Below are 72,089 nucleotides of genomic sequence, written 5' to 3'. Positions count from 1 at the left end.
GTTTAATAATTAAAAAATGTTGGTGCTAACAGAATCATGGATGTGGTACAAAGGAAGATTTCAAATATATGTAATGGTATCTGGGACTGCTATAAATATTCTGAGAAGGATTTGGCAATATACAGTAACTTTAGTGATATAAATAATGTTCAACTAGAAATTCTACATCTAGATATGAATTTTCAGAAAATCTCACAGTTGTGCATAAAAGAATATAGACAATATGGAACACTGTAATGCTGAAAACTTAGGCCTTGACCAAATGTTTCTCAAAGTGTTTTAGTAAGTTTAAAAAAAATTTATACACTAGAATGCCACAAAGAAGTGAAAGTTCATGGACTATACCCCATAACATAAGTAAATCAAGTAAAAATAATGTTAAGGAGAATGAATAGAGCCAGGAAAATGTAAAACATTTGATAATATATGTACAATAGAGCATGCCGAATAATATAGCGTATAGTTTATAAACACATAATTATATATTGATACAGGGAAATCAGAGTCTCTTAGATTCTTAGTCTCATTAATGAAGAAATTTAAGAGTGGAAGCAGAAGGATAATTTTACTAGAGTTAAAAAACAAAAACAAAAATAATCCAGAACAGGTAGGCTATAAAATTTCAGCTGTGGCCCAGAGGGAGACAATGAAGGAGAGAAGGGAAAAGTCACATCCTTGAAGCTTCCATAGAAGCCAGACACATGGTGAGGTTGGTCACTAGAGGAAAATAAGGAAGCACCAAGTGTTAAGGATACTATGCTTAGAAAAGAAAGAAGAAACGGTAGAATTGCGCTTCTCTGAGTAATTCAGAAAACCAGTCGGATTGATGACGTTTACGTGATTGCAGGACATACATTTCTGCATTAGTGGCAAGGATTATGGTAAAGAAAAGTGTAGTATTTCAATAAAGAACTAAATATCTCACCTATCACTTTTGCATGACTACAATGGTCCCTTAGCCAGAGCTATTAAACCAGCTTAATTGGGATGTTGGGATTTTACTCAAGGTCCAAGGCAGAGATTATTTTCTCTTTCCCAGGAGTCTTTTCTACTCTAACATTAGGATCAAATCAAAAGCACATATAAAATTGTTACATGTCAGTTCTACATACAGCTAGAAGAGGAGGCAACAAAAAAGAAATTAGGGGTGTCTTATTTCAACTATGGCTTGAACAGTGATTTAAATCATATATGATGAAACATTAAGATATGATGTTTCTGTAAATGTGTTCTATTGCTATGAAAACCTAAAATTTTAAAACATTCATACTTTAAATAACTCAAATTGAGGTACCTCAATAGCTTTCCTAATATGTCCCTTAAGAAGGATTTATCACTCAATTTTGCTAGTGCTCTTCTTTTAAAGAGGCTTATTTCTATAATCAGTTCATGTAAAGGGTATTTATAGTATCCTTTTCTTTCTATTAGAAACATTTTATCATGGAATAAAATCAAATAAAAGACACTTGTTGAAATTCACAAAATCATAAAAAGAAAGAAAGGAAGGAAGGAAGGAAAGGAAGAAAGAAAAAAGAAAGAAAAAAGAGAAAGAAACTAAGTTCCCCATGCTTCAGTGGAAGGCCAGGTCTCTTTCCATGGATTGCTTTGTCCCATCTCTCACCTTGTTAACTTTACATGTGACAGATGGGACAAGGGGAGAAAATCCCCACAACATCCTTGTCATTGGCATCATGAATCATGACAATCTGTGTCTTTAACTGAGCTCTATTTTTCTGAAGTCCTGCCATACAAGCCTTTCGCATTTAATCATCAGTCAACCCTAAAGATTAAAAGGATAGATAATTTGGGTTATTACTTCTTTTCATTTTCTTTCTTTCTGCTTCTTTTCTCGCTGATTACTGTGTAACATAAAAAGGGAAAAAAGTCAAAGCAAAATTGCTGAACTACATGATTAATGAAAAACTTTGGACAGAAAAGAGAAGAGATTGCCTAAAAGTGAGCACTTCAACGACGTCTTCCAAATGTCTCTTTTACCTCTACAGTTTTTGTGATTTCCAGTAAAGATTCAGAAATAAATGAGGCTTTAGGGGTGTGGAGGACAATGCAAGGATGGGTCATTTCCATTTTTACCTTAAATTAGAGAGAATTTGGCTTTCACAGGTTGTCTGACACAGAGAACGGTCAGCAGCCATGCCGTCTGAACACAGACTGAGATGAGCATATTTAGTCCCCTTCTTCTTCAAATAGGAACATCCTTTCACATTGTGCTAGGAAGAAGCTAAACCCTTCATCTTTGAATCTAACCAAAAAAATTGATGAGGAAGTTGATTACCTATCAAATGTATCAAACATCTCATCCTCCTTTCTTTTACTCCTCACTTTAAATTTCTGTGACAACGCTTTAGTTTGTGAATATAATAGGAATCCCTGACTCGTGGGTCACCTATTACAATCTCGGTAGTTTCTGTGTCACAGCATAAGTCGAGGCACTAAATGTATTTGCAGACAAAATCATGGTGTTTGCAAGCCATTGTGATGTGGCACCCTAGAGAGAGTGCACACATAGTAATCTACTGACAAAATGTGGGGGTTTCGGGAGGGCACTCAACATTGAAATGGTATGAAGCCAGATCTAAAGAATCCAAGTTAATCTCTAATCTAATCTAATAAATGCTAACAATGACTGAAGGCATTTCCATTGTAATTTCAAGGCTAACTCAGCTAACCTCCAAGGCAAGCAAAGCTAAATTGGAGAAATACTTTTTCTAGCCAAAGTATCCTAAGGAAAGAATTCAGGGGTCACTCTGTCTGCGCACTGGACCTCAACTGTACAAACATTGATTGTTGTCTCTTCCCCCCAAAGACTTCTCCGAGATTCTTTTTTTTTTTAGTTCTGACAAACCAGCTTTTGTGCTTTTTGTTTGTTTGTTTGTTTGTTTTTTCTTTTTTTTAATTAATTTATTCTTGTTACATCTCAATGGTTCTCCCATCCCTTGTATCCTCCCATTCTTCCCTCCCTCCCATTTTCCCCTTATTCCCCCTGTGACTGAGGGGGACCTCCTCCCCCTGTATATGCTCATAGGGTATCAAGTCTCTTCTTGGTAACCTGCTGTCCTTCCTCTGAGTGCCACCAGATCCCCCCTTCCAGGGGACATGGTCAAATGTGAGGCACCAGAGTACGTGAGAAAGTCATATCCCACTCTCCATTGGGACTCTAGATGAGACAAGCATGGGAGAATAGCAAAGTAGAAGGATCCAGAGGGTCCTAGAAACCTACAAGTAGAACATTATGTTAGGCAGATTTGGGCTCAGGGGTCCCGCTCAAACTAACGCACCAGCCAAGGACAATACAGGCGGTAAAGTTTAAACCCCTACCCAGATCTAGCCAATGGTCAGAACATTCACCAAGATTCTTGACCTGAGTTTCCAGAGAAAATATTTCAGATATGTTTGTATTCTAGTGCGTTGCTATTTGTAATATTTTTTTCTTAGATGAAAATGATTTAGTAAGAGAAGTACTATGTTAGCAATATAGCATTATACCTTCTCTAATGAAGAATAAATGGTTCAGGCGTTGTGAAGATGCAATATAGCTGAGCTGCCTAACTGTGCATTATAGCTCAACAAATTACAGGATTTCAAAAAACTGCGCTTGGTAATGCATCCAGTGGAATGCTGAAAGAACCACCTTGTGGTAGATCTTTATATGCGTTTGTTGCTGGAAGCGTGTATGTAAGAGACTCCCATAAGCACTCCTACTATTTGAAAGTTCTCTGACTACTGGACTACTTTCATGGGCCTCGATGTCATGCATAATTTTATATTAACTTGACACCAGCTATATTCATCTGAGAGCAAGGAACTTCAATTGACAAAATGCCTCCATAACACTGGGCTGTCAGCAAAGCAACAAGGTGTGTTTTGAATTAGTAATTGATGTGGGAGGACCCAGCCTCAAGCTGGTGGCCCTGGCTACTGTATGAAAGCAGGCTGAGCAAGCCAAGAGGAGCAAGCCAGTAAGCAGCACCCCTCCATGGCCTCTTCATTAGCTCCTGCCTCCAGGTTCCTGCCTTGCCTGAGTTCCTACTCTGGTTTCCTTCAACAGTGACATGTCATATGGAAGTGTGAGCAAAACAAAAGCTTATATCCTCAAAGCATATAGAAAAGAACAAAAATTTCAAGGGAAGACAGCATATTCTACAAACAATCATAAACCTCCTATTCTTCTATTTTAATTGTCTTGACCAATAGCCTGACACTTGTTCGCTAGATATACCTATGAATTATTCATTCTTTTTCATTTATTTGCTATTCTTTAATTTCATCTTATACCATCACTCACAAAGGGTTCTCTGAAACTAAAAAGAGCAAAGAAGAGCCTCCTTTTGCAGGCCTGTGTGTGGTAGGAAACTTTCTTATCATTTTAAAATTGTCATTGATCTCTTTTTAATATATTTTATGAACTCTGAAAATTTTCACACTGTGCATTATCTTTACCCCACTTCTCCCTGTAACTTCACAGCTATTCCCACCTTCCCACAGTCAATCAATTTTTGGTCCTTTGATTTTGTGTTTTACTTTTTCATAATCTTAACTTTGTAGGAAGATTCCATTAAATGGCTTTCTAATCAATCTCACACTTGTGAATATTTTCTTGATTTTTTTCAACCTCGAGGTTCTTGGCTTTCTTATTTGTTCATGTCTTTATTATTTTATTTATTTATTTATTTATTTATTTATTCTCTCATATATCACATCCTGTCCAGTTTCCCTTCCCCCCCCCCTCCTCTCAGTCTCTTTCCTTTCACTTTTTCCTCCCCACCTCCCACCATCTGGGCCTGCTCTGTAAGCTTCCCAGACATATCAACCAAACATGGTATATCAAGTTTCAATAAGCCTGGGCACTTCCCTCACATTAAAGGCTGGGCAAGGCAACCCAATCAGGGGCAATGGGATCCCAAAAGCAGGTAAAAGAGTCAGAGACAGCCCTACTCTCATGTTAGGAGTCCCACAAAAACACCAAGCTACACAACCGTAACATATATACAGGTGGGCCTATGTTGGTCCCATGCAGGCTCCCTGATTGTTGGTTCAGTTCCTATGAGCCCAGGTTATTTGATTCTGTTGGCCTTTATCTTTTGGTGTCCTTGACCTCTCTGACTTATACCATCCTTCTCTCAACCCCTCCACCTAACTGATCTCTGCATGATCAGTTGCTGGATTAAGCCTCTCTGGTGACCATTATGCCAGGTTCTGGTCTACAGGTGTAGCAAAGGATCATTGGGAATCATTTCATTGACTTTCTTCCCATTGTGTTTGGTTCTGTCCTATGTCTTTGGTGTATCCAGCCTCTGGTTCCTACCCTCCAGGCAGTGCCAGGGATAGGCTTCCTCTTGTACCATGGGTCTCAAGCTGGACCAATCGTTGGTTGGCCACTCTCAAATTCTGTGCCACCTTTAACCAAGCACATCTTGCAGGGAGGAAATATGAAGTTTAAAGGGTTTTTTTTTTGTCCCAATCTCTCCACTGGAAGTGTTGCCTGGTTACAAGAGATGGTCAGTTCAGGCTCCTTATCTCCACTATTATGCGCTTTCATTCTTCTAAGTGGTGCACTTCCATGTCCCCATCATAATTTATCTTTGTAGCCCATTGGTTAAAATATAATTCTCATCATTTATTTTTCTTTGCTATTATCTCTTCACACTCCATTAAACTAATTTCAACATTCTGAGATACAAACTCCTTTCAGAAGTAAACGGGGAAAGTTGCAGCGGTGCTTGCAATTCCAATTCTTGGGAGGTAGATTCAGGAGGGATAAGAATTAAATAATGTCCTTGACAATAGAGAAAGTTCCAGGACAGCCTGGACTACCTAAGGCTCTGTCTCAAAGCAAATAAGTAAGACCTAAGCAAAAGGTCTTTACACTGTAGAAGAATAAAATTATATCTGTAACTTTCACTCTCCACAAAAAAAAAAACCTGTTTCAAAAAGAATGCAGGGATTAATTTCAAACCTAAAGCATTGAAACTGAAAACACTTCAAGATGTAAGGTTTCTGTAATTCTGCCTGTGTCCACAGAGTTCAGCATATACGCAGATGGCCAATGGGCACAGCTACATTAGACCTGGCTCCTGCATCATCTCAACATGGCTTTGCTTTTTTCTCCAACTGGGTTACGGTTCCTACGCCAGAATCCTTCCTGTGGCTCTCCAAGATGCTTCCTCATCATGTCCTGCCTCACATCATACTAACATTTTAGTAAATATGTTCTGATTCTCTAATGCATGGCTTTTTGAGAGTTCTGTGCACACACTGTGGGATTTCTGCTAAATATGCACCTTTCCTGGGAAACTTGTAAATCTCAGTTTCTGTGTTTCTTTTATATTTTCTTCTTCTTCTTCTTCTTTACATTTTCCACATTTAGGAAATGGGATGAAAGCAAACTTATTAAATTTTAGCTGACCATAATTGCATTTACTTATGAAGTATAATGTTGGTGAGTCTATGTGTATGCTACAGAACAATTAAATCCATCTCCCTACAGGTTGTTTTGTGGTGGGAATATTTGAAAGTTGCTCTTAACGTGTTTGAATTACATAATACATCATTACTACTGCGGGTCACCACACTATATACTGGGTCTCAAAATCTGTTCCTTAAGTCTGGCTGCAACTGATACCCCATGACCAACATTTTTCACACCACGTTCTTGCCCTCCGCTACCCAGCCTCAGCAATGTCATTTATGGTGTCCTGCATCACGTGTCAGCACGTGGTGTGCATCTTTGCTGGTTTCCTACAGAATCTGAAAAGCAAAACTAGTTAACACGTGCTATTAACGTGCAATCATAGAAATGTGCAGCTCCAGCAAGTACTACAGCTAAGCTACAGCTGAAACCCAAGTCATCCAACTGTAGAGAAGAATATCCTCTGTTCTGTGTTAAAAAAAAAATTCTTTCATTAAGAAATTAACCTAGTACTAGCAAATGAAGACATTGCCACGGACAATAGAAAATAGAAATTATTGAAAAACTAAGAGACTTAATAACTGGTGTTACATAAGAAAAGCTACTTTTTTCCTGGAATTATTGTCCGTGAATACAATTCAGAACTGAATGCAAAAGTAAGCTAAATGCCATTAAAAACCAAAAGATTTTTTTCTCTTTCTACTCCCCACAATAGAAAAGCAAACCTGATGATAACCACTTTCATAAAGAACAGTGCTTAAAGGATTTTTTATTACAAATGGAAGTAGCAGTGATTTTCGTAAATGTCTAGAGTTAGACTGCTTTGAGAAATGTTTCATATTTGAAAGAAAATCTTCAAATTGTATCTTTTTTAAATCCTAAGTAACAATATAAAGAGAGTATCTTATAATGTGTCCCATTTGGACATCCTATAATTATATATGCCAGCTATCCAAGAATTTCACCATTACTTACAGAAGCCATGAAGACTGTTCAGTTGGCAAAATGCATTTTGATTTTACATTTTGATGCACCTGGTATACTTAAGCAGCCATATTGTCTGCCTCTAAGTCAATAAAAGCCTTGAGGTCTCATGAAAGTGCCGACAAATGGAGCTGAAGACAATGATTATACAAAGGAGCGTCATGCATTTTTTTTATAAGAATTCAGGCTAAAAGAGTATAGTGATTTGTAAGATCTCAATCTGTGAAAGTCATACCATCATATAGGGACAATCACTGAGAGAATATGCAAAGCATTAAGCAAAAGATTCCTGCGTGTTGAAACTGCAGACTAGCAGACATTTTCTGCCTTTACAATTTTGTGATCAGTCAATAACAGAAATAATAATAATAATAATAATAATAATAATAATATACTTATAATATTTATATTTTATTATAATTATATTGTGTTATATTATATTATAAATATAGCCTATATTTATAATTATAATTTTATATTTATAGCTCTTTTTTTTTTTAATTCAAAGTGATTTTATTGCAGTGCACACAGGAGAGTTTATGCCACTAGAGCAAACGCTGTGGACAACTCGTATTTCCAATTGGGTGGGAGCACCCGCTTAGTCTTATAGTAACGAGCCAACCGATGAATTCTGCTATCAGAATCAGGTGGGATTTAGCATCCTTATCCTTTCTGTTCCTCTCAAGGTGCTTGCGGACAGCAACGGCTTTCTTAAACAAGTGGTAGAGGTCCTCCGGGAGATCAGGGGCGAGGCCTTTGGACTTCAGGATTCTCAGGATTTTATTACCAGTCACAAAACGGACCTGTGCCACACCATGTGAGTCCCTCGGGTTCACACCTATCTGGGAGGGGGAGGTCAGCCCTTTCTTGGCTAGTTTGTAAATTTGTTCCTTCATGTCATCAGACGTCAACTTCAGCCACGTGGGGACGCTACGGCGGTAGGGCAGCACCGACTGGGACAGTCCCTTCCCGGGAGCGTGCATGCGACCCATGATGGCGGAGGTCTGGCAGCAAAGAGCTATATTTATAGTTCTATTTTATTATAATATATTGTGTTGTATTATATATTTATAATTATATTATAAATATATCTTATATTTATAATTATCATACAATATTTATAATAGCATAATATAATATTTTATTATTATTATTATTATTATTATTATTATTATTATTATTATTATTATTATTATTATTTCTGTTATTGACTTTGAAATAGCAACTTTGCCAATTCTGCCCATAATATTACTTTAAGACTTAGTTTGCTAAATGTTCTCTTTTTTTTTTTTTTTCATCAAAATCGGCCAGGAAGGTTTTATGGAGTTCTGAAATGAGTCATTCAGGTCTCAGCAGTATTTCTCCATTGTTTGCCCACAACCTTTGTTATTGTTGATGCTCAGTCAATTGCTCTGGTCAAGATGTTGATTCTTCATTGATGACACCTGGATACGAGGAGGTTGAAATGTCCAGGCATCAATCAGAGCTTTGCTTTGTCTCCCGAAGGGTTCACAATGCCCAAGTTGAGGACTGCTGTTGTCAGTTGTCAAGTTTATGCTTGCATCCAGTCAATGACAAAAAATTGTCTTTAAAATCTCAGTCACTTCTTCTTCTTCTTCTGCACTTTATGAACTTAGCTATGATCTGGATGAGTCATGCTGGGGGGGAAGTGTCTAATATCTGTGTGCAGATGATTGGTTCATGTATATTGCTGATGTCATCTCATTCTTCTAAAGCTCAAACCTGATATATCCTTCTATTTTACAATACAATACACTTTGGTCTCTCTGACCTTGTGACTTACTATGATATTATTTGTATGTGATCAACACAATATTCTGTGTTTTATCCAGATTGTATTCATGGATGTCTACCAATTTATAGTTGCTCCTGCAGGAATAGATTCTTTACAGACCTGGAAAGAAATTATACTGCTTGCTCATTTTTACTTATTGATGCAACTTTCTCAGATATTTTTGAACACCTAGGTTATTATTCTTTTATATATATATATATATATATATATATATATATATATATATATATATTATAATATGTGACAGGAAAGGTCAAAACCATAAATGTGTACTGTTTTCTGTTATTTGGGAACACTGACTGCCTCTGTTCCACAGACCATATTAATCTGCCCAAGCAAAATGTCAAGTCTGACACAGCAGCTGTAGGCAAGGTCATTAATCAGTTGAGTTTTCAGGAGTCTAGAGTTATTTTAGTTTCTGCGTGGGCCACACTAGAGGATTACATGGAGACATAGTGGAAGTATCAGGGCAGGACCACCTTTTGCCATCCTTTTCCCTCTGATAAGTTACAGTGTTGGCTCCAGAAGAAACTTCCTGAGGCTTCCACTTGACCTTGTTTATTATGCTGCAAAGTAAGGGTTACCTACCTAGTGTAGAGATTGTTTCCCATTGCTGGATATTTCTATGTCAACTAAATATTAGAGAAATGAAGAAATCATCACAAAGTGCACAAATGCTTCCAATGTACTGACTCTGAGAGAACCTCAGAATATCACTGAGGTTCCTGTACCTGCTACAGGTCCCCCACAGAAGCTGAAAGTGTCAATGTTGATAGAATTCAGCATGACTGCTGCTGAAATGGATTTTGCTAAACATAGGTAGTGGGAAAATAGTACAACCACCAATTTAAAAAAAAAAACCCTTAAGGCAACATCAAACATATTTATATTAGGTTTTTATTTAAGAACAACTACTAGATGTTTTTGTAAGGAACCCTCCCTTGACATTGGGAGTTTTTTTTTTTTAAATCAAGATATTAACGTACTGCAGCTCTTTTCTCAGACTATGTGCTTCCTCTCTGAATTGAATTGCCAAGGTTTGTGTTTTGAATCTTAATTCAGCAGAACTTAGGCAGAAGTTCCTGGCAGGATCTCTATCAAGTTCTCCCAATCCAGGTCACATAGCAAACTCTGACTACATACAATTAAACAAGGAGAATGTGTCACTAAAGAAACAGCATTCTCCAGCTGTGTTGGCACATACGTGGCCACAACCCCTGCACATGGGAGCAAGCACAAGGATCAATCAAATCTACACAGTGAGGCCCTGTCTCAAAACCCAAAGTCTAAAAATCAAAACCAAAACTAATTAATTTTCTCTGTCCTTCCGGAGTTTAGAGCACAAACAGCACACCATAACTCCTGTGTCTCTCATCTTGGCCAAAATTCATTTAGAATTTCAGATATTCTGAGAATCAGAATCATTTCATTTCTTCATATTTAGGTTATGAACAAGTGCTTGGCTTGTTAGTGAGTTGATTTGCTCAGAAATATAATTTAATCACATGCCTAATTGACTTATGCTTATATGAAACTGTGAAAATTCCTTTTAGAACTCCTTTGAAACCCTTAAAATACTCCAGTTCCCTTTCATACAGGATGATTGATTTTGTATCACTAATCTTGAGTTATTTTTTTCTGTTGGCTCTCTTCTTACAAAAGAATGAATTTTTAATCTTGTTACATATATTTCAGTACACGAGACACGACTGTCTTTGTGTCTTTGAATGCTCCATTTTAATTTAATAAGTTCTTTTAAAAGTCTTAGATTATTAAAGACAGAATAGATGAATGGCCAATGTGCCAGTGGCAAAGTATCTTCATTTAGAAGCACAAAATTAATTGAAATCACTTTCTGCCAGAATAAGGTGCTTCTCACAGAATCACACAGCAGAGTATATATTTAACTATGACTGTAAATCTAGCCATCTTGTTGCTATGAATATATAAAACTGGCAGATACAAGAGGCTGGTCCTTATATTTGTGAAGCAGTCACTTAACTGGACTAGTCTCTTGGGCACTGTACCATGATTTACATACTTGTTCATCCTGTAATGTTCATCCCACCAAAGTATATGTGCTTCAAGGACAAGAATTCCATTGTTTTTCTTTTCTCTTTATGTTTTCTTGGTTCTTAGATGTTAGGTACTTAATTGACACTTATTAAATAAATAAACAATTGGGTAGAAGATAAGTGTATATATGACTAAATATGTAGGCTTAAAATAGATGATGCAAGACTCCCTTTATATCACATAATTAGTAACTTACTGAATGAGGCTTATAGTAAATGTGAGGCTGGGGAGGACAATATTTATATGTTTTCCTATGATTTCTCCTTCTTCAGGTGTACTTAGCCTTTCCTTGTGCTGAAGCATGTGTCCCTGGAATGAAATTGAGGCATCCTTTAAGGAGGCCTACACCAAATAGTTCAGTGTTGAAACCGATTAAGAGGCTACAAGGCATTATTGAGAAGAACCAGCTAACGCTCAAGGGAAAGTAGAATTCCCAGAAACGAAAAGGAGATGAGTGCTTCTGTTGTTTAGGATAATACTCATGACAAAAAACGTGCAAGAGGGCTAGAAGCCAAGTAACACAGCCGTAGTTTTCATTTGGCTCATATATACATGTGTGTGTGTGTGTGTGTGTGTGTGTGTGTGTGTGTGTGTGTGTTTACATACTTACATATATATACATCTATAATTTAAAATCAATACCATTTTGAGAAGGTAAATTATATTATGTAGCACATAAATATTATCTACAAATTAAATTAAACTGTAATATAATTTCAGTTAGATTATTTGGGAGCTTTTATTTCTGAGTACATAGTATATGGGAAAAAACAATAATATTAAACATTATACTAAAGAAATTTTCCATAGAATAGTCAAATATAAAATAAATAATTTTACTTTTGTCCTACCTTATAAAATATTATAAAGACATTGCAAAGCTTCAATGTTATTTCAACTTATTTATAAACAGTGGATTAATAAACAAGAAAAAAAAAAGAGTAGGTAAAGCCATCTTACGCTACGTGATGACTAAACTGTGATACCTGTGTAAATTGGCTGATGGCAGTCAAAGTCCATATACATACACAGACTTATGCAAGTTTACATAAGACTTGGATATAATCCTTGCATTTATTATCACCTATGCTATTTTCTTTTCTCAGGATGAGAAATATCCTTCTTTTCCTCCTCATTCTCTCCCTAAACCACTATAAGTTTTTTGCTTCCACTTAAGGACAGCACTTAGGAAGGCTTTGTGGAAAACAGTTCTGAAGTATTTGTCATGATATATATGTGTCCTTGGTCCTAGAAAACCTGTTTCTAAAGACTACCCAGTAGAAACAAAAATAAAAGGACGCTAAACCTCAACACTGTTGATCTCACCAAGAAGTGGGCTCAAAGCACCGCTCGCAAAATGGAGGTACTTTTATATGACTACTCCACAGAATGCAATGTTGAAATGTTAGTAAGTTGGGGGCAAGAAGTGTATATTTTGAATACAAACATATATAGAAGTACAATAATGTGACCCAATCATGAAAGAAAAAAAGTGAAGCATATCTTATGTGTTTATTTGTCTTATGCCTTTTTGTGCATTTGGCATTACAAAGTGACCAATGAAGGCCAAACCAAAGACTGGAGAGCAGCCAGCAAGGATTACTGAGGAGGGACAATCTATAAATGATATAGGAGGAGCAACCAGAGAAGAAGATCTGAAAGTATGATAAGGAAAGTCATTCAAAGGCTCTGGAAGAATGGCTCTGCACGTAAGGGAAACTGCTGTCAAGATTAAAGTCCTAAGATCTATCTCCAGAATCCATGTGATGTGAGGAGAAAACCAACTTTGACAATTTGACTTCTGAACACACAACACACACACACACACACACACGCACGCACACACACACACACACACACACACACACACACACACACACGAGAAGAAAAGTCACTCAATAAAAGGAGAAGCCAAAAGCTTCTGCTGCACAGAGTAAGTGGAAGTCAATGGTTTCTACAACAGGAAACATATTAGTGCATGTCTGATCCTTTCAAGGTTATCTTTGAACTTGTGAAATCGTGATGAAGATGGAGGCTTGATTTCAGGGACACAATGGGAGAGTAAGTATAATAAAAGCCACCCAGAGGCATATATCACAAGACATAATTTTCTCAGATTTTTGAAAGATCTTTATACATTTACTATCAAAGTTATTTTCATGCATTCATCCAACACCAAAAAATGAAAAATCCATAACAGGGTTAAAACTTTATATCATCATTTTTAATATCATCTTTCATGAGTTAAGCATCTATTCCTATACCAATCTTTTAAAATATTTATATTTAATACTTATGACGAGTCTACTATACTACATCCTTCTGTTTACATGTAGATTATAAATTATATTACACAATAAAACATAAAGTCTAGGATAGGGATATGCAGAAGATTATACAGTTTTTCTTTTGAAATTTGTATAGCCTTCCTAAAGAATATACATTCCAGATTCATCCATTTTCCAGAGAAAATTTTGTGATTTCATTTTTCTCTAAAGCTAAGTAGTATCACATTTTACAAGGGTGCTTGGTTTTCATTATCCATCCACTGAGGGACAACTAGCTTGGTGTAGCGGAAGTTTTGGTGTCTTTAAAAACTCAATTATCTTACAGAAGCATGTTTTTGCTTTAATCCCAGGTGTAGTATACGGAGCTGCTTTAAATTGTCCACAGCAGCTGACTATTTGCCTCATGCAGGCACTGAGAGGGGGATTTTTTTCTAACCACCTTATCCCTACCTCCTAATATTCCCAAAGAGCAGCATCAGCTGGTGACCTGAAGTTTAATGCATGTCCTTGGGGGAACATTTAAGGCTTAAGTAATGGGTGTGACGACGCTACAGTGTTGGGCGTTGGCAGTGGTGGTCAGGTTAATGTGTATGGCATCCCATTTCTTACATTTTCATCATGAAATCCTGAAGCAAGATCATCGAACTCATGCTGAAAATGCGAGAAAGTGTCAAAGGCTCAAAGCAAAAAGAAAAACTATGAAATCATTATCTGTGACAACAGAAAATTACTGCAGAAGTGCCGTGAAATTTTTGGACATTCTAATCTCCGTCATGACATTACACATTTAAAGGAAGTACAGTGAAGCAGGGCTTCCCTGTATCTATGTTGCCCTTCCTGATACATAACATAATTCTAAGGAGTTGAAAATAAATAGGGTGGGCAGATTAAAGATTGGTCATGTAGGGACGACACATAAATAAGGTGAAATATGAAAACAACAGGAACAAGAGATTACAAGTTTCAGATAAATGAAGATTTTTGTCTTTGGCATGGGTATATTTGAAGCAATGATCAGGAAAGATGAAAGGCCATGGCCAAATCAAACAGAGCTGCAAATTTGAGATGATGCAGGGAACAAGCATAGTGATTGGTGGTTTTTTTCCTTTGTCTTTGTCCAAGATAGGATCTTGGACTCAAGAGCAGAAGCAGGATGAGGTACAAATTCTTAAGAGAAGAGATAAATGGACAAGGAAACAAGATGAGGGAGAAGACTGCACACCTGGAATTTGAACTCATAAGAAATTGAGTTGGGATTGAGATGCTGAAAAGGGGGAGTTTGGATCATCTGAGAGGACATTAAATGCAATACACAAGTCCACGTAGGAGGAGAGAGATTCCACAGAGATGTGACACAAAGATGGATCTGAGAGAAATGTGTGCTGCATCCTTAGGCTTTTGACAAGATGTGACACACACAAACTAAGGAATTCTAGTACCACCAGAAGTCATAAGAAGCAAGAAACGGCTTCTTCCTAGAGGCTCTGATAGGAACCTAGCCTAGATGACACTTTAGTTTCATCCCAGTGACTCTGGTTTGGGCTCATTGACTAGTAAATTGACAGAATACATTGTTTTAGGTAACCAAGTTTGAACTAAGTTGTTAGAGCAACCACAAGAAGCACAAGAGTAAAGACAAGAATAAGAAAGATTTTGTTCCTGATAGATACTTAAATTCTAGAGAGCATGGAAGAGGTGGGGTTAGACAGTGTAGTTTTAGGGAGATTATATGAAGTCATATAAGGCAAGATCTTGGAGGAAGAGTATGGAGCCCTTGGGCCACTAGTTAAATGGGGTAACGATTCCTATTAGATGTGATGGGATTAGCCCTGGTTTCCCATGCAGCAGTCTTTGAAGATGAATGTGGAAAGGATGAGGAGAAGGAGTTGCAGTGGACAGAACGCTGGTTCCTCACTCTAATTCATATGTTGAAATCTTGCCCCCATCATGCTATTTTAAGGGATGGGGTCCTTGGAAAGTGATTAGGTCATTAAGAGTGGAAATTTCACACAAAGGATAAATGCCCTTAAGCAAAGTCACCCCCAAAAGTCCTTCATCCCTTCTGCCGTATGTTCATACAGCTAGAAATGGCTGTCTATGAACCAATAACTGTGTGCCATAGGAGACTCTGTATCCTCCTGTTCCTTGTTCCCTTACTCTGGGCCTCTACAACTTAGAAAAATGTCAATTGTTTATGAGCCTCCCAGTTTATGGAATTCTGTTATTCCCTACCTGAGCCTACTCAAACAAACACCAGAAAGACTTTTGGAGTCTCTTCATTAAGGCATGAACAATACTGATAAATGGGATTGTGAATATGAGGTGTGGTGGGGTGTGTGTCTGTACACATATGTATGTGTTCATGTGTGTGTGTCTATGCATATGTATGTGTATGTTTGTGTGTGTGTGTGTGTGTGTCTGTGTATGTGCCTGATGTGTCTGTGCATATGTTTGTGTGTGTGCTTGTGTGGGTGTTTGTATGTGTGTGTCTCATGTGTCTGTGTATGTCTGTGCATGTGTATGTGTGTGTGCATGTGTGTGTGTTTAAAGCTGTGAATTTGAAATGACCTGGAAGTATTCAATCTGAAGATTAACTTGCATATCATCTGAAAGGGCTCCTTCTATGCACTTCCTTCACTCATAGATAAGGAAAGAGAAAAACATGGAACTCTGCTAGAAGTTTCTAATGAGATTTGCATGCATCCTCTCTACTGATTCTATTGAATAATCCACAATATGCATTCCAGACTGTGATTCGGCAGCCAAACCATCTCATTTCAAATCATGGATGTGCTTTGCTTCCCAACACACAGTAAACACTAGGCAAAGGCATAATGGAATGAATCATTGTCACTGAGAAAACTGGTGGATATGTAAATTAATGATACGCCAAGTGAGTGACTGAGATGGCGAAAAGAAGAGATAACCGGATAAAAAGAGTAAAGAAAGGAGGTCCCATTGCTTCAAGTAGGACTTTCAAGACTCGGAATGCACCTGGATGCAATAAAGGAACCTTGGGAAAATAAAGAAGAGAAGAGCAAAGGCCAGGAGATGACACCCGGGAATTTGCAGAGTCAGTATAGAAAATATTGAAATCTGTGTACTCCAACAGTTTCTTGGAATGTAAATGAAAAATTTTTAGATTTTATGTCAATAAAGTCCACACGTCAATCAGCTTTCTGCTACAGTAATAAAATACACAATATAATCAACTTAAAAGAGAAGAAGGCTGCTTAGAATTATGTTTGGATGTTCATCTTAAAGGCTTGTTGCTTTGAGGTCTGTGGTTAGACAGGATGTCATGGTGAGTGTAAATAGCAGAGTAAATGGCCCATCTCCTGGTGACTTGGAAGCAAAAGGAAGAAGAGGGAGTAAGGTTTTAGTACCTGCTTCAAAAGCACATCTCCAGTGACCTAAGCTCCACCCACGGGGCCCCACCAATAAAAGCTTCCATCTTTCCCCAACACAGCCACAGACTGAGGATCAAGCCTTTAGCATGGATCAGTGGCCTTTAACATCTGATAGCAATAAAATATAAGGGCATGGACTTGAGCAAGAGGAGTTTGCATGGAAGGAATTGAAGGTAGAGAGGCTGGGCTGGGAATTCTGTAAATACAGTATGTGTTGGACGTAATTCTCAGCAAAAATAAAATATCCAAGCTACAGCAACATAGGAGACTGTTTTCATGCCGCTAAAATATGTCTCTCTATGGGAAAGGTAAGAATCAGCAGAAGAGAATACACACTTAAAGTACACAAAACAACTATGAAATCAGGTGGGATAGTAGTTGTGTCTTTATAGATATTTTCAGAAACTGAAATGGCAAAATATCTGTGCAGAAGCCAAGATTGTGTTTCTTTGCCTATCCCTGCTCAGTATAGCTAAGCAACAGAAGCTCTCGCTTTCAACATTAGATCGTTCAAGGACAGTTTCCTCATTCTGAGAGGTGTTTCAGCCCTAATTCAGGATGCCTCTGTTTGTTTTTATAATTTCATTTCAGAGAGTAAAAATGAATTCTTACCAGGCAGTGGGTTATTAATGAGATAAACTGACTTGCAGTTTCTTGTCAAACTTATCAATTAAATGAGAAATCAAACAAATTATTCAAAGAACATAGCAAATCTTATGCAAGAATGTATCTTATAATAATGGAATTACTCTCTTCTGACTCTAAAATGTCTGCTTTTTGCTAATGTAAAGTGTGTTATTTAAAGTTGTTATACTACTGCTTTCTCTAGACACAAAATAATAACTTTAAGAACAGTAAGCAATCTTTCAGAAGCTCATTTGTGAGTGTGTGTGTGTGTGTTACTCATTTATAATTACATTTTAGCCAAATATTACAGTATAAACATACTACAACACACAGACCCAAAGAAGATAACTAACAAGGAGGATCCAAGGGAGGATGCTTCAATCTCAATAAGAAGGGGAAATAGAATAGACAGAATTAGTGGCTGAAGAGAAAGAACACCCCTAGTAGAAGAGGCCACAGTGTCTGAAGAGGACACCCTCTGGCTAGTGGACTCCTAGTGGAGGGAGAGGAACACCAACTCACCCACAAAACCTTCCACTCAAAATTTACCCTACCTACAAGATGTGCAGGGATAAAGATAGAGCCGAGATTGGTGGAATGTCCAACCAATGCCTAGTCCAATCCAAGATCCACCCCATGACACTATGTTTGCAAACAGGAGCCTAGCAGAGTTGTCCCCTGAGAGGCTCCACACTTCAGCAGTCTGAGACAGATGCTGAGACTCACAATCAGACATTACCCAAGGTATAGGGAATCTTGTGGAAAAGTGAGGGGATGGATTGAAGGACCTGAAGGTAAAAAGAGCTGCACAAGCCAACTACCAAAGGCCAGAGGGGATTACTGAGACTGAAGAGCCAACCAAGGATTATGCATAGGCTACACCTAGGCCCCCTACACAGATGTAGCTGATGGACAGCTCAGGCTTCATGTGGGTCCCTTAGTAGGGGAAGTGGGGGCTCTTTCTGACATGGACTCTCTTGGCAACTTTTTTATCGCTTTCCCCAAGTGGGACTGCCTTGCCAGGCCACAGAGGAAGATGACATGTTCAGTCCTGATGCAAGTTGATGAGCTAGGGTGGATGGGAAGGGGGTGCTCCCCTTTTCTGAGGAATAGAGGAGGGGGGTGAGGTAAAGGAAGGAGGGTGGGACTAGGAGGAGAGGAGGGAAGGGGCTAACACCAAAATGTAAAGTGAATAAATAAATAATAATAAAAGAGCATACATCCCTGCTACACTTTGACCTTGCCAGTAAGTTCTACTGTTTGTGTCATCCTTCTATGGTGCTTGTGATGACAGGCCCGGCGAAGCCACTGTTGATGTCAAGGCTCATTTCACCGTTTCACCATGACCTATGTTAGAATAGGTGAAAGTAAAATTGCCCCAAGGAAATTTGTATTATTCTGCAAAAGAAGTGAAAGATTGAACCCAACTCAATGACAAAGATTTTTTTGGCCTAGGCAAGGGTATGTGTCGATGAAAAATTACTGGAGAGCGATAGGGGACAGATTAATCAGTGGTGTGCTCTATCTAGCATAACTGGCTATTCCTGAATTTACCTGTGTTTTTAGCTCTGTAGTTAGGCTACCTGTGTTTGCTAACTGTCAATCATCAGAGGTGGGCCCTTACCTTCCTACAGATAAGGAGAAAGGATGCTCTGTCCTTTGGTGTTTACATGCAAAGAGATGGTTCCCAGGTTGTTAAGGAGAGGGTGCTGGTCGGTAGAGCTGAACACAGGCTGGGGAAAGATGTCCATGCACACTCATCCTTTAGTGATGCAGGGGCACTGGTTACAGGATCCTCCCAGAGATACCAAGAATGCAAATGCTGGAGTCCATTATGTTAAATGACATACTTACTTATAATTCATCTGCATCCTCCCATATTCTTTTTAACCACTATTAAATTACTTATGCTACCTGATGACAACGGTAAAGCAAATAGATTTTTTAAAATTGTATTTACAGAAACAATAACCAGAAAATCTGTGCATATTCAGGATAAATAACTTTTCTGAATTATTTGTCATCAGTTGGTTGAATCTGCTGATGTGAGACCTGAAGGTTCAGATGCAGAGAAATAATTTACATTTGCAAGTTTTCTGAAGCAGGTTTTCTAAGGGGATGGGGAAGGGCAGTAGGGGACCTGTAGCCAGGAAAGGAGCTGTATAAAGTTGAGTCAAAGCTCAGTGATACAGCCAGATCAGACAGCCCTCTGTTACAGGTTGGTCTTTTAGTCTTGGAAGACCCGGTTTCCCAGCAAATGAATTGATCCTGTACTTTCATAAACCAAAGCAGCACAGAAATCATGTAGTACATGCCAGGGTGCTTTACTAAAAACAGTCTTAGCCATGCACGGAAGCCAAGCAGGAGCAATCTGAAGGCGAAGGCGAAGGTGGCTGGTTCATCACAGATGGAACCTTTGGTTGGAGTTCATCATCTGCATTCCATCCCCCACTTCAAATCACTCAGCGTGAAGCAATTCTTGAAATGCTTGCCAGACAGAAAAAGAAAGAGTCCTGTTTTGTTTAAATTCTCAGTCTGTTTCTTTATTTTAACATAGCCGTACTTTAAAACTGCTGCCACCATAGAAAACAGGTAAGAGTTTGTTTTCCGTCTCATGCCTCTGCCAGGAGGCACTTCGGCATTGAGAGAACATTTCTCTCTGCCTTGCAGCCCCAGGAAACTGAGTGCTGTTCTGAAAGCATCCACAGGTAGATGAGAAATGACATGTAACCACCCGTGCACAAAACACCAGTGGGACGCGGCTGCCAGAGATGCACATAATCACAATTCAAGTTACAGGCGTGAGTAATAGCTACAGAGTGAATTAGACGTCTGTGACTGCTACCAAATGTCCTAAGTGAAGTCCTGGGTCTGAGGGAAAAGCTCAATGTTTCTGCTGAGCCCAGGGGGTGAGCATCCATTCTTTACAAGCCGCAGTAGCTGTGCTGAAAACATCCTCTTTTCTTAGGGTAACGAACTAAGTGACTTAAATAGAACATCTCATCTTCCCCAGGTGTGCCATAATGGGACTAAGGAGGCAGAAGGAGATTTAATGCTGTGATCTTTGCTTCGTTGTGTGCTGGAAAGAATCCAGCTCAAAATAAAGACACGTCAGACATGCAGAAATGCATTGTCCCTTCTGCTTTATAAATATTTTATGATAATTACTGGCTCCCTCTCATTCAACCTTGTTCTGAACGGCGTCAATTAGCTTTCTGCCCTTTGATTTCTCCAAACGAGCTGTAAGAAGAGAAGAAAACGGAGAGCAGAGAAAAGAGTAGTTAGACTTTTATTGTCTATTACACCATGCTGGGAGAACAATCTACAGGAGGACAGGCTGGAACCCTTTGAGGATTTGGAAACTATACCTGAAGCCAGCCGAAGTGGCAATCTGGGCCACACTCTCAAGCCCAGAGCTGGCATCTCTGCTTTGCCGGAAGCTAGCTCACTTGCACTTGAGTCTTTGCTAACCTTTGCCTTTGAACTAACTGAAGCCACGCCCAACTCTGTTACTCTATATTGTACAAAGCAGTGTTTTTCCTGCTATAATCCTAGGAGACTCTAGTTTACAATCAGCCTCGAACTCCGTTTTGAGGGAAAAGGATGACTGCAGCGCATGTGTGGGTTCAGGAATGGCACCATCAGTCAGACTCCATCCATCCAGCAAAGACTGATACCCGAGTTATTCCTAGGAAGACAAAAAGAGCTGCCTTGGAAGTTTACTAGGGTGAACTGAAGCCCTGAGGACACATTGGTATATTAAAATCGTACCCGGCAAAACAGGCCCAGGAACCTCCTGCACATGCAAGACCAAGAAAAGTTTGTAAGTCCCTTACCTGGACCTCATAGCGTGATGAACGAACACTAGCACTGCACTGCCTTGCATAGCCCTTTGGTGTGTGGCGCAAGGATCAAGCAGTCCCTGACTCAGCTTGGGCTCCTACTCTTCTCCCACCGGGACTGTTTCTTGAATGTGTTTCTGGCTTTTTCCCAGGTTCAGCCTTCCATCACTGAGCTGAACTTTGCAGGTTCGTGTGCCCCAACGTGAGTCCAGCAGCAGGTACCTCCTGGCACCGGTTATCTCCGCTGTTATCAGTACAGACTCTTTCTTAGCCCATCTCTGAAGTTCCCTACAACTTTGCTGCAGCTTCCTTGAGCTGTATTTATTCTGCATCCAATACAAAGGCATAGAGATATGTAGGCATGTTTACTGTGCACCATGTGATGAGAGCTAATATTAATAATTAAGAAAGTACATTCACTTTGGCCATACTACCAGGGTAGGCAGAGTAGGTATGTGACAAATCGGTGTCACTAAAACCACTAAATGTGTGAATTCATTGTTACTCAATAAATTCGAGCATTATCAAAAAGCATAAATATGTTCACCTATGTTTCTGGCACAGTGCTCCCAATAGTCTCTATGCCTGTATATGACCCCTAGATGCAAGGCCTGGTCCAGAAAGGCAAACTGAGTTTTATACCCCTCCCACCTCCAGGGCTCTATCGACAATGAGACTTGGTAACTTTTGATGTACCTCTGGGTACACATCCTGTCTGGTCTTGATTTTATCATCTATGTGTGATTTATCTGTGCTTTTATCTAGGTATTTCCTCTGAATTAAAACTATCATCATCATCATCATCATTATTTTGGATGGAGGAAGAAAAGTTCTTTCAATGTACAAAGCTCAGAAGCTCAAGGAATAACAAAACTATCAAAGTCTTTTCTCACAGTTTTACACACAGTAAACACTGGCTGGGCAAAGGAGACTGTCCACCCTGCCAAGACGTCTTCTGGTCTAACATGCCCTAGTGAACACAGTTTCCATGAGCCATCTATCACCTTTGCTGGGGTAAGCTCTTTTATAGACTGTAGCTCCCTTTAGGTCACCCAGGCATCTTTAACTCCTCACCTATATATGCTCCTTATGCAACCCCAGTGAACTCACTGGCTTACTAAAGTAGAGTTGGGTGGAATCCATTCTTTGATCTGTCATCTGTGCCCTATCTGTGGGTTAATGGGAATGGCTAATGTCTCTCCAAGAAGAGCCCCGAAGCACATGTCCTGCAATCCATCACAGTGGCTTTAACACAACACAATAACTTGGCCTATAAAGGAGTGAGATTATTTTTAGACTCTAGAAGGAGTCAATTGCCTTGTATCTCCCTTTCTTGGGAAGAGGCACTGAGGGAGCCTATGTGTGAATCAGAAAGGAAGAAAAGGTGACCCATTTCAAGGCTTGATGCGATGGAGGGAGAAACTATGACAGGAACGAGATTTATGTTAAATGTAGTGTTTTATTTTTAAAAAGAGCATATGAGAGTCAGGGAAAGAAATATTAAGCAATAATTGTGAAGTGCAAAGTAGAAAATACAAAAGAAACCAAACATAAACTTCAACGGTTTAAGAAATATTCTATATCGGGTTCTGTCCTCCAAGTCTTGGTGCTGTCTCTCCAGAGCACAGGCCTTACACTAAGACTCTTTAGGACTTGTATTGATTTTGTTTTCTCTTTCTGCCTGACCAGGAAACCTAATAAACACAGTGACATTGCTTCCATGGTTAAATGTGCTTAGACTTCCAAGTCAGCTTACACGTTTGCATCACAACTTGGGGTTACCTTAAATGGAAACCAAGAAATATAATTCACTTAAAAGTAATTCCTGCCTGTCTGGTATATGTGTGTCCATTCTGCATTGGTAGATTAAACAAGATTAGAAAGAAAGAAGGAAAGAAAGAAAGAAAGAAAGAAAGAAAGAAAGAAAGAAAGAAAGAAAGCTAGATAGATCATGACATAAGAAAGCTGCCTAGCATCCCAGATGTATAAAGCAGGTTGCATGGCAACTCAAGGTCCTCAATTTTTCAGACTTAAGCATGGGCTGACTAATACCAAGGGGTCACAGGCACAGAGCTGATTGTGTCCTGTAATATGTCACATTAATAATACTATTAAAGGGCTTACTTGAAGTTTATAATAAACTTGTTAAAAAGCCAGTTGATCTCCCAATTAAATTCAAAATGACTCAGTTTCCACAGGTATTAATACCATAAAGTAAACTAGACATTTTTGGGATGTTTTATGAAAACGGTCTAATTTTATTTTCAAGATGACTCTTCATGATAAAGATTTACCTTTGATATTTTGAATCTGGAAATTGAGACAAAAGTCCAATTTTAATCAGTTTATAAGTGATAGATATAACTTTGGCTTAGATAGTTGTATCATACTTGCCATTTCTTAATTTTAATCTTTAATTTCTTCCTTTTCCAGTAATTCTTCAGATATGTAACTTGGTGTGTAGATGGTCATTTAAATTAATATTAGACTAATTCTCCAAATATATTTCCATGTTCCTTCAGATGGAAAGTAGAAGAGTACCTTATAACAACAGTTGTATGATATTACATTAAATGGTTTAAAGTCAGGACATTTAAATACAACTTCTCTATCTTCTCTGAGCTGACACATAATATATTACTTGCCAACCTCAACTGCAAGAGAATTATGACACAAAAACAAAATCAGGCTTCCATCATCCTCAAAACTGTCTTTTTATTTCTTCCTCCGCAAACCTGTTTCTAAATTTGTACACAGGTTGAAAATTACCTTATTTCATGCCAATACCAGATATGCCTGGTTAATTTGTGGATTCACTCATTAGAGCTAAGGCTTACATGATTCTCGGGAGACAGAAGTTCCAGATCAACAGAATCAATTTTCCTTTGTTAAATATGAACCACTGAGGCAAAGATGGTGAGGGAAGTGTACACTTCCCAAAGACACAAAATCTAATAGTAAGTAAGCACATCCAGGCAATAATATAAGACAGAGCTCCTGTGGAACATGTCCAGATGTCCCTGTTTGTAGCAAATATATAACCATAGGTTAAAACACTAACAGAGCAAAGTCTCATGGTCCTCCAAAAGACCATGAACATTAGGTTTCCTCTATCATCAGGGAATGGAAAGAATTTACATTAATTAATGATTTGGAAAAGTCTTAAGTATATAAGACAACATAATAGAAATAACACACAATGTTATTCAGCACAGTGTCCTCATTTTTGACATTCTTATTTAGTCAATATATTTTAAACTCTAACTAAAGACAAATATATATGTATGTATGTATGTATGTATATAACACATAGTGATTTCCTCATTAAATTTAAAGTACATAATCACTACCAATAATTGAAGCCAAAGGAGGCTTTTTTTCTGGCACAGCAATCCCTCCTTAATTTCTTAGATTGCTTCTCTAATAAAGTTAACAATATTCTTTCTACTGGCTTAAGAAAATATTGGCCCACTTTTCACCTAACCTTAGCCATGCATCAATCACTATAGCTAATGGAAAGTTGATGTCCTGAAAAGGAAAAGCCAAGTTTGTGTCATTTGGATTCTTTATACTGACTTGTAGCATGAGGGTAGAGACAAGTGGATTGAAGAGGACATAGTAGTTCTCCAGTGGAATGTTAGCTATATCAAAAAGAAAAGGCAAATTTACCCACCGGCCCCAGTCATTCTTTCAAATGAGGAATATGGATTGATTCCTTGGAAAATACCTTTAATGTGAAATAACCAAGGGCATAAATTAGAAAATATAAATGAAACATTATATACCAAGGCCATAACTGTTGGTTGAGATATGAGCAAAGTGCCTTTGATGGTATGCAAAAAAAAAAATCATGGATAGGCCCAGTAAAGCAAAGAACACCTCTACTTTGAAATGGGCTTAGTAAGTGTCAGATTGTGTTGAAGCACAAGTTGGCAAAAAAGAGTGCTGACCGAGCAAGCTTTGATTAATAAAACAGTGACAGCACAATCACAAGTCAGAGAGGACTAACTGGCTACATCCTTCAGGTTGGCACAATCCCTGCGGCTCTTACCTCAGAGACTATGATGCCAGCAATGAAGCATCCGGCCAACAAGAACTTTAAAGTAGGACAAAGCCGATTCAACCTATGGAAGTCATTCAACACCATGAATCATTCGCTTCTCACTGACTGGATCCTTCCTCGCAGAATATGAGCTGTTACAACTCTATAACTCTTCACTGTGAGAATTCCAAAGACTCGGTGTTGGCCCGGCCTGACTAATGCACCAGCACTTAAGACTGACTCTTGTCTCTGGAGCAGAGAAAGATCAAGAAGAAGCTGAGCTGTGGAATGGATATGGTGACAAGGAAGCTGTGAAGAATAGAATCCATCAGTAGAGAGCGATGGCCAGATCGGAATGAGAAAAGTCCTCAGCAAAAGGCCGACAAGAGACTTTGACGGAGGACCAAAACCAAACTCTAAGAAATATTACATTTCTGTTCCTCTCCAGGAAGCAGTGGCCAGACTGAGACACCAATGTTCCTAATTTTAGGTCTCCCCACTCTCTTGGTGACACAAGAAAAAAAAAGGCTCAAAGCAAAGCTAGTGTTGCAATCATGCTAAAGAACACAAGATGAGTTAAAAATTAAGCTGTGTCACTAATATAGATGTCCCTTAGACTATCTTGCACTAACGATGGGCAGAAAACAACTCAAATTTTAAATTACTGAGGAGAGCCTGTGAGAAAACTCAGGAGGTAAAGGTTCTTTCTTCCAAGGCTCCCAACATAACTTTCATATCCGGCACCCACAGAATAGAAAGAAAGAACTGATGTGTGCATGCGATCTCCTGACCTCTGTGGATGTACTATGACGTAAGTGCATGCACACACACTTCTGCCAATCATTTAGATGTGTCTGTCTGATGCAAACCATACGCCATGCGATGGGTTAGTCACATGCAGGAATGGAATTCTGTCATCTGACCCTCTGACGTGCAGCCACTCCAAAAGACACTCACAGAAGAAAACATCTTCTGCTTTGTTTTCTAAGGCCCTCTTTCCTTCTGGAGTACTCTGCCTAACTGAGAGAAGTTCCTGGTGTGTCCCTTAGAATCAGGAAGCAAGTTAAAACTGGAACACAAAAAAGTAGTGCGAGGGAGTGAGTATGCGGTAATGAGGAAGTGATCAACAGCTGTAGTAAAATAGATGCACAGAGAAAATCATGAAGCCATAAGGCTCTACTCACATCTACAAGCTCTGCTAACAAAGGTGGATTCCCAGGGAAGACCTGCAAGCTCTCTCTAGAACACAGCCGAACTAGGGGTGTGGAGTAGCTCAAGACTTAAGACTAGGCAATGTCCTTGCTGAAGACTTGAGTTTGGTTCCCAGAACCCACATGCTGTCTGTGACTCCAGCTCCGGGACATTTGAAACCTTCCCTTAGCTTCTACAGGCACCTACACGCACATTCGCACGCTCACACACATATGCACAGAAATAAAACTTTAAAAATAAACAACTGTGAAGTACAGCAGGACCAAAGAGGCGGTGCAAGCATCAGCAGGGAAATAAATGATGCACGTGGCAAGAGTATAATAAGTCCTTGACTAGCATAACTACCTAAAAAGGAGTGACCCCTGTAAAAATAGAAATTTGTTTGGGGAAAAAAGGAGATGTATTTTTAACTTTCACCGTAAGCAAAATTTAATAAAAAGTTATTTCATTTTTATATTCTGTCTTTTAAATTAACAGTGGCATCTACTCTTATAAATGTTCAATCATCTGTACAATGTGTTTTGATTATGTCAATCCTCTTATCTGTCCTTCTCACTACCCAGGCCACCTGGACATATTTGCTCTCCAACTTTATGTCCTCCACCTCTGCCTCCGCCTCCATCCCTGCATTTAGACCCTGCTTCTATCCCATGAGGTCCAGTTAAAGCTGCTCATGCTTGTGTGTACGTGGCTGTGGAGCCATGCCCTGGAGAATGGGCGATCTACTAGTGGCCGTACTCTGTATTTCAAAAATTTAAATGAAGGGCCATGGCTTTGTATTGTCTGAAGTAGAAATGTCAGAGCAGTGCAACACCTGACTAGACATTCTTTATTTGTTTAGTATCTGGCCACCAGGTGGGAAAGTTCTATAGCTTCTACTGAGACCACTCTCGCCCAGCGTAAAGAAAGAGAGAATACATCTATGAAACTTTGCTGAGAGGATAAACTACAGAGTAATTTACCTTAGAGAACTATTTACATCTTATTGAGACCGTTCAGATTAAATTTTCTACTCATGTTAAGAAATTGTTAGCAAATTTATAATTCTGCACTATCTACAGATATAAGTCCTGATGTTTGAAAAAAAACCAACAACAACAAACAAACAAATTCACCTCCAAATGAACTCTGCCTCTCCTATGAAAGGCACATGACACAATAGTGGAACATTGGTTGTAGATGAGGGAAGAAAGGTGGGACACTGCCTTAGAAAAAGACTTCCTGTGACTCAGTGAATAGACTGGAATTCCTTCTGTTCGGCTGATGTGAAGAGAAAGCAGATTTAAAAGTCTGGTTATGTTCTCCTGCATGAAGTGAAAAACCCACAAAGACAAACACCTTACCCAGAAAAGGTGCCAGGCGCTCTCCACTGCTTCACGTGCCAGAAAGGGTTGCTTGGCTCTTGTCTGCTTCCACAATGCAGTCTGATGACAAATAGCCATCAAGCCTTTGAGTTTTCCCTTTTCCAAATAAAACTGAGTACAACACTCTTAAGACTGGCATTGTTCTTTTGAAACCAATTCATTTCAATGATACTGAAAAATAGTACAAAATTTAACTTAATTATAAGAAGTCACAATTTCTAAATATATTAGTAAAGTTTATCAATTTAAATATTAAAGTCTGAGTCCTGATATGACTTGATGAGCTAAGGTGGGTGGGTAGCGGGCTTCCCTTTTCTTAGGAATAGGGGAGGAGGATAAGAGGGAGAGTGAGACCAGGAGGAGAGGAGGGAGGAGGCTACAATCGGGATGTAAAGTGAATAAATAAATTAATTAATTAATTAAAAATAAATATTAAAGTTTGACACTTAATTTTCCTTTTTCCATGTTAAACCACTTCACAATATTTTTTATTCCTTTAGCTTTTCATTAATGTGGGCTTTAGAAATAAATTATAAGTAGCATATTCAGATGAATTTATTGGTTTGGGATAATAGCTTTGCACAACCATGCACAACCTAATAATCTCCTCTCAGACTCAGTGAGAAGTGAATGAGGGAAATTATATTTTATCATCAACAAAACTGAGATCAGGAAACCAAAACACATGCACACACATGCACACACATGCACACACATGCACACACACACACACACACTCCATTTGTCTTTAAATACAGTCGTTATTTCTCCTTTTTATGTCATATTTTAATGTTAGGTATTAAAAATCAAACCTTTAAAAATTAGCATGTGCCTTATGCGAAATTGGCTTTCACATGGCTGGAAACTACTTGTTATTTTATTTTGCTCACTTATTCTCGAACTATAAATAGCTATATCACTCTTCCAATACAGGGCCTTTTTTAGTCCGTGTCACTTAACTGTGAGCTAAAGAAAAATAGCCGCATTTTGACAGAAGCTTTGATTTAAGGAAAGACACAAGGAGCATTCACCTAGCAAGCACAAAGTCCTGACTTCAATCAACATCACTGAAATCTTGTAGTGAATTACAATTAAAAAGATAAAGCTTCTCCATCAGACTTTATCTTTTGTTCTTCTTCATTATAGTTGAAAACTCAATTTATATGCCTAATACTGAGTTTAACCTTTAGTTAAGATAACCAGTACATCACGTACTTAAAATAATTGTTACTCTAAATGTGCTCTTCGCTGAGGGGCTATGTAAAATACAATGAACAGCTATTGGTGTAATTCTTAAATGTAAATTCTGAAAAAAAGATAAAAGATAAAGCCTATTTGTAAGTTTAAAGTATTTTTATTAGTTTTTACACTTATAAAATATGTATTTATGTAATTTTGTGTTTAAATTAATTATTTAAGACCATGCAGAAAAAGGTTTTAGTGAAAGGATTAGATTGCTGATATGCAGACATATTTAAGTCCTGCTACAGTCAGGTTTCCCTGAAAGTCTTCTACACTACAAGAAGGCAGAAGCCTCCCTCTAGCAGAGGCCAAGCCAGCCCCTAGATCCATAGCTAAGTCCCCTGCTCCTGAGCACCTAATACTCCCCCAGTGCCTGCCCAGCCTACCCCAGCAGCCTTTCCTCTCCTCATCAACTTGTTCTGGCCCAAACGTCTTGCCAAAGCCTCCTTTTCCACCAAGGCCATGACAGCACTCAGAACCTCAGATACGTCCCCATTTGTAGACCACCAACACGCCCCTAGTGCCCACACAGCTCACCCACAACAGTTCTTATTCCCCTCATAACCACACCCCAGTCCACACCTCCAGAGGAAATCCTCTGCTTTACCAGAAGTCACATTAGTGACCAGGAGCTCAGAGGCTCATCAGCTAGAACAGAACTCGAGCACCCAATTCTGGTGTGACCCCCCTCCTCAAAAAAAGGCCATCCCTGTGGAGGAATGCCTTCACCGTTGTCAATTAAGCACTGTTTGGCCAATCAGCTGACAGAAGGACAGGAAGTGGAAGGCGGAGCTTCCGAGAGGAAGTCGGAAGAGCTGGTAGTGGGACAGTGAACAGGTGGAAAAGAAGCCACCAGAGAAGTCATCAGATTGGCAAGTTATTGGTATATATGTAGGTTTTGAGGTTGTAAGATTAGAGCAATTTAGATTCTGCCCAGCATAGTGGTTGCAGCATTAAAATATACTATAATCTCACTGTTGGTTATTGGCACCCTAGGCCATACTGATTAAGTTAATTGCAATGCACCCTAGCCATCAGAAGTCCACTCTCAACTCAGGTGGTAACCCTCTACTCAACCACAGGCCACTCTGGACAGAAGACAATAGAGGAAACAGAAACCAAGGAACAAAACATCCATCCAACAAAGACAAAGTCAGAACTCGGCACCCAGACCTGTAATCTCTCCAAACCCAGAGGCCTAGATGCTTCTTTAAAAACATGAAAACAACCAGAGAAATACATAACAACCAGACCTCTTCATCATACTACAAGCTGTTGAATATTCTAACACAACCTTAAAACAACCTTAAAAGCAACATTTGGAGATGATAGAGGTCCTTAAAGAGAAAAGAAGTAAAACCATTGAAGAAAAAGACAAACAAAAGCTTCAAATAAATGAACATATCCTTTAAGGAAAGACAAGAAAAGACAAACAGTTGAAGAAAATGAATAAAAAGTTCAAGCCTTGAAAATGGAAATAGAAGCAATAAAGAAAACACAATCTGGTTTCCGGCCTGGCGTGTTGGCTTTTTGGCGTTTCCTAGTCGCGGTTGGTGGGCAACAACAGAGCCAAGATGTTGCGGAATCTGCTTGCCCTTCGACAGATTGCCCAGAGGACCATCAGCACCACTTCACGAAGGCAGTTTGAAAACAAGGTTCCGGAGAAACAGAAGTTGTTTCAGGAGGATAATGGGATCCCAGTACATCTGAAGGGCGGGGCGTCTGATGCCCTCCTCTACAGACTCACAATGGCTCTGACAGTCGGTAGAACGGTCTATGCCATCTATCAGTTAGCTATGGCTGCATTTCCCAAGAAGCAGAACTGACGTCATCATCCCAGCCTTCACATGGGTCAGTTCCATTCAGCGCACAGTGGACCAGGCATCTAATGAGTAACTGAGCTCTTCTTTGGGGATCAATATTTATTAACATGTACTAACTGCCACCAATAAAGCAGTCTTTATCATGAAAAAGAAAGAAAGAAAGAAAACACAATCTGAGGGGATTCTGGACATGGAAAATCTAAGTACGAAAAGAGGAACTACCGGAAAACTGAATACAAGAGATGGAAGAAAGAATCTCAGGCACTGAAGTATGACAGAAGAAATAGATACATCAGTCAAAGAAAGGTTTAAATTAAAAAACCCTCTGATACAAAATATCCAAGAAATCTAGCACACTATGTAATGATCAAATCTAATAATAATAGGAATAGAAGAAACAGAAGAATCCAACCTCAAAGGCCAAAAAAAAAAAAGTTTAACAAAACCATAGAAGAAGGTTTCTCTGCTCTAAAGAAGGAAATGCCTAGAAGGTACAAGAAGCTTACAGAGCACCAAATAATTTGGAACAGAAAAAAAAATGTTCCACCATAAAATAATAATCAAAGCACATAGAACAAAGAAAAAACATTAAAAGCTACAAGGGAAAAAAGGCCAAGGAGCATATAAAGGCAGATCTATTAGAATTACAACTAACTTCTCAATTGAGACTCTAAAAGTTAGAAGGTCCAGGATAGTTGTCCTGCAGACGCTAAGAGGCCTTAAATGCCAGACCAGATTACTATACCCATCAAAATTTTAATCATCATAAGTGAAAATACAAAACAAAACAAAACATTCCATGATAAAGTCAAATTTAAGCAATATCCACTGATTTGGCCTCACAGAAGGTCCTAAAAGAAAAACTTCAACCTGAGGAGATTAACTACACTGACAAAAATACAGGCAACAAATAATCACATACCAGCAAAACACAAAGAAGGGAAACACAAACACAGGCATGCATTTGCGTGCATGTACGTGCATGCACACACATGCACACACATGCACACACACACAAACACACACACTACCAACAACAACAACAATGAAATTACAGAAATTAAGAATAATTGGTCATGGATATCTCTCAATATAAATGGACTTAATTCCCCAATAAAAAGACACAGACTAACAGAATGGATGTGAAAACAAGATCCATCCTTCTGCTTCATACAAGAAACACAATTTGACATCAAAAATAGATATCACCTCAGAGGAAATCATTGGAAAAAAGATTTTATAAGCAAATGGACCTAAGAAAAAAGCTGATGTAGTAATTCTAGTATCTATTAAAAATACACTTCAAACCAAAGTTAATTAAAAGAGACTGGGAAGTACAGTTCATACTCATCAAAGGAAAAATGTACCAATATGATTTTTCAATTCTTAACATCTATACCTCAAATACATGGGCACTCACATTTATAAATGAAACACTACAAAAGCTTGAATCACTTTAATACTGGGAGAATTCAATATTCCACTCATCAATGGAAAGGTCATCCAGACAAAAACTAAACAGAGAAATATTGGCTTTAAAAGGCATTATGAGCAAAATAGACCTAACAAAAATCTACAGAATGTTTCAACCAAACAAAGAAAGAATATACTTTCTTTTAGCACCCCACAGAACATTCTCCAAAACTGACAACATACGCAGCCACAAAGCAAGTTCAACAGACACAAGAAAACTGAGAAACCACCTTGCATCCTTTCAGACCACCATGGATTAAAGCTGAGTTTCGACAACTGAAATAACAAAAAGTCTACAAACTCATGAAAACTAAACAACTCTACATAATACTTACTGGGTCAAGAAGAAGCATAATTCAATGAAAAAAAAATACACAGAAAACCCAAACTTACGGAACATAATGAAAGTAGAGCTAAGAGGAAAGTTTAGAGTACTAAGTGTCTACATTCAAAAATTTGAGAGATCTCATACTAGCAACTTAACAACACATCTTAAATCTCTAGAACAAAAAGAAGGAAGCACACCCAAGAGGAGTAGATGGTGAGAAGTAATCAAACTGAGGGCTGAAATCAGTAAAGTAGAAACAAAGAGAATAATTTAAAAAATCAATGAAACAAAGAGTTGGTTCTTTGAGAAAATCAACAAGAAAGACAAACCCTTATCCAAACTAACTAAAAGACACAGAGAAAATATCCAAAATAGCCAAATCAGAAACAAAGTGGGAGGTATAACAACAGACACCTAAGAAATCCAAAGAATCATTAGGTCATATTTCAGAAACCTGTACTCCACAAAATTGGAAAATCTAAAAGAACTGGACAAATGCTTTGATAGATAACACTTACCAAAGTTAAATCAAGACCAGACAGACAAATTAAATAGACCTACAAACCTAATGAAATAGAAGCAATTGTTATATAAAGGCAGACCTATTAGACTCACACCACACTTCTCAATAAAGATTTTAAAACCCAGAAGGTCCCAGGCAGAAATCTTAAAGATCCTAAAAGATCACAGATGGCAGCCCAGACTACTGTATCCAGCAACACTTTCAATCACTACACAGGGAGAAAACAAGACATTCCATGACAAAACCAAATGCAAGCAACGTCTTTCCACTAACCCAGCCCTACAGAGGATAATAGAAGGAAAACTCCAACACAACAAGAGAATAGGAAGATAAAACACAGGAAATAAATAATTTCATACCAGCAAAAACAAAAGAAGAAGAGCACACACACACACACACACACACACACACACACACACACACACACACACACTACCACCATTAATATAAAAATAGCAGGAATCAACAATCATTGGTTATTTATATCTCTCAACATCAATGGACTCAATTCCTCAATAAAAAGACACAGGCTAACAGAGTAGATGTGAAAACAGGGTCTGTCATTCTGCTATATACAAGAAACACATCTCAGCAATAAAGATAGATATTACCTCAGAGTAAAGGGCAGGAAAATGGTTTTCCAAGCCAATGGACCCAAGAAACAAGCAGGAGTAGCTATTTTTAATATTGAATAAATATAGACAAGCAAAAGTAATCAAAAGAGATAGGGAAAGGTATTTCATATTTATCAAAGGATAAATCCACCAAAATGACATATCAATTCTAAACATCTATGCCCCAAATTCATGGGCACTAACATTCACAAAAGAAACATTACTAAAGCATAAATCACATACCAAACCCCACACATTAATAATAGGAGACTTCATACCCCACTGTCACGAATAGACAAGTTAATGGGACATAAAAATAAACAGAGAAATAACAAAACTGATTTTATAAATCAAATAAGCCTAACAGATATCTACAGAAAATTTTACCTAAACACAAAAGAGTATGTCTTTTTCTCAACAGCCGGACTCTGGGTGAAGAGCTGAGAGTTGTGTGGAAGAGTTGGGGGATGGGAGGATCCGGAAGTGTCAGGAGATCCTCAAGGAGACCATCAAACCCAGCGGATATAGACCAGGGAGGCCTTCACAAACTGATACACTAGCCGAAGACACTGCAAGCAGACGAGCTAGACCCTTGCTCAGATGGAGCTAATGGACAGCTCATTCTCCATGGTTATGGGAGGAGCAGGGACTGCTTTTGACATGAACTCTGTTGCCTGAGATTTGATTACTGCCCCTTGGCAGGGCAACCTTGCAGGCACACAGAGGAAGGGGGTGCGAGTTATCCTGGTGAGACCTCATAGGCTGAGGTCAGAGGGTGAGGAGGAGCATCCCCCCAAAGGTCTAGGGAAGGGGAAGAGGGTGGAAGAGGGAGAGAGGTTGGGAATGGGACAATAAAAGTAAAGGGATAACAATTGAGATGTAATGTGAATAAATTATAATAAATAAAAAATTTTAAACAAATTATACAATGAGAGCCAAGACCAATGGCAGTGTGATTTACAGCAACTCTTACCTACAGCTTGTGGAAACTGCAAATAAATATGAGGGTCAAATGACTCACTATTAACATTTTTTTAATCTCATCTCTTTTCTTTATACTGAAATAGAAACTCCAAGCCACGCCTTCCCAGATAACAGACGTTCCCCATGTATAATTGTGCTCAAGAAGGGTTTTCAATATAAGAAAATTCTGTAGCACGTACCTTCCTTGCTTCCATTTGTCTTTACTGTCGTCTACCACCCAGAAGCATGCTGGTTCTGTTTGGAGTGGACATGCAGTGAATGCCCTAGAAGAAAGTCAACCAACAGGACAGAAGGAAACATTCCCTAACTATGTAAGTGAGTGGGATTTGGTCCCTTGTTGATGTCTTCAAGGACACTACCCCATTCTGTCCTACACTTTGTCATACCAGACTCACTTACTTTAACAGATTTATACACACTATGTTGGTACATTTCCCCCAAATTAATAGTAGACAGGGTTACTTCAACTTGACTCTTACAATAACAAAGAGCCACAAAAATTTCACAAATGGGTCAAGACTTCAGAATAATGGAGACTCTCCTACTTAACAATGGGATAACAGCACTTCCTTTTCCTAGGATATTTGTGATTATTAATTTAAAAGAAAAATCCTGCTGGTCATGGCTCAATTCTGGTTAATCCCAGAACTCTGGAGACAGAGGTATGCAGATTGAATTCTACACCAGCTTGGTCTACATAGCAAGTCCCAGGCTAAGTGGGTGCACATAATGAGGCCCTGTCTTGAAAAGAAAAAAAATCTAATGTATTTAAAGATATTACTCAAAATTTTTGTGTGAACTGTGATTTAAGGTTCTAATCTACTAAACTACAAAAAATAGACTAAGCACTATGCTAACTCTAAGTACTTGTTCATGTGATTTAAATATTTAAGTTTCAGATAGTCAGTAAACCTAAACTATAAAGAAGTCTTAATTCACATACAGCATAGAAATGTATCATATATTGAAACGTCCTGTATAATACCACCCCAGATAATTATAACAATAAATATTTTTAAAGCCATGCTAACTGTGTTATGTATTTCTATAATTGCATGTCATGTACTCTGTACTGGTAATTTATACTTTCACACTTTGTAACGTGTCTTTCCAGTATTTCTCTACTAGGAAACATTGTACCCAGAAGTAATGATTCTCACATTATACGTCCTTCAGCAGATTTTTATTGAAAGTTCATGGTTAAGCTATGAATAAAATTAAGGTTAATTATTCAAGGATACTATTATATATACCTAGGAAAAAGAAAGTTCTGTTTAAAACTAGGTAAAAGTCTGCATTCTGTCCAGATTCAAAGTTCATTTCCGAGGGTTACTGTTGACTGTATGTATGTGAGATTACTTAAAGAATAGTTCTACACAGTGCCGATCACCTGACACAAGGCTATGTAATAGTCACAGGCTTTGTGGACATACTTTCTAAGAAAAATATAATTCTGGATGCATGAAAACTTTCACAAAGCTTGTAATTGGCCTTAACGCTCATAAATTCCTTACAACTAAAAGCTCTTGTCTGCTTACATAGTTATTAAGACAAATTTTCCCTGGTTGTGTAATGAAATACATAGCACAAAAGGTACACAGAATAAATTCTAAAGAATGAAATAAAATGCTATAAAATGTGATTTAAAATGATCAATGAACAATTTAAGGAATTCAATTTCTTTGTTTTAGAATTCTTCATTTTAAGCACTGTAAAAATCGGAATAATAGTAGTTTAGGAATTGTGATTATGAATCTTATAACACACACCTCTGAGTACACTAGTAAATATAGTGGGATTTTAGAATTGTAAACTACATACTTGGTGCAATTACTTATAGAATCTTAAGCGCAAAGAGAAAACAAATGAAATTTGGCTTAAGTGTACTTTTAATCATTTAGAACCATGGTAAAGCTTATAAAACTAAAGAAAGAGGAGATTTACTATTAGAGAAATGATGCATCTGCTTTTAAAAGGAGATTTTATATAGTAAAATTTGTATAGTAAAATTTAAAAGCATAGGCATACTGCAAGTGCATTTATACATATTCAAATAGACAAAAATACTCTTCTCTAACTGTTCGGACTTAAAAATGGATAAAATATCATATTATGATCTGGAGAATTGGCTCAGCCATTAAAGGCTATTCTTACAACTTTGTCTTTTTAGACAATACACCACACAGTGCACCTCTGGAAATGCTTAAGAAGAGCTAGAAATACAGTTCAGTGGTTCAGCACCTGGATCACATGCACACAGCTCCAGCTTTAAGGCCAGGTCTTCTCGAAACAAATAAATGTTCAGAATGAGGAAAATGAATGCATGAGCTTTCATGATAGCTACCTTAGGCTAACCTAAGGCTCATAAGATCTCTCTTCGGTTACCAAACATAGGTTCTGCAGAATGATATGTGCTCAAAACTATTGATAAGTACACCTGTTCTCAAACACTCAGGTTGTGATGTGCATCCAGTTTTCATGCAGAAATGTTGAACTCCATGCTTCCCAGACTGATTAGTCTCTAGAGTCAGTCTCTGGTTACCCTCATCACTCAGCCAGTTACAGAAACACTAAGCTTCTCTCTCAACTCTCACATCCAGATGTATGTGAGCACTGTGTATCACTACTGATCTAAGCTTCTCATGTCTAAATCTCTAAGGGCCCATGGCCCCTCACCATATTACTTTCTACAATAATGCCTGAAATGTTTCTACTATCGTACCTTCCAGCTCTATACCCCTGCAAACTCTAGCACACATTTTCTCTTTCAGAGTACAAGTGGCTTCTTGAAGAAGTCATACTAAAAACCCCTTGTTTGACTTTCATTGACTTGACGTTGAGATTTAAACGTCTCCTAAGGACCTGATCATATTATATGCAATATGTATAATATAATATAACCACCCTCCCCTTGACCTTACTTTTCTTGTGACTTCAATTTTTTAATACTCTGTTCATATTGATTTCCCCCATACAATCTGTACTAGATTTTTGCCATATATCTTTATAAATGTTTTGTCTCTATTGCATTCTCCTACTGAAAGTTTCATGCTGTTCAATAAATAAGAAAATCTATTCTCATTGGAGAAAAAAAAGTATATCCAGACTTTATCATCTATACTGTTTCTACCATTTAACCACAGTTTTTGTTTCTTAGTTTTATTTTTTTTATTTTCCTGACCATAAAATGTAGATAATAATCTATAAATTAAAGCGATCCCTAAGGCTTAGAAATGGAACGTTTAAACCAATAGCCATTTAACAAATGGAAGTCATTATTTACTAGAAAGACAAACTCATACTATCTTATTTTTAAAGACAATACAAGAAGATCAAGATATTTCACTTCGTCCAAAAGATCAATTACAATCAACTTTACTATCAAAATTCAAGATGTAAATTCTATTTAATTTTCTTCTATCAAATCCTTATAGGGTTTAGATAGGAGCCCCTTTAAAAGCTTCAAGAAGTCTATAACTCTTATGTACATTTAAAAGCACATATAAGAATCCCTCTCCCTCTTTCCACTCATCATCCATATTTACTTTCCTGGTTATGTACTTCAGGTTACCTTATCAGATCCATACATTCAGAGGTAGAATCCAAAATAAAAGGGAACATATGGCATTTGGTTCTTTTGGTCTGGTTTTCCCAGTGGAAACAAGAGAGAAAAGATTGTAAGAGCCAGAGAACCAGGATAGTAGCTGCTAGGTACTGTCTTTAAGGCCTGATGCTGCTCTGTGAAATCTCAACAGTATGCTTCAATGAACAAGATCGAGGTGACACCACCAGTTGACATGTGAATGTGGATAAGGGGACTTTCACAGGAGCCTGGGTCAATGATGAGCTGCTGAGAGAGGAAACCAGCCTGCTCTAGGATGGGCTTCAGATATATTTTCAACTCCAGGCGGTCAGTTCTAAACACATGCACAGAAGAGCAGCATTAAAAGAGCTCTGAGGTTGTATATATGCACATTTTCTGTGTCTAGCAATAGTAATTATAGAAGAGGTGATCATGAACTTGAAAGAGAGACACATGGGATAGAACATTCTCCACAGTTGAGTGGAAGTGGGGTCTGACTTTCACACGTACTCTGGTGCCTCATATTTGACCACGTCCCCTGGATGGGGAGACCTGGTGGCACTCAGAGGAAGGATAGCTGGCTACCAAGAAGAGACTTGATACCCTATGAGCATATACAGGGGGAGGAAGTCCCCCTCAGTCACAGTCATAGGGGAGGGGAGTAAGGGGAGAATGGGAGGGAGGGAGGAATGGGAGGATACAAGGGAGAGGATAATAATTTAGATGTAATATGAATAAATTAATAAAATGAAATGTAAAAATGAAAAAGAAAGAAAGAATGAATGAATGAATGAAAGAAAAAGAGGCACATGGAGTTGAAAATGTTGTAAACACACCATTTATGCATAAAATTTTTGGGAACTAAAAAAAATAATTCTATTAAAAACAACATACAAAATATTTACATTAGATTTTAATGGAATATAGATTCTTTGCATCCTATGGATTCCTAGATTGCCTCATACTTCCTGGCTAAGGTTTCAATATATTTAAAGTAATATCCTACTATGCTAACTCAGACATAGAACAAACTCTTAAGACATAGGCTTTAAATGCACTTAATAAACTAAATCACTGACTTATGTACTTATCTAAGTATTCACATAATGATCAGGTCATCTGAGAAGAAACACTTTCAGAAAGCTTCATTTTTAAAGGATTATAAAAATATAGATATGTCTTTGAAAGGTTTTAGTTTTTCCTAAACTTCATTTAAGGGGAAGAAAAAGAGTAGATGTCAGGTAGACAAAGAAGGCTAAAATCAATAAGCTCAGATGTAGCTCTCTGCAATGTCATGAAACGTTCCAGTCAGAAAAGGACAAATAAAATTTTGACTGATAACTCTTCAAGAAAGAATTATATTTCTGCCAAAAATTGCTTAGATTCTACTTAGAGCTGACAGCAGCTGTAGATTGTAAGAAAGAAACCAGGGTTACTTTATGATTAGCACGCGGATGTAGCTGCTGACAGATACGATCTCAGAGCTTCCAAGCGTGTGCTCTGACCCAGTTTTCCAACTTCTGCTTCTTTCCTTTTATATTAATCAACTAGGGCCCCTAAATGAGGTACAACAACCCAGGGGGCTTGCAGGATAGAAATGTATTTGCTTCCATATACAGGTTTGATAATCAACAGCAATGTTAGCGCGGAAGTTTCCCTCTGAGGCCTCTTTCTGTAGGGGGCAGATGACAATCTTCTCATGCGTCTTCATGCTCCCTTTTCTTTCCACTGCCACATCTAAGGCTTCTCTTTCTTATAAGAGCACTAAGTGTAAAGCATTCAAGCCCTCCCTTTATTCCGTTTTAATTGCTGGAGTAATAGGACTTCAACACTGAGAGGATCACAATTCAACTCATACCATGTTTCAGAGAGAGAGAGAGAGACAGAGAGAGAGAGAGAGAGAGAGAGAGAGAGAGAGAGAGAGAGAGAGAGAGAATGAGAAATATTTGAATCTTCTTCATTTAAGCTAGTAAGCAAGGGAAAATATAAAGTACAAGCTGTATAATATTAACTTGGCTATAGCAGGTTTCCTCTGAAACCAAACCAGCATCTGATCAAGAAATCCAAGCTATTCGATTCCATTGATCAACCAGCCTGTTTTTATGCCAGGACCATGCTGTTTTAATTAATGTTGCTCTACATTTGAGATCCAGGATGGAGATTCCTCTGGAAGATCTATTATTGTACTGGATTGTTTTAGCTATTCTGGATTTTTTTTGTTTTTCCATATGAAGTAGAGAATGTCTGTAAAGAATTATGGGAGTTATGGATGCATTACAATCCTCTGCCCAGGTGAGTTAGGTCACGATTACCCAAATACTAAATAAGTTAAGCGGCAGACTGTTAAGGCAAACAGAATGGAAGCTTCAACCCTAGCACCTCAGTAATCTACACTTTTCTCTGGCTTGGCTGACCTAGCCCAGGACTTAACCATGTGCTGCTGCTGCTGCTGCTGCTGCTGCTTCTGCTGCTGCTGCTGCTGCTGCTGCTGCTGCTGCTGCTGCTGCTGCTGCTGCTGCTGGAGGCCTGCTTATTCACAGTTGAAGACTAAAGCCCCAATACTCTTAGGGATCTGTTAATTATCAAAGCAGTTGAAGATAGCACTATGGACGACAGCAGCAATGCCATCAGCCCTTCAGCTTCTTACTTTTATTTCACTTCACTACTTAGGAGCTATCAGCAAAAGAGTTTCAGGAAGCTCCCAGAGGTGCTGCAGTGGCTATCTCGGGACTAGGCAAGCAGCCTTCTCATTTCTCTGGCAAGTCTTTTGAGTGTTGGCTGTATTCTTAGATACAAAATGTATTCGCCCAAGAAGCAAGCATAAATTCTATTAAAAATACATAAACAGGGAAAAGCTAAATTATATCCAATAAAAAAGAGTTTCCTATAAGCATATACAGGGGGAGGAGGTCCCCCTCAGTCACAGTCATAGGGGAGGGGAGTAAGGGGAAAATGTGAGGGAGGGAGGAATGGGAGGATACGAGGGATGGGATAACCATTGAGATGTAAGATGAATAAATTAATAAAATAAAAAAACAATTAACTTTGAAACTGAAAAAAAAAAGTTTCCTCATTCACACATGAAAGAAAGAAAGAAAGAAGCCCTACCTAGACCATGAAGGAGGGCAGTATTCCCCCTCCACTTTGCCCGTCATGGATGAGTTCTGTTAATGCTGGACACTTCAAACAGTGTTAAAGCTCTTTAGATGATTTTCCAAGGGGCATGGATAACTTATTCTTATCAAACCTTGCCCAAAGTGCAAAGTCATGGATGAAGTAAATGATTGCTGTTATTTTGAGCTATTGTGTTTTGGAGTGTGTGCGTGTGTTGTTGATAGGTAACTAGATAACTAAAGATAGTACGGTGGTTTAAATGGCACATTAAATTTTACTTTCTAAAAAGGAAACTGTGTGCTTTCTACACCATTTAATATTACTGAAAACAAACTTTAAAATGAATGTTTTGAATCAGGATTTTGCAAAGTCACTCAGGCCTGGATCCAACTAGAGAAGCTCCTGCCTCAGCCTCCCCACCATTAGGATCGAAAACCTCTGAAACTGAAGCCAAAAAAATCTTCATTCTTGAAGTCAATTTTCAAATATGATGAAAGTTTATTATAACAATTTTGCTTTCTTTTTTGAAAATATTGGTGAGCACAGAGGCTAAAAATAATCTATATTTTGTAGTTATTATAAGCTAAACTCATTTGTCAAAAATTATCAATATAAAAATTTCCACTAAATGATGCACATATAAAGCCAAAAAAGAAGAAAAAGGGGGGGAAATCAAAACTTCATTTTCTATATACTTGTACTAGATTCTGATAGTTCTTACTCATAAAGAAAAGGCAACTACTTCCCAAGAAAGTAGCAATAAGCATATATATTTTCAGCCATGTGAATAGATTTGGAAGATCCATGGAAATGGTGTGCAAAATGAATCAGAGTTTTACATTTATTTTATAGAGTGAGAATAGAAATTTCCTGCCAACTATTTCACATTACATAAGACTAATATTTATTGCCCACAATAAATTCAAGGAGAATAAATTCAGTCCATAGATCTGTATGGAAAACAGAAAGCCTAGAATATTGAAACTCTTGTGTAAGACCTAAATGCATAGAAAATAAATATGGAGAAGACACACACTAATCTGCTTTGTGTACTGGCAAACCCAGAGCAGGGATAAACTTTGGCATTCAAAGATTAAGAAAAATAAGAAAAAAAGTTCATGGAAAAAAAATAGAAAGACTTTGGAACTTAAACATATGACTTTATATATCTCAACATTCAGAAAAAAATACAATCTTTACAAAAAAGCTTCATCAAAAATGAATAAAAGTCATTTATATACATTCTTCTCAAAACTATAAACAACATCCAGGCCAGAAGTAAGATGCTGTGCAACGTATAAAAGATGAACTGCAGAGTAAAGCGAGAGTTCAAGTGCCACAGGAGAATTTGTGATACTGTGTATGGGACAGAAAGATCTCTGAGAAAGAGCAAACTTACTATTTTGTTGTTGTTGTTGTTTGTTGTTGTTGTTGTTGTTGTTGTTGTGTCTTTCTGGAAAATCAGAAGAAAACAATTCATTCGGTGATGAATTGCAGGTGAAGGGAAGGTCAAAGAAGATAGGAATAGAACTCATCGCACTGGACATACAATGTTTCACTCATGAGCTGAAGCAAATTTCAGTAGGATCCCACAAGAGCAACAACAAAAAAGATTAATATTTTAAAAAATCTTAAATCAGAGGCCAGAACTTGAAAAACAAAAAGTATTTTTAAAGTGTTTAACCTTCTGAATACAAGAATATCATTGTGGAGTACAAAAGTGACTTTATGTTTTATGAGGAAAGTGAGTTCAAGTGCACACAACTGGACTCCGGTGATCTGAGAAAGGCTGGGGGATATGCCAACAGTTACACAGAGGCACACACACACACACACACACACACACACACACACACACACACACATACAAAGTGTCTTCCTGTATGTCTATGTATATAATATACACAATTACACAATTTATTTTTAAAATAAGTGATAGTAGATTTTTCTTTAATAGCTATCTACTGCCAAAAGAGGAAAATAACATTGAGAAGAGGAAAAGCTAGAATTCACTGAATACAACTTGTGGTTTTATAATTTATTTTTACATTTATATTAGATTGATTTATTTCATTTTGTGTGTGACTCTTTTGTAAGTATGTATACCATGTTCATTATTGGTGCCCACAAAAATAAGAAGAGGGTATTTGATGCCCTGAAACCAGAGTTACAGATGACTGTAAAACACCATGGAGGTTCTAGAAGTCAAACCCTGATCCTTCCTGGCCTTCTCAAGAACAACAAGTACTCTTAATCACTGAGCCACCTCTCCAGCCCTCTTTGAATGCAACTCATTTCTAATTTCACCATTCAGTAATTTAATAATATAATCATTAAAAATGCAATTAAAGGGGAAAGATTACTATGAAACTCTTTAGCAGTTGATATAACTCGAGAAGTTCACAATTACAAGTGACTCTGACATTTACATATTCAACTGAACATCCCTGTCAAGACTGAAGTGAAAGTCAGAAAATTTGAAAAGCAAATAAGCTTTTTGGGGAAATCGTAGGACTAGAGTAATGTTGTTATGTTGAGTTTTTGTGAGTGTGTTTTGGAAAGAATTGTGAAACTAATTACATTGAGACAAATTTCTGACATAAGAGAAAAAAGATAAATGACATTGCTAGTAAGACTGATGATATTAAGCAGTGCAACTTCTGGTCCTGAATTTGAATAGGAAGCATCATTATAAATTCAAAATGATTTTCTTTTAACAGCTTTACTAAGGCATACTAAACTTACAAAAATCTGTACACCAGTGTACTGGGGGTGAGAGAGCAGTAGAGATAGGAACAGCAGGGTACACGTGATCTGATGGGAGAAAATGAGAAAAATGAGGAGGATTCTAGTTAAGGAGGAGGAAGATAAGAACAGAAGGAGAGAGGAAAACAAAATAACAGTAAGGATATCTGAAAAAGTAATAAGTAATCATATCGTTTACCTAAAAATACCAGTAATACATGTAAGGTGGTGTACATAGTTGTTTAACTAAAATTTTTTCATCTGGCCTGACGATGGTTTCTCCAAGAGCCATGGAGTAAGAAACCCTAACACCAAGCATGAGAAATCATTATTTGAATTGCTTGTCATGGTTCTTCAGTAGACTACCAAACCTTGCACACTATTGCTGTCACCCTTGGTGGTCCACCAGAGATGGGAGTTAAGTCCCTACCACTGAAGGCACCATGTATTCAGACACAGGGCTGTGAGGTGAACAGAACTGAAAAACCTCTTCCATGAGGACTAAGTTTCATGGGACCAGAAGGTCTCATGGAAGCTTCCAAGGGAAGGAAGCAACCATCAGTCCTACTCAGGTATTATACCTCTTAAAACACAACAACAACAAGCAATGAAAATAGCCTTAAGGGTTAAGTAGTAGCACACATATCTTGGCAGTAACCAACAGTTGTCTAATTGGACTTAAGACCCATTAAACAAGAGGAGGATCATGACTGGCACTGGAAGCCTAGCAAACTATCTATCGCTAATAAGTCAGGGGTCTTAGAGGAGAACCTACAACTTTCACTGTACTAAATTAGCATAATCCTTGACTACGTTCTAAGTATCTAAGTATTTGTCTTTATACCCAGAGGTAAGTGTAGCCCTTACCCCACATTAAGAAAACATTTCTTTGTAGCATCAGAGAACATTACAGAAAACTACAATTGATCCAAAAAATGCGGAGTTGTAGAGCCCATATATATTTACAATAAAATTACCAAACCAAAGGATCAGTGATCACTGTGGGAGTGGAAGAGTAAAATTGAAAAAGCCAGAAGAGTGGGGGATTTGCTATGAGACTATGTGTCTGCAAGGAATGTCAGGATTTACACCCACAAATTACCAACAACATGATTGCCTAAGGAAAACCTGAGCAAGGACAACAAAAGCATGCTAACATAGATGAAGGGTTGAACAGAAAGAACTATAGGCAGCCCGGGGATGCCAAAGCAAGAGAAATAGTCTTCCTCAGGGAAAAGTACACTAATTTGCTCTCCAGTACCAAATCCAAATTATCAATACTGAAACATACATACAAGTAACGTTATATACACTGAGTAGGTTATATTCATGTACTTAGGAATAGTTGCATATATATGTAGATATATAACCAATTAATGAAAAAAGAGCCTATGAATTTTAAAGAGAGCAACAAGGTGTATATGGGAGGATTTGGAAGGTGAAATTTAATGGAGAAGAGGTTTGATTACATTACAATCTCAAAAAAATAAAAGAAAAAATTAAAATATGAGAATGCTTAAATGCATGTAATTTAATGAAGTTGGATATATATAAACACACATGAGATCATCGAGCAATCAAGAAGGCAGATATCGATATATAACCAATTAATGAAAAAAGAGCCTATGAATTTTAAAGAGAGCAACAAGGTGTATATGGGAGGATTTGGAAGGTGAAATTTAATGGAGAAGAGGTATGATTACATTACAATCTCAAAAAAAATAAAAGAAAAAAATAAAATATGAGAATGCTTAAATGCATGTAATTTAATGAAGTTGGATATATATAAACACACATGAGATCATCGAGCAATCAAGAAGGCAGATATCCAACACATCCCAATGGGGTGTGTGTGTGTGTGTGTGTGTGTGTGTGTGTGTGTGTGTGTGTGCATGCGAGCATGCGTGTGCCCTTTTGTTGTTGTTCTGTTATTTGGTTTTGAGAGAAAGAACACTTAACATGAGATACACCCTATCATTATAAACTTTCAGCCTTGTGCCATTAGTAAGTTTTAGAAAACAATACAGTGCCTATAGTTAACAACATACTATTTTGTAGTTCTGTAATACATACTATGTTGGTAAATTACCACAGGCTGTTTAAGCTTGTTGAGACGAAATTCTACAAGTAAGGAAGAAACCCCTTTCCTAAACTCAGGTTTGCCAGCTGTCGTCCAAACTCCCTGTCTGGAGAAAGGCTGGTCCCTGCTTCTGCAAAAAGAGAAAGGAAAGCAGAAAACAGCCATGTTGTGGGCCTTGCAAGGGTAAGAACAAAACATCTCTGTAACTCATGGAATGTGGTCCAGTGGTTAGCATACCTACGATGGGCATGTCCTTGGCGAGGCATAACGCTGAGAACTACCTGTTCTTATGGCTTCATGCTGTTATGGAGCATAGCTCTGCTTGTTACTCTTGCAGTACTCTCCTAATATATGAATTGTGTGCGTACTGTAAGGGGGGCTTCCATTCCCTCACTGGGCAGTATCACTGACACTCACAATAACAGTGTTTGATCTCTTTCCGGCATTGCTGCAGGAGCAGATTAATGATTCGACCACCACCCTTGAAAAGAACTTATAGGTGTAGATTACTAGCAATGACCACTACTCTTAGAAAGAATTTAGAAAAATAGATTGTTTAACAAGACTAGGTAAAGATATTTTTGCTACTGTCTCTGATGCAGAAAATCTTAGGGAATAATTTGAAGTTAAGAAAAAAATACATTCTTAATAGTAAAGTTAGGGACTTTTTGAGGTTGGTGAGCAAAGACAATACCCCAATTAGCACTAGCTGAGGTGGCTCTCTCACTGAAGGCGGACTTCAAGGTGACTAATTTCTTATAATTATTTTTGCCCTCAGCTTCCTGATACAATTTAATAAAAATGTTAGTAAATAGATAGTCACCTTTAGGATTTAAAGTAGAAATGGCTGGTTGTTTTTTATATAGAAGTTTAGGTTTGTGATTCTTTTAAGATTTTTATAAGAATATTTCTTATAATTTATTTATTCACTTTACATACTGGTCAAAGCCCCATCCCTTTTCACCTTCCTGGCCCATCCCCCCTCCCTTTCCCCCATCCCCCTCCCCTAATCCTCAGAAAAGAGGAGCCCTCCCCTTTCCCATCCACCCCAGCCCGTGAAGTTGCATCAGAACTGAGCACGGTTCTCTTCCCTGTGGCCTGGGAAAGAGGCCCACCAGGGGGAAGTGATCAAAAACCAGGCAACAGAGTCCATGTCAGAGAAAGCCCCTGCTCTCATTATTAGAGGACCCACATAAAGCCTGAGCTGCTCATAGGCTACATCTTGTAGAGGGCCTAGATCCAGCTCAATGGTCCGTGGATGATACTTCAATCTCAGCAAGCCCCTCTGGAGCCTGGTTATTTCCTTCTGTTGATCTTCTTGTGGAGCTTCTGTCCCCTCCAGGCCTTTTTTTCCTCCCCATCCCTCCTTTTGTACAACACTCCCTATGCATTGCCCAATGTTCGGCTGTGAGTCTCCACATACGTTTCAAAAAAACCTGCTGGGTGGAGCTCCCAGAAGGCAGCTCTGGTAGGCTCCTATCTACAGGCATAACAGGGTATTATTAATAGTGTCAAGGGTCAGTTCTTTCCCATAGGATGGATCTTGGGTTGGGCCAAGCGTTGGTTGGATGTTCTCTCAGTCTCTGCTCTATTATTCTATTTTTTATCTCTCACATCTTATAGGAAAGGTGAGTTCTGAGTTGAAGCTTTCATGGGTGAGTTGCTGTTCTCTTTCCTCTACCAGAAGGTCCGTCTGGTTAGAGGGTGTCCTCTTCTGTCTCGATGGCCCCTGCTACTGGGAGTTTCTGCTAGAGTCCCCCTCATATTCTCCCAGGAGCCTACCCTGACTTAGGTCTCGAGCTTGTCACAGAGATGCTCCCACCCAGCACAGTTTCTCTTTTCTCTGCAAGGCTTCTTTCTTCCTCTCCCCTTCTATATCCCCCAGCTCTCCCCAGGACTGATCTCCACTCTTATTTCTCTTTATGGTCCTTCTCCTACATTGCTCCCTGTCTTCAACCACTACATCTGTCTATTTTATTCCCCCTTCTAGGTGAGATTTAAGCATCCTCTCTTGTATCCCCTTTGTTATTTTTCTTCAGGTCTGTGGATTGCAGTATGTTTGTCCTGTGCTATATGGCTAAAATCCACTTATAAGTGAGTACATGCCATGTGTGTCTTTCTGAGTCTAGGTTGTCTCACTCAGGATGATCTTTTCCAGCTCCATCCATTTGCCTACAAATTTCATGATTTCTTTGTTTTTGATAGCTGACTACTACACCATTGTGCCACAGTTTCTTTATCCATTCTTCTGTTGAGGGACATCTAGGTTGTTTCCAGATTCTGGCTATTACTAACAAAGCTGCTGTGAGCATAGCTGAGCAAGAATTCTTATTGTAGGTGGTGCATCTTTTGTATATATACCCAGGATTGGTTTATCTGGGTGGGTCTTAAAGTAGAGCAGTTCTCAATTTTCTGAGAAAGCACCAGATTGATTCCAAAGTGGTTGTGCAGGTTTGCATTCCCACAAGCAATGGAGGAGTGTTCCCCTTTCTCCACATTCTCATCAACATGTGCTATCACTTGAGTTTTTTTATTCTGACGGGTATGAGCTGGAATCTCAGAGACATTTTGATTTGCGTTTCCCCAATGACTAAGGGTGTTGAGCATTTCTTGAAGTGTTTCCCAGCCATTTGATAGTCCTCTGTTGAGAATTCTCTGTTTAGTTCTGTGCCCCATTTTTTAATTGTGTTATTTTGTTTGTTGGTGTTTAATTTCTTGAGTTCTTTATATAGTTTGGATATTAGCCTTTTGTAGGATGTAGGGTTGGTGAAGATCTTTTCCCAATCAATAGACTGTTGTGTTATTCTATTCTACTGGCAGTGTCTTTGTCAGTCCCATCTATTAATTGTTAATTTTATAGCCTGAGCTGTTGTTGTTCTAAAAGATTACTGTTTTTAATAATTTAATTAATTTATTCAGATTACAACTCAATTGTTATCCCATCACTTGTATCCTCCCATTCCTCCCTCCCTCTTATTCTCTTCCCCTAGGTCTAAGACTGAGGGGGACCTCCTTCCCCCTATATGGTCATAGGATATCAAGTCTCATCTTGGTAGCCTGCCTACTCTTTCTCTGAGTAGCACCCGGCCTCCCCATCAAGGAGAAATGGTCAAATAGGGAGAACCAGACTTCATGTCCAAGTCAATCCTCGCTCTCCACACAACTGTGGAGAATGTCCTGTCCATTGGCTAGATCTGAGTACAAGGGATTAAGATTACTTTTTAACTAATTGATTCTTTCTTTGTAACCACAAATTGTAGTCTGCCAGTAAAGAAAAACTGGCTGAGAAATTACATCGCTTCCTTATACTCTGTTGATATATGACAAGTTGCTTAGTTACAAATGTATATGGGTTCCCTGGAAATAACTTGTTTTCATGCTAGTTTCTCATCCATAATACATAAAATATTTGATTGTGTGACAGTGTTGAGGAACATGTTTTTTTTATGTATACTCATTGTAATCATTCATTAAAGAAAAATAGAATGTAACCACATTGTGATGTTTGTACTGCTTGAAATACCTTGCTAGGATACATAAGCCGTGGGAAAAATAATAAAGTCATTGGAACTCTAGAACTCACTCCAGAGTTTGTTCCACCCAACAAGATGTGTATATATGTATATATGTATGTATGTAAGGTTGTCAGAATCCATCCACCCAGTATTTGAATGTGTGTGTGTGTGCGTGTGTGTGCGTATGTTTCTTTTCTGTACTTTTTTCCTTTTCTTTTTAGACACTTGCCACAATCAATGGAAGCCTCCTCTAGGAGCCAACAGCTTTACCCCCTCCTTCTCCCCTTACATGGTAGCTGTAAACCCCAGACAGGAAGCTATCAGCTCTGTCCCACAGTCAGCAATTTCATGCTGGCCTCTCAGTTTGCCACTATCAGTAGAAAACAATGCTGATAACAATCCGTTCCTGCCTGGAAAGTTGCCCCCAGCCAGTCTCCTAATCTAAGCCCTGCCTCAGCTTCCCCATTTGATGTCGAAGCTGATCTTCAATACAACCACTGGTATTAAAAAAAGCATTGTGTCCTTGAAACTGTCTAAATGTAAACAATTTCCAGTAGTAGCTACGATTGCCTATCCTAAGGCATAAAATTCTTACACTGAGAACAAGGAGGAGGAAGTTCCCACTTGAATAACACGATCTCAGTTAGGACCTGGAGCTGGCTCGCTTCTCCGGGTTCTCCAGGTAGTTTTACTGAATGCTCTGAGCCTCGGATTTGATAGAGTTGTCTTTCTCTACACTCTTGACGGGGCTACTCAATGAGTCTTTTCTCCTCTTTTACCACTCACATGTTCTTTGCCTGAGCTCTGTACTTCTTCGTCACATATTTACCCTTGTGTGCTTTCCTTTCTACATTCTATACTATTAACACATGTGCTTTGTTTATATCCATATGTATGTGTGTCTGTATGAATATCTATATCTTCACATGTATATGTGTGTAGATTCTAAGTATATTTGTTTTCTACTTATAAATCTGTCATGATGTGTGTGTGTGTTTGTGTGTGTGTGTGTGTGAGAGAGAGAGAGAGAGAGAGAGAGAGAGAGAGAGAGAGAAAGAGAGAGAGAGAGAGAGAGAGAGAGAGAGAGAGAGATGGGGGGGGCCGGGAAGGCATAAAATTTAGTTTACAGAGAAAGTGTAAAGTCTAAAGTAAAACTCTGTAGCTTCAGAATTGCAGTTATGACTGCATACAAGTTAATTGAGATGCATAAACCAGATCTGACCAAATGCTTGTTTGTTTGTTTGTTTTTTTGTTTGTTTGTTTTTTAAAACTGTTTGCTGAAATGTAAATTTTACTGGTTATTTTAAATTAATATTTTAAAATTATTCTTGAGCAATTTCATAAAAGTATGCAATGTGTCTTGATTACATCCCACCCTATTCCTGCCTCCCACTCCTCCATTTCCCCTCCCGCTTTCATGTCCTGTTTTTTTTTTTAATTTATTCAGATTACATCTCAATTGTTATCCCATCTCTTGTACCCTCCCATTCCTCCCTCCCTCCCGCTTTCACTCTCTTCCCCTCCCCTATGTCTGTGACTGAGGGGGACCTTCTCCCCCACTATGGAGAAGCCTAGTGGCACTCAGAGGAAGGATAAGAAGGCTACCAACATGAGACTTGATAGCCAACTGCTTGTTTGAATGGCTAAAATAATCTATGCAATTTTTAAATATTTTTCAAGTTCTTTACAATAAAGTGATATTAATTTTTTAAAAAAAACAACTAAAGGCTAATCCTATCATCTATGTTAGAAGTTATAAGTGCTTTGTTATAATTTTGTATGAGCATGGTTTGGGTTTTTTGTTTCTTTTGTTTTTGTTTGTTTGTTTGTTTGTTTGTTGTTGTTTTGTAGACTGGGTTTCTCTGTATAGCCCTGGCTGTCCTGCACTCTCTTTGTAGACCAGGCTGGGCTGGGCCTCACAGGGATCTGCCTGACTCCGCCTCCTTGGCTGCTAGCATTACAGGCATATGCCACCACACCTGGCTTTGTTTTGCTATTTTTTAAATCCAACTGCTGCTTCCATATATCAACCTCTTGCCATTTGTTCCTTTACTTTCGCTTGTTACATTGTCAATGAACTCATTCCTTTGAAACTAAAAGCATAGCTATTGTAGACCACACTCTGAATTGTGCAGAATCTCACCAAAAGATAACATTCTCTTGATGATATTAATTTGTTTACTATCCAATTTATTAGAAAATCCTAACAGACAAGAACACTGTACTAGCAATAACATTCCAACAACAAATGATAGCCTTTCAATGGGTATTTCTCATTTTTTAAAGAAAGAGGCCAGGATTCCTTATAGAAATAACCACTATAACTAATGCAAAAATATATAAGACAAATCTTCAGTATTTTGTCATATGAGACATGATAGAAAAATCAAATACTAACCAATATTGTGTCCTCTCCCAAAAATTACAGGAGTTAACCTAAAGAGATTCTCATTGATCATTTGTAATGTATAATATCAACTTGACAAGATTTAGAAGCATTCATGAGGCAAACCTCTTAACATATATGAGATGTTTTTTATTAAAGTAGGGAAAGTATCTTTCCCACCCACCCTGTGGATGGCACCATTGTATGGGCTGTAGCCCTTCTAACTGTTAGTCAATAAGCTCTGCTCCCTTAGGTTATTTCTTATCACTGATTTTGCCACTGCAATTAGAAAACAACCCAAAATACCATATAAGGAATAAATTGGTCATCAATGATGAAAATATTCCAATGAGTTAAATACACTCATTTTAATAAAGTCACTAGAAATCTTTTACTCTGGAAGGAGACTATATTTTTCCCCAAGTCTGTTTCCTAGCAACTATGAAGAGACATCCCATGACAAATGATAAGTAGTGTCTGTATTCAGAATCTTCACAAACATGATGGCACCTGAATGATTCCCTTCAAACCTCCCCCATGCCTGTATTCAAGCCTCAAGCCAACTGACAGTGCTGGGAGGTCTCACTTTCCTGCATCTTTACTGGATCTCGGTCAGAAGCTTACAAACTCTCCTTTTCTTGCTTTAAAAAAATACAAATGCAGCACCCACATCACCAGCCACTCAATTGCTCCTCTCCTTTTCAAAGTAATTCTTCAGAAGAGTTTGCTTCACTGACTGTCTCTGTCCTTAGCCTCACTTTACTCCCCTGACCTTCCTGTACACTATTATAAATGACTCTTGCTGAGCACATCCCCTGACAGATCCACAGATGTTTCTTACACTTCATCTGAACCTATCCGAATTTATCCAGAGTCATCAGCATCCTTTTTTCTTGGAAATTCTCATCAGCTGAATATGATGAACATTTCCAGAAATTTAATCCTCTCAAAGTTTCTTTTCAATCTCCATACTGGAATTTCCTTCTCTATCCACAGTGCTAATTCAAGAGAATGTGGCCTGGAAAGTCACCAAATCAGTTATTTGAGGGCACCCATCATCTGGACTAATGCTCTGCTACGTCTACTGAGAAATTCTTAGAGTCCCCCTGAACTCTCACTCTAACTCTAGGCCTCACAAATTTTGTGGTTTGTCCTGTCTGTCCAAGCTGAGGTACTGTGATGCTATAAGGCTACTTGTCAGCTCCATCCTCCATTTTGCTCTGGATCCTGTCCTCTGTTTTTGAAGTTTGTGTGTTTAAATAAGGTCTGGTCTGCCCACTTCTCTGCAAACTTTACTTCCCTAAGACATTCCCTAAGACTGTAAATGGCACCCAGTCCATCAATTTGTTGGCTCTCCAAGATCAGGCCTCCTTATTTCTGCTTATGTTGCCCTATTCTCATCACACTGACCAACCCCTGGCGAAATCATGTCAGTTTATTTTGACTCTATCCCCCGAATCTCCTGACACTATCCCTGCTTCTCAATAATCCGTGCTATGGCCAGGTCTCCCCGGAACACTGGACTAAACTATTCTTGTGAATTCTTTCCTACACTTTTATCACAAAATTTATGGATCATAAAGGAGCCTAGATAACTGTGTTTGCACGCATATGTGAAGGCAGGCATGTATTCTGAGTACAGAAGCCAGAAGCCAAGGTTTGATCTCTTTTCTCAATTGTCCTACACTGTATTTTTTGAGTTGGCGTCTCTCATCGTACTGGAAGCTCATTGCTTTATCTAGACTTGCTGACCGTTGAGCTTGAGGAATCTTCCTGGCTCTTCTCAACAACTCTGAGGTAAAGAGTACGTTCTTACACGTGGATGCAGGGGATCTGAACTCAGGTCTACACTGTTCTCCTGGCATGCACTTTAGCAACTGACTTATTTACCAGATCTGTCAAAATATTTTTTATACTTTTCTTGAAATTTGCATTTAAAAATTCAACATTGCATTAAATTAACAAAAACCATATGGAGAATATTGGACATGCTCTTATGCCAAATTTTTAAATGATAATATATTTACTATATTGGATTTATCATTCTCTCATATACTTAATATATGTTATATTAACATACAAGCAATTCATAGGACATATATTTATATAATCTTGCTGCTTTCTTAAATATAATTTTATAATAAATTAAAAAAGAAAAACCAAACTACCTCTAAAGTAACAAGTTCTATTTAGCTAAAAGGAGAATGTGTTCTTAACATTAACAATATTATTGTTTAATATATAGAATTTAATCAAATTTGGTCAATTGTTCTAATAATATCTCTTAAAATATTCCTGTTTCTGATCCAAGAACCAAGCTAAGATCTGCTTTGCATTAATTGTTCCTTTCATCTAAAATATTTTGCTCTGCCAACCATTAAAGAATTGCTAATAAATGACTGTGATGTGTCAGAGGACACAGCTGTAAGTTAGAAATGTTACCCTTGAGTGATCAAATTTCAAATAATTTAAGTATCACATAACACATTATATAATTTTTGGACTTGTTTATTAATTCACTTTACATCTCAGTCATAGCCCCCTCCCTCCTCTCTTCCTGGTCCCACTTTCCCTCCTTGTTTTGCTTATTTCCCCCTCCCCTGCTCCTCCGAGAAGGGGAGTCCCCCCTACCCACCCACCCCAGCATATCAAGTCACATTATGACTAAGGGCATCCTCTTCTCCTGTAACCTGGCAAGGTAGCCCCACCATAGAAAAAAATGATCAAAAAGCAGGCAACAAAGTCCATATCAGAGTTGGCCCCCATTCCTCTTATTAGGGTATTAGGACCAAGCTGCCCATTGGCTGTGTAGGAGGTCTAGGTCCAGTCTATGTTTAAACTGGACCTTCAGTTGGAGCTTCAGTCTCCGCAGTCCCCCCTGGTCCTTTATTGGTTGCCTCTGTTGGTCTTCTTATGGAGCACCTGTCCCCTCTGAGTCCTTCTATCCTTCCCCCAAACTCCTTCCCAAGACTCCCTGAGCTTCTCCCAATGTTTGACTTTGGGTTTCTAGATCTATTTCCACAGCTGCTGGTTCAAGCCTCTCAGGGAACAGCTATGCTTGGTTCCTGTCCTTAAGCATAGCAGAGCATCTTCAATAGTGACAAGAGTTGCCTGTCTCCCATGGGATTGGACCAGCAATTGGTTGAACATTTCTTCAATCTCTGCCTTATTTTTGTCCCTGCACACCTTGTAGGCAGGGTAAGTTTTGGGTCAAAGTTTTTTTGGGGGGTGGTTGGTGCTCCCCTCTTTCTTCTAGGAGTCATGTGTTGTTAGAAGGTAGCCTCTTCAGTCTCCTTGACCCCTGATACTAGGAGTCTCAGCTAGAGTCACCCTCATATTCTCCCAGGAGCCTACTCTGTCATAGGTCTCAAGCTTGCCACAGAGAAGCCCCTGCCCAAGGTTGCTCTTCTCTCGGCAAACCCTAGCCCTCTGTCCTCCTGTCCCAGCTCTTCCCAGGACTGATGTCAACCCTCACTTCCCTCCATGCTCCCTCTCTTACCCTGTTTCTTCTCTTTAACCACTTCTGCTGTTTATTCTATTCCACTTCTGGGATTTAAGCATCCTCTCTTATACCCTCTTTGTTACTTATCTTCTCTGAGTATGTGAATTTTTGTATGCTTGTCCTGTGTTATGCAGCTAAAATCCACTTATAAGTGAGTACATACCATGTGTGTTTTTCTGTGTCTAAGTTATATCACTCAGAATGATCTTTTCTAGTTCCATCTGTTTGCCTTCAAAATTCATGATTTCCTTGTTTTTAACAGCTGCCCATTGTGTAAATGTACCCAGTTTCTTTATGCATTCTTTGGTTGATGGACATCTGGATTGTTTCCAGTTTCTGGCTATTAGGAATAAGGTGGCTATGAACATAGCTGAGCAGATGTCCTTGTTGTACGGTGGGACATCTTTGGGGTGTATGCCCAGGAATGGTATATCTGGGTCATTGAGTAGGGAGTTTCCATGTGTGTGTGTGGCTTTTGTTATTGTTGTTGTTGTTGTTGTTTCTACTGTTGTTGAAGTCCAGATTTAATCCAGGGTGATCTGATAAGATACAATGGGTCTAGTCAATTTTCTTGTATTTGTTGAGGCTTGCTTTGCGACAGACTATATGGTTGATATTGGAGAAGGTTCCATGAGGAGCTGAGAAGAAGGTATATTCTTTTTTGTTTGGGTGAAAGTTCTGTAGATATTTTTAGGTACATTTGGTTTGTGAACTCTGTTAGTTTTATTATTTCTCTCTTTAGTTTCTGTCTGGATGATCTGTCCATTAGTGAAAGAAGGGTATTGAAGTCTCAAAGAAATACAATTAAACAAATAGGGGCCATCAAAGGCATACAGGAAAATATAATAAAATAGGTGAAGGAAATGAACAAAATGGTTCAAGACTTGAAAATGGAAATAGAATCAATGAAGAAAACTCAAACTGAAGAACTCCTGGAGATTGAAAACTGAAGGAAGAGAACAGGAATTCCAGAACTAAGTATGCCAACAGAATACAAGAGATGGAGGAGAGGATCTCAGCCATAGAAGATACAATTGAAAAATCAATGCATCTGCCAAAAAAAAAAAAGGAAATATTAAATTGAAAAAATTCCTAACACAAAACATTCAAGAAATCAGGGACATGATGAAAATACCAAACCTAAGAATAATAAGAATAGATGAAAAAGAAGACTCTCATCTCCAAAGTCCAGAAAATACAACAAAATCATAGAGGAAAAATTCCCTCAAAGCCTCTAACATCTTGGTAAGCATAGATTTAAGGTCATTTTCCTGTGTTTCAGCTGCATTAGGATATCAAGTGTTGGTTGGGGGTTCTGGTGGAGCCATATTGCCCTAGTTTTTGTTGATTATGTTCTTACACTGGCCTATAGACACCTATATGTTGCCTATGATGGTTTGTTAATCCTGGGGCCAACTGGGACTTTTCAGACATGCAGGGGAAGCCCTGCCCCGGGTTGTGTGGTGGGGCTGAATCTCTGCAAGAAGCCTGCCGCTTTTTCCTTCTTGTGTCCTAGTTGGGCCTATAGGCAGGGAGATTAGGGTGTGAATGTTTACCACACGTGTACTTGAGATCCGGCAGATCTGCTCAGGACAATTGTAGAGGTAGGCTGGATCTGTGTATCTCTGCAATCTGGAGTTGTCCTCTGGATATCAGAGTTACCCAGGAACCATGCAAGTCTGGCTGCCAGGATCTCTTCCTCTCTAGGGGAAATAGGAAGAGATGTTGGCCACTCGGAATTACCAGCAGGGCCACTTTCTCACTTGCAGTTCCTGCTCTCTTGGTAGGTACTCTGAAGCTGTGAAAGCTCAGCTCTGCCATCTTATAACCAGACTTCGTATGCACCTATTGTCCAGCAGGTCCCCAGAGGGAGATGGGTAGAACAGTGGTCCAGAGGCTGGGGACCATGTCTTTGGTGTCTGGAGGCTGTGATGTCCTCTGGGAAACAGGAGGAGTCTGTTGTCCAGGGGCTGGAGCCGTGCATTCCTGGTATTCACAAGTGGGAGTTGTGTTCTGTGACTGTGTGTCCCCTTGGGCTTGGGAGCCATCCACTGTCAGGGACAGTGCACCCTGAGCTCCCGGGATGCCTCCTTTTATATGGGAAATACAGATGTTGACATTTAGGTGTTCTTAACATGTGTATGTCCAGCCTGATAAAGTTTTTTTTAAAAAAACCTCTAGTGAACATATTGAAGAAAGTAGGAAGTTCTTTAATGAATGAAATAGCAATCACTAAACCTAGGACAGTAATGGAACTTGGAATTTTTCAAACAGTGAAGCACTGGATAGTGGCCTTTCGCTGGATGGATGCTGAGGACACAACATTGTCACATCCTTCTGTGTCAGAGTTGGTAGGGATGACATGCCAGTCTCTGAAGCTTCTTCTTACATCAGCTGTTTCCTGATCCTCTCACTTCGTTGTGCACTCTCGATTACCTTCTACATTTTCTTCACAACTCTGTTCTCTCAAGCCACATTGAACTAATTCAAGCTTATTTGGGGGAAATTCCTGCTGCGCATTAATTCGTTCCCCTCTGTGGAACAGTATACCCATGATTATGTCTTCTTCTAGAAATGCTACTTTTCATTTCACAATACCAACTTATAGTCTGACTTAAATACGCTTACCGTTTTCATTCTATTTCGATGGATGATTCACTTGTGTTATCAACTCCTTATATTATGGCTTTAAAAAGTTCCATGTACGCTAGGCTTCCGTCTTGCTTTTTGTCTCTGACCCCAGTTCCCAGTAACCCTCACTCAGTGACTCCCACCCCAAAATGTACAGCCATGACTATCTACCTGCTACGATATGACTAACTGCTTTTTTTCCTCCTGTAACTTGCTTACACAGATACCTAAAGTCTGTTTCGAGTTGCCTTAACCACCTAACTTGGCAGAACAGGACAGCTTTTCCTTGCATGCGTAGATATGGACGATCTTCATGTGGTTCTCCTCCTTTAAAAGTTCTTTCCCTTACCCGTCCTTCATGCCTATCTCAAATTTGGCTGAGAGACTGTTCATCCTTCCAGCAGCTAACCAATATACCTTTTGATTATAATTGGGTTGAATCTCTGGTCTTTTCCCAGGGGCCGTAAAACTCCATTACATTTGGTGGCCCCCAATAAGATCCCTGGGAGTGTCCCTAGACTCAGGGTCAGGGGTCTGGGATAGGTCCAAGAGGGAGCAAGTCCAGAATGAATTTGATAGGCCCCCAGGGTCTCAGACTGCAACCTCCCCAGATTTGCAAATTGAAAGTAAGAATCACTAGCCAACGTGCTTCTGGAGCTTGGACCTACTGTGAGTTGTTCTGATTTGGAGTCCACACATTTGGAGAGAAAAGAGGCAAAATATGAGGAGATCATAGACCCAGTCTCTGGGGGCAGAGAAGATTCCCTACTGTCCTGGTTTTGGTGTATTTGTAAAGGTGGCCACAGTATGTCTGAGTTCATCTGTTAGTTTGTTTGTTTTTTCTTTTCATTCTTTTTTCTGATTGTATTATTATGCTGGTTTTTTTTCTATTATTCTCTGTTGGCTTTGTTTTCATGTTTTGTTGCAAAGATGGGAATCGAACTGAGCACAGCCAAACTGCCCACTGAGCTCCATGCAACACTTCCGGGATGCCTGTGAGGTAGATTGTCGCTGGCTGCCTCAGTGTTAGTTTCCCTTGCTAGCATCTCTTGCTCTGTCTCTGCTCCCCTAGTTGTCTGACAAGAGACTGCCCATTTAAGGCCCACAAGTACATCAGGCACTTCTCCATAGCCTCCTGTTTGACACCTTTTTCCATCACTATGCTTCTGAAAGATGTCTTTTTTCAGATTATTCTATTTCCCAGTGGGCTTCTGTCTCTGACCATGGAGCTCTGGCTGTGGCCACTTCCTGACACTGGGCTGAGGTGATGCAGATGCCCCTGGTGTGCAACCCAGGTGGGAACCATAAACCGCTTTTTCCACCCCTTGCTGCTAACTGGGCTGTGGCAGCTGGCCTGCACCCAGCATTTATTTTCTCTAAGCTTTCTTTGTACTCTGCTTGCTCTGGTCTGCCCCTCTGATTACTGGATTTGGTCTTCCAGAGTTGAGGTGCCTTTTTTGATATGGTTAATATTAAACTAATGCTTTATGCTGTTCCACTTTATTAAAATTCTGGCTGGAATTGGAGTATGGCTTCCTTCTTCCATCCCAAGCATGGTTTTAAAAAAATTTCCTCCAAAATCTCTGTCCTAGGTCAGAAGGCCATGTGACTCTAGGACAAAGAAAGAAAACAAAACAGCCCAAGAAAACAGTATGCTTTAAGACAGCTAAATTTTTCATTACCTTGAAATCTGTAAGCTTATTAGGTATGGTTAAAACTCTGCAAAGCAAAAACCTGTAAATAAAACAAAAACAACCTGATGCCAACATTTTCTGAGTTTCTGCCGAAGTCTGATTTTTATGCTTTCCTGTGCAATGGCCTCTTGGTTATAGATTCTTATTCTGCAGCTTAGTGACTTTAGAATACAGAATACTTATTAAGCTTTTTGTGTTGTCTGCCTCCATCTGCACATACACACAAAGAGGTTATAAAATCAAATCAAATCTTCTGTCTTAAATTCTCTTAATAATAACTCCTTCCAGCTGGTTGGATGCAGCTAGGCCTTAATTGCACGAGGCCATGAGTTTCCTGGAGAAACTCAGTATAAAGGCTAAAAAATAAGGATAAGGAGGGTGTGTCCCCCTTCCCCCCCCCCCCCCTGTGCATCAGTGGAAAAGCTGTTATATATACTGGGTAAAGGCTCCAGACACTGCTTAACTCCTCCTTAGAAAAATTTTCTTATAACAAGCAGTAAATTTATTTGTTACTGTTATGTCTCACATTATTTCAATATTTTTGACTTATGTAAAAATTAAGATAGCTACTAAATGTAACTAAGATTATGTCATTAGCTCCTTGATTTCTTCCTCTTTCTTGGTTTTTATTCATAAAATTATTTCCTCCTTCAAGGTCATGGATATTTTAAATTCTTGCTAAAATGTAGATTTTCTTTCTTTCTGGACCTATAAGATCATTTTTATATGATGATTTTTTGTCTGAAATTTGATAAATAAAATATATTTAGTAAATAAGGTTTATAAGTTCTTAAGTTCCACTTGTATTGACAATAACTTACTTAGAAATATACCTCACTACTTTTGTCTTTGCGAACTCTATTATAAGCTTTGACTATTTGGATAAACTTAATCATACAAGAAACAATAATATTCTGAAATGGTGAACTTAAAGGAATTAAAATGTAAAATAAAATGAGGTTTCCAATATCTCTATAGGCTACATTTATGACTTAAAATTTTACTTTGATACTGAGAGAGCTTTGATTAAAAATTATAATTTTAAGCTTAATCTTAACAGGGATAAAACTATAAAACCCCAATCTTATGAAAGCCACAAGTTTCTTAGAAACTATTAAGGAGAACTAAGACATGCAAGTTAATATTCAGGCATCTTATAAATGATCAAAAATTTTAATGTGCTCAAACTGTTTGTAATCATGTTAAGGACAAATGTAATTAATTTTCAGGGGCAGGTTTTATTTAGTCTTCTGTATACGTTTTCAGGTTTAAGCTTAAAGCAAATAACTAAAGCCAAAGTTTTTGGTTTTTCTGTTTTGTTTTGTTTTTTAACTCAACTACACGAATAATCGGGCTAAAAGTTCCAAATGTAAGATTTTTCCTTTCAGTTCCTAAACCTTAACTTCTGGCTATGTATTTTTCCCCCCAGATTTTCAATCAACTAAAGAAAGCAATATGCTCCAAACACATCAGCCTCAGGTGGTCCTCTGAAACTAACAAGGCCTGGACTTGAATCCAATGTTAGCCAGATGCTTCTGACGACATTTCCTACCAGTGTGAGTCCCAGTTTTGGGCCAGCATTCCAGACTGCTCTAACACTGCCTGCATTTCACAAGCCTCAGACATGTCAGTGAAACCTGGACAGCAAACCAGATGTACTCGGCCCTCCAGGCTTCCTGGGTCTGAAAACAACCTCCTAGTGCAGCTGAAAAGCAGCTACAGAAGAGAATACATCATCCTTTGTGATTAATAAAAGGCTGAGATGTTAAGGTCAAAGAAGAACAGTACCCCTCTACCGAAGGAGTCACTCCCCCTGTCACTGTCAGAAGAAACAAATAGATGTCTATGGTGCTTATCAGCATACTAAAGCTCATACTGGCCTCTAGGCTCCTTCAGGTATTACAAATATCTATTAAAACCAGAGAGTTACAAAAAAAGGGTTATTCAAGATGGGGTTTTGTATCAGAATTCTGGCTAAAAATAAACAAGCTTGGATAAAGGCAGAATCAATGACCAAACTCTGCCAAGACAGGGTAAGCAAGTCCTCAATAGTTCCTACCTCACAAATATGTTTGTCAGATATATTGGGCCAGAAGGTTAAAAAAGATGTTCCAATATTATGGAGAGTCTTGAGTGACTACTTAGGTAGCAAGTTGTCTCTGTCATCTTTTCATTTGAAAAGCTACTAACCTGCACTCCCAACATACTCAGATAGTCAAGAGTATTCCTTCTCAAGTCTCTGATGGAGTTGAAGACCAGGTAGCTTAGTTTTACAATGAAGCTTAGTTGTTTAGTGGTCAAGATGTTTTTAGGTCTAGATAGATATTTTAAGTTGATAATGACAAGATGTGATGGAGATTGATTTACAATCAGAATTTTAGTTGCACCAAGATAGAAAAGTTATTTTCTTCAAGGCTACCATATAAAAATAGCTAAAGACACTAAAAAGTTATATATTTCCTAATTGTGTCATGATTCTTCTTGCTATAGGTAGTTTATTGGATATATGTGTAATACATAAATGTATATGTAAAAACTAAAAATGTTTAATTAATAAAAAATACCAAAAATGAAATTTAAAAAAAATTTTCTCCTTCATGGTATTTTCAAATTTGGCTCAGAGACTGTTCATCCATCTGTAGCTAATCAATAAGCCTTTTAATTATAATTGGATTCAGTCTATGGTCTTTTCCCAAGGGTCACAAACTGTACCACTTATCTACAAATTCTATTTTATTAGAAAAAATCTATTTTATAACAACTTTAGAATTTTAGAAAATTTAGCAGCAAATAGCAACATTCTCAAATAATGTCTCTTCCTTTAACCCCCATTTGTTCTATCACTTGCATCTTGGTATCATTGCAATTGATATTTAAATGGTGATATGCTGTTACTATTGTGAAGTCCATAGTATACGTTAGCATTCACTTTCTGAAAATCAACTCCAAAGACACCATAGCACGTCAGGCATTACACTCATAACGCATTGCTGATTAAATGAATGAGTAAATCAATGAGTGATCTCCATAAATGCGACATTTAGAAAAAGTAAAATTTCAGACTTAACAGAAATCTACTTTTATTATCTTGTTAAAGTGTTACCTACATTTTGAAAGTTCCCTACACTGCAAAGCTCAATATAGTAAGAAGAAACTAAGTTCCCACACTATCTTGCCTCTAAAGTTATGTTTAGTGAGTTCCATACATCTATATGTAAATCTTTAACTCTAAGCTAAACTATGAGAAATAAAAGGTAAGGCTATTGGTATTCCTATTTTGGCTTACTTGGCAGGAGAATACAGGCTGGGTTCGGGCAGCAGTCGCGATGCCAAGCAAGTAATTGGTCATGCATCTGTACCCTACTGCTTCTACTCTTCTAGTGCCTCCAAGATTTCCTATATATATTAACACATCTCTTCCTATTGAAACAAGACTGAACGGATTCTGTTGCCTCTGACTGAGAATTAACCTATAACAGGGAGGATACAAAATGTCTGTTTAGCAGAGGCAAAGAGTATACCCTACTGGATCTTAAAAGGTGAATCCTATGCATCACTTAAAGACAAGAGAAAGGGAGTGGAAAAGGATGTGGGAAAATGCAAGACACATACTGGGCCAAGGAGCAGCTTGAACTGGGGAGAGTAGCATGAATCAAGAAGGTTGTAGAACAGAAGAAGCAGTTGCGACCAGATCTACAGGACATTGAATGCAGAGTGGCAACTGCCGTCTGAAACTATCATTTTTTGGGGAGTGGTTATCTCTCCTCTGTTTGGGATGACTGCCTCCTCTTCACTCAAAGGGAGATGCTGAGCAGAGCCACATGTCTGATTTTTGCTACAAACCAAACCGCTTCAGAGAGTAACTCACTTTTCCATACTTTACTAAATAGTTTGTATATTCTGGGAACATGAGCTTTGGACACCTTTCGAACTGAAATTTCCATTTTCTCCACTCAGCTGCTCCTCAGCCAGGTTTCTCTTTACCCAGTAAAGAGACCAGTAACAGTCCTGTAGTGCAATGCTTCCAACAACAGACAGAAAGGCTTGCACTGAGTTCACCATATCTTTTTGAATCATACAGAAAATGAAGAGTAAACACTTAGCTCCTAGGGATGAGAGGTGACTATACCATCTGGTAGGGTTGGGTGTAGTTGGTAAGGCAGACTCGAGGTGAATCCTTCAAAATGAAACCACAAAATCCTAATAGTGATATCTAATTGTTTTGTTTTGCTTTGCTTTGACAACTAGTAGGCCTCTGTGTATCAATTTTTTTTAATTAAAATTTGGGTGCATTTGAGATATAAAGTAAATAAATTAATTATTTTTTTAAATATTTACTCACCTAAAAAACCCCAAACCACAGTAATAGTGTAACAATGACCAGTGTAATAAGATTATGTCATAAAAATGAAAATAAAATTGTATGTATTTTCTCTAATTCCATATCCTTTATCTCCCTTTTTATGTATTTTATTATATTTTTCATGTCAAGGCTTATGTTATTTTCATAGGCAATATATCTTCCAGGGGGTAAACCACTTCTCAAAGGATAATATTCAGTATGCTATCAGAAGGACTCTTTCTAGAGAATTCTAGCATTCCAGAGTTCAACATTCAGAATTTTCATGATTTTAAAACTAAAAGAAAGAGGAAGAAGGTGAATGGGGATAAGAAGGGAAAGGAGGAAATGCTTTTTAATGCTAATTCTTCCAAAAATTATTGACAAAACCAGATTACCAGGAAAACCTTAACTTCCTTGTAAGTGGTCACATATACATCTACTACAGAAAAAATCCAATTTTTTTCAGAGTAGATTTTCATGCCTATTTTCTTTACTTGATAGTATCATTATTATTTCTGATAGCCAAACATCTCAGCCACAAAATAACTATTTCACATGTTTTTTTAAAGAATTTCTTCTATAGAAATCTATTCCTGACTGACATATGCACTATTCATAATTGTCCTTAATTCATGACAAAGCACACTTCAGACTTAAGAGTGATCTTAATTATTTGATTTAAAATATTGCTCATTATCAATATCTCAATTTAATAAAAAGCAATTTTATTTTTTAAAGTAATCACTAAGATTGTCACAGCTCAGGAGAGCAATAACTCTATAAGGAAGGGTTATCTGAGTAAGGCATCTTTATCAGGCATGTGACATGCAGGAATGTATTCCAGGTTATTACGTACGTGGGAAGAACCCAAGTTGAAAATTCTTGACTAGAAATAAGAGCTGGACAAGAAACAAATGTACTTTTATCTTAGAGAATAAGTTTCAGATAGGTAATAATTCAAACATATTTTTGAAACCTTCCAAAAAAACCTCTTAACATGGAGTAAGCTACAAGGAGCAGATGAAGTGCAAATTGATAATTAAGTTTTTACCCTGAGTTATTTCTTTTGAAGAGTTGCTGGTCCAACTTGCCCAAATTTCCTAGCTATTGCTATGATATAATCAGGATGTTGTCCCAAATCCTGAAGATATTTTTTCTAATCTCATAACTTGCTTACTATGATGTCTAATCCTGGCTTTCCACTTGACTACACTGGAAATCAACTAAAACTAAGTAGCTAGGCATGGTTGTGAGGGATTTTCTTGATTGAAACAGTTGACAAGGGAAGACACACGTTAAATGTGGGCCACAAATTCTGGTGGTAGCCCACTTAAAAGAACATAGAAGGAAGTCTTTGCTTTTTGCCTGCTTGCCCTTGCTCTTGCTGGCAAGTTCTTCTGCCATGTTGCTAAGGCATTCCTTTTATAGTATTAGATGCTACCTCTTCTGGATTCCAATGTAGACCAAAGACCAGCATCTCTCTAGGAATCCTCCAGGACTCCAGCACCAGATAGGGTCTGCTGAGGCACCAGTCTCCTGTACTAGGCAACTACTGAATTCCTGGCCTTTCTACCAGGAGACAACCATATCACAGGCTGTAAGCCACTCTAATAAATTCATATATGTGGCTATCTTTACTCGATGAAGTTAGAACAACTAATACAGGGAAAAGTTACTAGGCACTAGGCAGATCATTCAAATCTATTTTGGCATATCAAATGTAAAATAAACTCATTATGGGCCTTTCTTTAAAACAAAATTCTGATTCTATAAGGTAACTTGAAGCTATGCTATGGTTTTCCATAAAATATTAGATCACTTTCTCATCCTTCCAGGTAAATCAATATTGGTCTATGAAACTATAGTAATCTGTTTATCTGTCCACTGGTAGATCTGAGATGGGTGTAACTGCTTTTTTACCTAAGGTGGCAGAATGGAAAAAGGGCATTTTTTTTAAAAAAGAAAATGTTTATTTAAAGTAAATATATTTTTCTTTATCTCTCTTTCAGGATAAAAGTCTGGAGCTATGAATGAAAGTTCTGTAATAACCGTGTGGTCATAAGATAATAGGGTGATATTAAGATCAAAATGACTATTAAAAAGGAAATGTGAGAATCAGAGGAGAGAATCTGTGAAACCTGTGGGTCCCCAAGAGCATTGGTTTAGAGATGAACCTATAATATCACTCAGTTTTTTGTTGTTGTTGTTGTTCTTCTTCTTCTTCTTCTTCTTCTCTTACTATGTCCTTTGGTTTGTGCCTGTTTTGACATGACAATGGAGTCTTATTGTCATATTCCAGTCTGGCGTCCTGTGAAATCTGTCTCTAAAGGAAAAGGTTATCTTGCCTTGATATGCAGGCAAACTGCTGATGAAAATAAGACCAAGAGAGAGTGCTTGGCCTTGAAGACCGCTTTCTTCAATGTTGCTTGGCTTGTAAGAATGATGTGTAACAGTATTACTTAATTGTTTGTGTAGAATTTTAAAATCTAATAGTAAAAGCTTTTTAACTCTTAAAAACTCATATTTGAATATAGGCTTAGCTTTAAAATACAATAACAACAACAACAAAACCTATTTTATTTAGAGTTCTTAAACTCTTCTACCTTCCTTCCAACCCAGTGACCAGAGTTAAGAGAGAACAAAGTTAATAGGGTTGGGTTGGGGGACGTGGACTTCTATAGGCGTAGTTCCTTGGGGTGATTCCGCTCCGTGTTGTCAGGATACCAGCAGTCCAGTCAAATAGCAAACACCAAACAGCTATATGTATCAGCAGTGGTGGCACAGTCCAGTAGAAATAGCAGGACTCTGCTGAATCGGCACAAGTAAGTGGAAGTCGCCAGACTCAGCCAGAGTACCATGAGAAATTCTCTGGAGCGTTTCTCTCTACAAAGAGAAGTGTTGAAAAGCAAAGATCAGCAAAGCGATGAAAACCATTGCAAGGTGTAATGAATCAAAAGCATTGTCTCACTGAGAACTTCTGTTTATCTCTTTTCAGAGTCCACACAAGGTGTTTTGAGCAGCTGGTAAAAACCACAGCCCTCACACCAGACAACTTCCAGCAAAACACCACGTGCCCTCTCACGGGTCCGTTTTCTGCTGACAAAGCGGGTCTTCAGCAGTGGAAAAACTCTCCCACATCCCATACTTGGGACCAAAACAAAAAACACATTCACGTGACACAAGTGACTCTTCAAAGAAACCAGAAACTTCCACTTCATGTGAAATGATGGGGAATCCGGGCAAAGTGACCAAGAAGATCAATAACACAATTGGAATTGAAGGCATGTTTCTGATGAATAATTGTAATGATAAAAATAACTTGCAACCAATTAGATGTATATGGTAGAAGCAATAATAGAACTAAAATTAATATTTGTAGCCTAATAAACTAGGTGATAGAAATGATGGTGAATAAAATTCAAAACATGAAAGAAAATAATTGGGGCTGATATGTTAAGGCTAATTGTTTTAACATAAAGATGATATCCAAGCCATCAAAGCAGAAATTCCCAAGTGTGACTGGATACTGAGCCTGACTCACGAGCAAAAAGTTAGTATTAGGTGCAACTCAGGATAAGAACCCATGGTTCTGAAAGAGTAGGAGTCAAGATGTTTTTAGGTCTAGATAAATGTTTTAAGTTGATTATGACAAGATGTGATGGAGACTGACTTACATTCAGTATTTTAGATGCACCAAGATAGGAAAGATGTTTTCTTCAAGGCTGTCAAATACAAATAGCCAAAACACTAAGAATGTAACATTTACATAATTCTTGATTGTGCCATGGTTCTTCTTGCTATAGGTAGCCTATTGTATATATGTGTAATAATATAAATGTATATGTAAAAAATAAAAAATGTCTAATAAAACACACGCAAAGACTTTGGTATGCATTGATGAATGTTCAATAAAACCATACACATCCCAAACTCTTACTTATAAACACATCACAGAGTCAGATTTTGCTTCATTGATACACATGACAAAGAAAAGGCAAAGCCAAATGCCTTTTCATTTCGGCCTCTTGCTGGAAATTTCATTGAACCAAAAGTATAATGTCAGCTCATTGGATGTATTTATTTTTTAGATTGCATTGGTCCTTATGTATATATCTGCCTTTACAAAGTCTGCTTCTGCTGTTGTCACCTAACGGAAAACATAGTATCTTACTGAAAATTAAAATTTTTTTCTCTGACAAAGAAATTATTTCCAATGATCCTTCTACCATGTAAGTGCTTGGCATGCTTTTTGAAATAATCATTACAGCCAACATGCCTGTGGAATCCTAGTCATGCATGTCGCTATACTGTGTTGTTATTATTCATCTAAAAAGGCTTTATAATTTGTGATTTTTTAATCACTTCCAAGAGGCCTCAATATTGTAACTGAGATCCCGTACCCTGCTGTGTTTTGCCCAAGAAAAAGTGTATGATTCCTCCATCTACTGGCTCAATTAGAGACAGCCCTTTTCTTCACTTCTGATTGTTTGCGAGGTTAAAAAAGACAAAGTCCTTATTTTCATCTTGCATCAAGGTCCATAACAAAAATCTGGAAAACACTGAAAACTGTAGACTGGCAAAGAGTGTTACAATTCACCACTCTTCCTTTCTTGGTATATGTAACAGACAAGCATAAATTTTGGAATCAGCAGGCAAAATTCAGCCTGCACCCATCTTTTAATTGGGGATCAGTTTATTTTTAACTGGATTAAATGTCTTTATGTTAGGTTCGTGAGTGGCATAACCTCCTCCCTCCCATTGCGTTACACCTAATATGTCCCATATTTAGTAGTTTCTTTGAAATCCCCCTTTCTTTTATTAGCAGCAGAAGGGTTAGATTGGAAATCTAACCAAATTTCTAGTTCTGAGGCTGCTTGTCATTTCTGATACATTTAAACATTTGTGACAGATGAATTCTTTTTATGAGGTTATGTGTCCCTATAAAACTATATGCGTAAACCTGAGCACTGTTTCTACCACAGAGAAGGATCTGAGGGTTTTTTTTTTTATCCAAATGAATTGATTTATTTGAATAGCCTTTGGGCCTAAATAAACTTCCAATTTTTCATAGAAAACATCAGATCCCAGTTTGCTGATGGCTAAAACACTTCTGATGAATTTTATGAATCTGAACTTGGCAATTTCTAGTTTTGAAGCGTTCACTGTGTCTTTCATATCAAAGATCCTCTGCAAAGTGATAGAGATAGCATATTATCAATTCAAAGTGGTACTCTTTATGAGGTTGTGTTGAATCTAAGTTCATTGAGTTTGACAAAGTCTGCTGAGTATGTACTAAAATACCAATGCTGTATTGGATGGAATACAATAGGAATTTGATGGAATACATTTAATTCAGAGATAGAAAAAAAATGATTTTTTTGTTAGAAGCAATCATGGTCCTTTTTATTTCTCTAATCAATTAAGATAGTTTTTTCACTCTTCAATGAGAGTATGTATATTAATCATTAACTTGTCTACTTAGAAAAACATGAATACAGAAAGATGAAAAGATGTGTTCATCTACTTATCCACCTTCAAACGCATCCTCCTGTGTGTCCATTAGAAAACAGTGGATAGATAGCTCAGAGGTTAAGGGCACTGACTCTCTTCCAGAGGTCCTGAGTTCAATTCCCAGCAACCACATGGTGGCTCACAGCCACCTATCATGAGGTCTGATGCCCTCTTCTGGCATGCAGGTATATATGCAGGCAGAGCACTGTATACATAATAACAAATAAATAAATCTTAAGAATCTGTTTTTTAAAAAAGAAAAGAAAACCGTGGATATTAAAAATCCTCTCCTGACCTGACCTTTCCTTCTCTCAGGATTCAGATGTACTATTATCTTTCCTTTTCTTCAGAGTCTAAAAACTTTCCCCTGTACGAGATGAAACTGTGTAGCAAACATTACAGAGAAGGTTATGGGGAGCAGCAGAGAGGCAGCTCATTCCAAATCCTGGCTCTTCTAAGATTGCTTCTAGGTGCTTCATTATAACATACTGATAAGGACCCGGGTGTGGTGGCACAGGCCTTTAATCCCATCACTCGGGAGGCAGAGGCAGGTGGATTGCTGTGAGTTTGAGGCCAGCCTGGTCTACAAAGAGTCTAGGACAGCCAGGGCTACACAGAGAGACCCTGTCTCGAAAAACAAACAAACAAACAAATAAAATACTGGTAAGTGTTGGCTCTGATTCCTTAACGATTCTATTTTATTAGTAATTTATTAAAGGAATGTTCATCCCTTACAACCTGACTAATCTAAACAGGACGGAAAGAAGACTAAGGATAACAAGAATAAAACCTTCTGGGTATCAGGTCGGCAGGGCAAATCCCCTGGCATAAATATCAGGAGTCTAGCAGATCTTCTGTCTGACAGCAGCCTCACCATCTGCGGACCGAACCAGCCCTGCCACCAAATCCTCTGACTCCATTTGCCTTCAGGCAGAGACCTCTGATCTCTCTCACTCTGATTCCCCCAAGGCCTTCTCCTCATTGATGGTCCTTATTGCAATAGTCCGGGCGGAGTCACCAGAGCCTGTCTTTTGTCTTGGGCTGAAACTCCCCCCCCCCCTCTCTCTCTCTCTGAGTCTAAGGTCTCAGTGGACCAAGCCACCCAAGATTGCTTTCACCTTGGGCCCATCCTAAGGCAAGGTTAGATGCTCTCCACAGACAAGAGATAGTGTTTTAACTACTTGGTTTAAGTGAATAAGCCTGAGTGCTATAAATGTCTGAAATCAGTCCTACCATTAGGAATTCTTTTTATCTTTATGGTGTGTGTGTGTGTGTGTGCGTATGTGTGTGTGTGTGTGTGTGTGTGTGTGTGTGTGTGTGTGTGTACATGTATATGTGAGTGCCAACAGATGCCAAAAAGAGCACTGGATTCTTTGGAGCTATAGTAATAGGAGGTAATAAGCTGCCAGAAGTGGGTGCTAGTAACTGGGTTCTGGTTCTCTGCAACCAACAAGTACTCATAACTTTTCAGCCATCGCCTTCCAGAACACTGCCATTGCCCATTGACAAAAATCTTCATAAACAGGGAAATAAACTCAAACTTATCTACTTGAAATAGTTATATCAATTTACCTCATTAATCCTTCATCATGACTAAATATTAAATGATTAAAATAATATACATTAAATTAAGATCAAATAATTGATGTGTATCTGTTAAGCTTCTTCTGGCTTTTTTTTTTTTTTTTTTTTGGTACTCTCCCCTATATTGGGTCACTAGTGACTCTTGAAATACTCCATTGGATCTAAATAAGTGTGTCTTAGACTATGCTTAGATGTCATAAATATCTGCATATTTACATTTCTTCCTAAAAAGATTAGGAGACTAAAAATGTTGAAGGCCAGAATTATAATATTTGGGTGAGGGGGCAGTCAAATTTTGGAGTATGTAAGAAACACATAATGGTGCTA

General features: G+C 38.3%; 1 protein-coding gene and 1 pseudogene across 2 annotated transcripts; one reads left to right on the top strand and one right to left on the bottom strand.

The window, feature by feature from the left end:
* Window positions 1–7,914: 7,914 nt before the first annotated feature.
* On the bottom strand, window positions 7,915–8,423 carry LOC311578957 (small ribosomal subunit protein uS15-like; annotated as a pseudogene). The gene has a single exon. The product of its transcript is annotated as a small ribosomal subunit protein uS15-like (transcript).
* A 22,418-nt stretch (window positions 8,424–30,841) lies between these two features.
* LOC311579035 (cytochrome c oxidase subunit 7A2, mitochondrial-like) lies at window positions 30,842–31,314 on the top strand. Its single transcript, XM_084749241.1, has one exon. The coding sequence runs from the start codon at window positions 30,905–30,907 to the stop codon at window positions 31,154–31,156; it is 252 nt and encodes an 83-aa protein (XP_084605367.1). The 5' UTR covers window positions 30,842–30,904; the 3' UTR covers window positions 31,157–31,314.
* The last annotated feature ends 40,775 nt before the right edge of the window (window positions 31,315–72,089 follow it).

This window comes from Acomys minous, assembly GCF_964271855.1.
Source record: "Acomys minous genome assembly, chromosome: 12".
NCBI classification, from domain to species: Eukaryota; Metazoa; Chordata; class Mammalia; order Rodentia; family Muridae; genus Acomys; species Acomys minous.
Note: the sequence above shows the minus strand (reverse complement) of the source record. Positions and strands in the feature narration are given on the sequence as shown.

Excerpts from the sequence above, each read along its gene's own strand:
- LOC311579035 (XM_084749241.1), top strand. The coding sequence starts at position 30,905 with ATGTTGCGGAATCTGCTTGCCCTTCGACAGATTGCCCAGAGGACCATC.